Source organism: Phocoena sinus, chromosome 3 (assembly GCF_008692025.1).
Source record: "Phocoena sinus isolate mPhoSin1 chromosome 3, mPhoSin1.pri, whole genome shotgun sequence".
NCBI lineage: Eukaryota > Metazoa > Chordata > Mammalia > Artiodactyla > Phocoenidae > Phocoena > Phocoena sinus.
The window spans coordinates 15,942,580-15,998,224 of record NC_045765.1 but is presented as its reverse complement, the minus strand read 5'-3'; the positions used below and the strand labels follow the sequence as shown (position 1 = coordinate 15,998,224).

Below are 55,645 nucleotides of genomic sequence, written 5' to 3'. Positions count from 1 at the left end.
GCTTCCTCCAGACACGGGGCTTTGGGAGCGATGAGTGAAGGAAGCAGGGTGAGGGAGTGTCTTTCAGTATCAGCACGGACTGCCTCCAGTCCTTCCCCTAGTCCTGCTGAGGGCTGCAGGACAGGGGGCACCTGGGAAGGAACTGGTCTGACCCCAAGACCCAGAACCACTTCAAGGTGTGGCGGTCACAGCAGAGGACACATGCCCAGTGGGGGACACATACCCAGCTGGGCAGGCTAGGTGGCCACTTGCTAGAAGTCGGCCACCCTCAGGCTGATGTGTGCAGATACCACCCAGACAGGCAGGTGAAAGGAAAGAGGGGTGTCTAAGGGGCCCCCACCCTTTCAGCCCCAGGAACCAGCCCACATGAGGCCCTGGGGAGGCCATGACAAACTTCCACAAATGTGGTGGCTAAAAACAGACATTTATTCTCTCCAAGGTTTGGAGGCCAGAGCTCTGAGATCAATGTGTAGGTAGAGTGTGCACCCTCTAGAGACTCTAGGGGCAGATCTTTCCTGCTTCTTCCAGCTCCTGATGCCCCAGGCGTCTCTTGGCTTATGGCTGCATCACCCTCTGCCTCTGTTGTCACGTGGCCATCTCCCCTTGTCTGTGTCTCAAATCTCCTTATAAAGACACTTGTCATTGGATTCAGGGCCCGCCCTAATCCAGGGTCATCTCATCTCAAGATTCTCAACTAATTACAACTGCAAAGATACCATTTCCAGACAAGATCCCGTTTGGAGATTCTGGATGGGTGTGATTTTGGGGGTCGCAATTCTAACCCCCTGCAAAGCCTGTGGTGTAAACCCAGGCACTGCCGCTGTCTGGCTGCACCTCACGCAAGACTTCATGCCAGTACATGTCACCAAGATGCCGCTAGGTCCTAACCCCCAAGAAGGTGGCATATATAAGGACTGTCATTTTAAGCCACTAAGGTTTGTGGAATTTGTGGAACTAGTCACCAGACCGCAGAATGGGCGGGGTCCAACTTTTCCCTTTCCTAGGGTTTTTGGAACCCTGAATTCATTAGATGCCTCCCAGGCCAGGTGGAGTCCCTCCCTCCTGCTGTCCTCTGTCCGGGGATTGAAAGGGGAGAAGGGCCCCCAGAGAGAGGCACAGACATCAGCCCCCTCAAACCTAGGGGTGAGTCCCAAGAGAACAGCTTGGTCCAGGTGGAGACTAGTGTTGCATGCCCCCTCACAATCTGTGTCTCCCCACCCCTAGACCCATGAGGGCCCCACTCTTCCTCCCTCCCCTACCTACCACCTTGCTGGGTGCTATGGCTCCACACCCTGGTCAGCCTGGTCCTGGTGGCCTCCTCCTGCTGGATCCCTGGCCTCCAGCCCCTCCCTGGCCACACTGCAGGAACCACCAGGGAAAGCCCCTGAGTCACTGGGGCTCTTCCTGCCCCTCAAATTCCAGCACAGACATCTCTGCTGGCCCCCTGCCCTGCAGCCTGTCTTACATATCCCCAAGTGGGGCCTCTCTCCCACCCCTACTGACCTCCTCCAGAGGTTAGAGCAGAGAGGCTATGTAGGCACCAGGGACCCCCTAGCAGGCTGGTGAAGCCCACGGGCTCCTTCTCAGAACAAGGTTTTATTACTGCCTAAATAAATGATGCACCATCACAAAAGAAACAGATCCAGTTATCAAAAGCTTTAAGACTTTTGTGGCATGTGACTTCAGGGGCAATAGGTTTCCATTACCTTCCATTACAAGGGTGATGGCTTCCAAGACGTTCTAAGTGTGGTTAGAACTTTCCAGACCACACACCACCAGTGTGTCCTTCTAACTGCGTTCACCTCCATAAAGCCAGAAGATATGGAAGTGAAGCGTTGTGCAGAAGGGGGCACGGCATGAGGCATTGTCACCAGCACCAGAGATGAAAAGGCTGGCTGCAGGCTGACAACCTCTGTAATTTCAGTTGAGCAGGGAACAGAAACAAGATTTCATGGTTCCTGCAACAGCTATGACACGACATGAAAATGTCTTGAGGTTTCTGTTGCTGATGTCATAGGTCCAGCACATACTGCTGTTTGGGAATGTCACCTATATTCAAAATGGGAGGAAAAGCTAAATGTTAGTCAGAGGGTCCTAAAAACAAAGATGTGCTTTTTGGCACCCCTGTGCGAGGCTCACTGAGCGGGGCTCCCTGTACGCGCCTTACCTGTTGTCTGCCCAGGCATGGAGTGAGGCCGAGAACCAGGTGAGAAACATCCTTGCCCAGTGGAGCTGGCCTTCCAGGGAGGACCATGGTGCCCAGGAGAGCTGAGGTGAGCGTGCAGGAACCGCCCATTCCCAGACAGTGCCCCAGGCAAAGGGAGAAAGGCCCTGGGTGAGGCAAAGGGAGAAAGGCCCTGGGTGGGGAATGGTCCCGGCCTGTCCCTGTGAGCTGGGCCAGAGTGAGGGGGCCAGAGTGAGGATGCAGGGAGGGAGGGGCCTGCATGAGATGGGGAAACTGAGGCAGGAGCAGGTATGCTCAAAGGGTCCGAAGGTGAGAGAGACCCCAGAGCCAGCCCTCTCACATGTGTGGAACTGGGCTATGGGGGTCCTCACACTGTCCCTTGACCGCTGTGTGGCTCTGGGTGAGCCCACTCCTGTGCCAACCACAGGCTTCCCACATGACCTGGCAACCCCCAGACTCCAGCCCAGGCCCAGGACAAGGGGCAGAGCTGCCCAGGGGTGGGGCAGGAAAATGGACATGGAGGGTGTGTAAGTCCCCTCCTGGGACCCACACCATCAGAATAGCTGTAATAATCCCTGCACCTGCACCAGGAGGGACATGTAGGAGGGTGGGCTTGGAGAGTGTGCCTAGAGAAGAAGGGATCTGAGCTGAGCAGAGGGAAGGGTGCGGCCCTCTCCACACCCCACCTCTATCTGGACAGAAGCCTATCTCAGGGTCTCCTCTGGGCTCAGGAAATCTATAGAGGCCAGCCCAACAGAGCCAGGAGCAGGTAGGGGAGTGCAAGTAGGCAGAGGGCCCCCATCCCCACCCCACCCCCATCCAGGGAACTCTTTAAGAGGATAAAGTTCTGCAGTTACGTCCTGGACGTTGAGTGCCTTCACAAGTAGTGAGCTCCCCATCACTGGAGGAGTCCAAGATAATGTTGCAGCCTGCAGATGTACTGAAGCTCCAATGTCTCCAGAGGCAGGGTAGGGCCAGAGGAATAGTGAAGGTGCTGGCAACAGGCTTTCTGGAGTCCAAGTTCCAGGGGCTCAATCCTAGCTGTGTGACCTTGGGTGGGCTTGCAACCTCTCTGACTGCCAATAACCTGGCACAAATGCTGTCCACCTCACAGGTGCCACACACAGAAGCTGCATGAGGTACCTGCCAGGCCTGGGGTCTTGGCATTTCCTATTCCCTCTCTCTCCTGCCTCTGCCCCTTTGCTCTTGCTGGTACTTCTGTCCCTCTAGCCACCTTCCCCAGGGGGCCTTCTTATTCAGCATCCTCGTGTCTGACCTTGTATTTGGACTCAGGGACCCCCAGAGGGGAGGAACTTGACGCCAGACCCCAGCCAGGCCCCTGGCGTGGGTCAAGCTGAAGGTGAGGATCTGGGCTGGGGACTCTGAGCCTGACAATGGAGGTGGCCATGGATGTTGGCAAGCCCTCTAGCCAGCTCACCTCGCCCCCTCCTGGCCAAAGCTGGGTAGGCACCCTGTTCTGTCCATCCCGTGTTCGTGTTTCCATCGCTTGGACTCCAGGGAAGGGGGCAGGGAGGTCCTGGTGGGCACTGGGGCCTCACTCTCCCTAGGCAACTGCCTGACACCTCCTGGCTCTCTAACAGGTCTCCTGACAAGGGCAGGGATCCTTCCCCTGAGGTGCCCACCATGGGCCTCCCATACCTGTCTGGCCTGAAGATGCCTCCTTTTCCCAAGGGAGGGGGGCACCAAACCAGGAGAACAGAATCAGGAGGAAGGTAAATTCAGTAACCTGGGGATTACACAGGAATCCATCTTATTTTTTAAACTGTGCGTGTATCTTTCACATGCTCCTTCCTGTATATATATATATATATATAAAAGGAAGCTCTGAGGACACAATAATCATTTGCAGACAGTTAGCTGTGGGTCAGTTCTCTGGGGCTAGAGAGCCAGCACCACCAGAAGGTTCTGTGCCCCTCTCTGGAGATATAAACCCCTGAAGGCACTTTGAGTGAGCATTGTGATGTGTTTACAGCATTGGGGGGGGGCAGCAGCTGAGGTGCAGAGCACAGGCTGGTTCTTCCATAGATAGTGAGGTCTGGGGGAGGCTGGGTCTCGAGACAGGGGACTGGTAGGGTCTGGCTAACAGGGCCTAGGGCCCTCAGCCTCTCAGGAGAAGAGGTCATCAGTGTTTGGGGCAGGAGGGCTGCCCTGGGTGTGTGTGTGTGTGGCTGGGCAGCCCTGGGGAGGGCTGGTGAGGTCCTAGCCACCCCAGCCCAGTAAGGAGACCCTGCCCAAGAGGAGTGGGTGGGTGAGAGGGGGCAGAGAAATGACAGGAGCCTGCCGGCATACTGCACAACACCTCAAGGCTTTTCTCTGCCGGGCAGGCTCCTGGGCCAAGACCCAGGTGATGGCCTGCTTTGCGCCCTCCACAACATGCAGGGCACTTGGGGAAGAGGCCCCCAGCAATCTCACCAATGACTCTTGATTTGGGGACCCTTCACAGCAGCAGGAGGGTAGTGGGGGAGACAGTTCAAGTAGCACAGGGCTGGAGGGATGGTGCGGGACTGGGGGTTGGCGGGAGGCCACAGTCAGACCCCCAGCCGGGAGAACGTGGAGAGGGACCACGACAGGCCCCCTCTCCCTTCTGATCAGCTCAGGGAGGCTTCCCAGAGGAGAGGGCTCCCCCGTCTGTCACCTGGAACCCGCCTCGGTGGCTACCTCGGGGGAGCGCTGTTCCCTGCCCAGCTTGGCTCCCGGCTCCGCCCGTGCTACTAGACGCCAGCTTTATTTGATCTTGGGTCTTGCTTCTTCAGGCCGGCTCCTCGGGCGCGCACGGGGCTGCATGGGTCACTGCAGTCACCCGAGCTGAGGCTGGGGAGGGGAGCTGGCACCTGGGCACCGCCCTCCCGGGACCGCAGGGCCCACCCGGGACTCAACCACTGCATCTGCGAAACGGACGCGAGAGCTCCCCTCAGGGCCGACCACTGAGAGGCGCGCGCAGGCGCAGCCGTACTCTGCCGGGGCTGAGGGAGAGGGGGGCTGGGGGCGGGGGGGAAGGAGGGGTGCGCGCAAGCGCTTTGGTGAGAGAGGAGTCGTCCCTGCGCCCCGCGCCTGTCCGCGGTCCCGTCCCCACCGCCCGCCCAGAGTCTGCGTGTGCACGCCGCAGCGGGGAGTGGGCGGGACTGCGGGCGGGACCGCCCCGTTCCCCAGCGTCCCCCGCGGCAGCAGGCACTGACGTGGCTGCCGTCAGAGCCGCCATCTTGTGGGAGCGAAACCAACGCCTGCCTCCGAGCAGCATCTGCGCCGCGGCCGCCGAGGGTGAGGCTGGGCCCGGGCCGAGGGGGGGGCGGGGGCTGAGTTGAGGCCCGGCGTGAGGCTGGGCCGGGGCGGTAAGAGCCAAGACGGGTCCGAGGTGAAGCCGGGCCGGGCAAGGGGCGAGTTGAGGCCGGGCCGTGGGTCGAGGCGGGGAGCCGAAGTGAGGTAGGTAGAGGCGGGGAGCCGAGGCCCGGCAGGGTCCAGGGTCGAATAGAGGCCGGGGGCTGAGGAGAGGCTGGGCCGGTCTGGGGGTTGAAGCCGGGCCTGGGACCGAGGCGGGGCGGGGCAGATTGGGTGCTGTGTGCTGGGCAAGGGGTCTAGGCTGGGATGGGGGTCGAGTAGGGGCTGAGCTGGGTCGGGAGCCGAGTCGAGGCCGGGGAGGGGGTTGGTCGCGCAACGCTCTCCTCAAGCCCCCAGAGCCGCCGGGGCGGGCGCCCGGAAGTCCGGCCCGCAACGCGGGCTCTCCAGGAAGCCTCGCTTCCTGCTCCGCCTGCGAGGCCTCCTGCCTCGGGGTCGCGAGGACCAGGAAACTGAGGCCCGCAGCCCGGGACGCGGCCAAGGTCACACGATGGCCAGGGTTTGAGCCCAGTTTCTGTCTGTTCCGAGCACGGAGCCGGCGAGGCGGGGCGGGGTTCGGGGTCCGGGTTCCAGGGCGGGTGCTGTGGAGCTGGGGTCTGAGTGGGAGTGCCTGCGGCCCAAGGAAGCCCCCGATGGACGCGCTGCAACCCCGGGATTGCTTCCTGGGTGCCTTTGGCATGGATTAGAACACACTTCCGAGCTAGTGAATCTTTAACCTACGTTTGGAACGACCTGTCCAGGGTTGAGGCGGCCTCCCTAGCAGAGCGTCGTAAAGCTTTCTTGTCGCCCAGTCCAGGTGGTTACGGGAGGTAAAACGGTAGCTTTGTTAATAAGGCTTGGCAATTATAAAGTCCTTAAAATATTAGCTAATCAACTGAGCACTTTTGAGCTCCTCAAAACACCAAGTTGCTGTTTTAAATGAATCGAGCAAAAATTGCACAAGAAATCATTGGCAGGAGACAGAGGCAATTCGGACGATTTGGGGAGGCCCCGGAAGTCACTGTTGAGAGCTGTGTAGTTGATGTAGTTGTAGCTGATGTAGTTGGTGTTAGAGTAGTCAGCTCTAGTTCTTGTTTCAGAACTGGTGGTCAGCGTTTTTTTCTGCTGGCTGTTTGCGTGGTTGCTCCTGCATTTCTGGCAGTGTGTGTGTGTGTGTGTGTGTGTGTGTGTGTCTGTGTGTCTGTGTGTCTGTGTCTGAAGGAGTGTGAGATGCCATGGCGCATGCTGTGTGGTGTTCTTGGAGTTTTCAGAAACTCAAGAGTAGCCAAAACTGGAAGAACTTTGAATGCATGGTGTTGTTAGCTGGGTCCAAAATTATGAAGAATTGAGTGTGTATGTGTTATCACAAATCTGGCCACTTCGTTAGAGTGTGCCATAAAGGTTTCCTCTAGTTAACGGGTAGAATGTAGTGTGCCTGTTCACTGGGCATGTCCTGTTGAAAACAGATCCTTGTCACTTGGGCATTAGAAACCTGCTGTTTCCCGTGAGGGCTAACTTCAGATACAGGTATTCAAAATTGCTACTTCAGAAAGATTTAACATAGTTGGTTTGGATAATAGCTGACTCACATGCTGTCTGCTCATCATTGTAAGAAAGTTAGTAGAAAGGAAAAACTGGTTCTGTGCTTCTCACAGTTCTGGTTTTTAAATCATGTGGTTTAGCTATTTGCTTTGCCTCTTGCACAATGTGAAGAGGGCGTTCAGACCTGCTAAGCCACCTCTACCAAAGATCAGGCAGGGTTTGAAACTACAGGAAGGTACACCTGGACTTTTCTGTTTACTTTAGTAGAATTCAGTATGGACCATCAGCCACTGAGGTGATCTCCAGGGTCGAATGGCTGTAGGAATAAATCTAACATAGGGGCAAAACCCTTGTGCAAGTTCATAAATAGTATATTAACTTGGTTTGAGAGAGTTAAATCAGTTTCCTTCAAATTCAATGTTGCCTTGAGATATATGAATTTAAATCTGCTCTTGATCACAGTTCAGGCTCACCAAGCATTTCTGCAGCCTTCCTGAGGGTTGTGATCACTTACTGAGCTGGTGTTCAGACCCAGCTAGCCTGTGCTTGCCATAGCATTTATGACTGGTCTCTGTACACGTTGTCCCATAGATATTCTCCCCTTTGACCTTCCAGCCTTTGTAGGATTAGGAGAAAGAAGGAAATAAAATGCACGTCTGTCAGAGGTGGTTGGGAAAGAAACATGAAAAATTCCTTTCAGTTGGGATCTTAACATTAAATAAGAACTTACCTCTTTTGTGGTCTGTCTGCTCGTCATTGGTGTGGATGGTGTTAGAAATGTCCTCCCAGCACCATCTGAAGTGGTCTTTTGGAAATGTTTTTGACCTAATAGTGGGTTGGGTGTAACACTTCCTACTGGCAGGTAAAGGAGGGCTTGGGAATGTGTGAGTGTGAAAGAATAGGGGGTGATGTTAATTTCAGAGTGTGAGCCAGGGAGAGGGGAATACTTCATCCTTAGGTTCTTATCCTCTCGTGATTGTTATAAAATCTTTAAAATATAGTATCTGTTAAAGCTATACAGCTCTATCACTATTCTGGAAGGTAGTTCAACATTCTGAGATGGTTCAGATGGCCTGATTAGCTAGAAAAAATGTGGCAGAATTTAACACGAAAACATCAAAGCTCCTTATTCCTAGGAGAATCTGTTAGGCCCTCACCCAGTTCTTTCAGCCAAGCTTCCTTATATGAGTGGGAAGAAATGGTGAAGCTATCTGTTGCAGGGACTAACCTCCATATTCCTAACAAACCCATGTTTCCTGGGTTTTGCATACATTGGAGACAAGAGCTTGGCAGCCTGTCATCACATAGAAAGGGAAGAGTGGGACTTATCACTCACTGAAAAAGAAGAGACAGAAAAAAAGCATACAAGACAGGCAGATTTTACACACGTAGCATTCGGGAGTGATTCTCTTTAGGAGGCAAACATTTTTACACACCTGAGGCTACAGGGGTAACTGTTAGTATACAGCATAAATTAACAGAAGCCCCAGTTATGATCCATGTACATTTTCAGAAGTTAGAGATGTACAGTATATTTTAGAAACATTAATTAATGAAAATCAGAATTTAGTAAGTTTTGCTCCTCAGAGGGATGCTAGCAAGCTAGAAGAGTTTGTCTCCAAAGAGCAAGTCATATGTAAAATAGCCAACATCTTTCAGTTTGTATTGTACATCAAATTATTTTTGCAGTGATGTATGTGGGAGCTAAACAGAAAGCTTAATAGTACTAGGTCTCTGAGGTCCTGGAAATTTTTAACATGAAGTTTTTAAGTGTCCTATCAGTTTGACTTAGGGACAAATGGCCAAGAAAGTAGTTTCAAGATTCTGTCTAGACTTATATGTGAAGAGTAGGAACGAAGGCAAAGTTAGATGTGCCTGTGTTTTGATCACAGGTTTCAGAATAAAGGATGTCTTTAAAAATTGCTGTTAAGAGGGTGTTTTCCTGTCAAGTATTCTATCATCTGTAGATGAGCATGCAGTTCCTAACTGATTGAATCTATTAATTTATATTTAAAATAATGTATCTTTTGTCAATTTTGGTGATGTAACTTTGCTTAAAATAATTATAGCTTTTAGCATTTCTCTTTTGTCAAAGTGATATGAGATCTTGCAGATTCCTGGGGAGATCACTGAAAATATATTTTTAGTCACTGGTTGCATGTACCTGAGGGCAGGTTTAGGAAGCAGATTGTGTACACACTTCTCCTGTGGTATTGAACTTTGCTGAGATGGACGTGTTTGCCCTGAGTAGTTATCTGTGTCTCTACAGCCCAGATTTCCTCCTCACTGGAATGTCAAAGGAATGTTCAGATTCCATCACACTCATGTATACTTTTAAACCAGTATGAAATTCATCATTGAATTGATAGGGTTTTTTTTCTGACAAACTAATTTTTCAGAAAAGCATATGTATATGATTAATCTTTCTACTTTTTCATACTTAAGGCCCTGATAAGTGTTCTTTTATGATTCTTTTCTCCTCTTCTTGACAGTGAATCTCTTGGGTGCCCAGGGAGGTGGCCAGTAGAGAAAAAGACAGGTGGAGATAGAGAGATGGGTGGAGGAAGGTGTGTGAGTTCTGGGCAGAGGAGTACTCACTGGCAAAGTATAAGGCTGGGTGGAGACGCAGGGCCATGGCAGTGAATGGAATGGAAAAGCAGGCCAACGGGACACAGTAAAAGGAGTGGGCACTGAGTCAGACCTATCAGGAGGATAGGGGAGGAGGTGCCATTTGAGTAGAGGTATAAGGGAGTGGGGGTCCTGTGTGTCTTTGGGAGAAACAAGAAGCTTCTCCCAGGCAGGGAAACAGTAAGTGCAAAGGCCCTTAGGTGGGAGTGCACTTAGTTGATTTGGAGACCTGCCAGGAGCACAGGAGGGGAGAGAAGCCTGCTGGTGTGTACCAGTGGTCCTTTGAGGGATAGCCCCACAGAAAGGGTATTTTGGGAACTTGTGGGAGGATTTTGGGCTCTGCCAATGGTGAGAGGCAATACTGATATTTAGTACGTTTAGCAGCAAGAATTCATTCAGCATGACTTTCATATAGGTGAAAAATCTGTTTATATCTTAAACCTAATTCTGTTTATGTATGGAGTCAACGTGTGTGTGTGTGTGTGTGTGTGTGTGTGTTTGGTTTTAGTAGATGTTCTGCATTTTCTAGGAAATAAACTACCTTGTAAATTAAGGGTGATTGTATTTTGTTTTTGCAGAACTTTACCAAGAGTTGTTCTCTGTTTCCGGTGGTGGGACATTTCATGGACACAGCAGGTTCTGAGTATCTGAGATGCTGGTGTATTTGTGGCAGTCTTCATTAGGTGGTTCTCTGACTACCTCCCTTGAACTTGTAGTGTGGTCATGACCAATACTGAAGGTCATGTGTTATATGACACCATCTTTCATTTCCATGTTACATTTTAGTTGGGGCAACATGGGTTTTTTGCAGTCTGGTGTGTATGTTGGTTGTATTGTCTGCTGGTTTCCTTTCTGGATGGCAGGGGTGGTGCTGTGAAATGCCATGGGGGTGTTGGCTCTGATCTTCTTAAAGAACCTGACTTAGTCTGACCTTTCCTAACAGGACCCTCTTGCTGGCATTGAGAACACCTTGCAGAGTGGAAGCTACAGGCTTTGGGAGTGCCAGAGGAGAGATGAGGTGGCCGGGACCAGGTGGATAGTGATGGGGAAGCACCTTTTCAAAGGGAGAGGTGATGGGACTTGCCAGTAAAGTAAACAGATTTGAGGATGAGAGGGACAGAGAGAGGAATTGTGAGTGTCTCTGGGGTTTGGGTCTGAAGAACTGGGAGGAAGTTGCAGAGGGTTAAAGTGGGAAAGAGTGGGTCCTTTATATTTGAGGATTAGATTTTGATGGGAAACCCATGTGTTAAGGGGGTAGTAGAAGAGAAGTCTGGAGGTGAGAGGAAGCCTCAACTGGGGTCCCACGTAGGGGACTGCGTTCCTCTGGGAGTGAATAGCTGGATAGGGGCAGTACTAGGGAGTGAAAGTGCAAGACACTGAGTGTGATGGGACTGCTGGTCACCTGAGGCGGGTGATGGGGACTGCTGGGAGGTTTTAAGCAGAGGATGGCAGGAGCAGGTATATGAATGAAATTTCCCTGAGTCCAGGGCTGTCCAGGGTTTGAAATGTGAGCAGAGGTAGGAAGAGCCCTATTGAGAGGTAGCTGTGGCTGTTCAGGCCAAACAATGAGAAGTTCCCCACAAGGACATTGTCCTCCCAGCCAAGACCAGCTGCTTGGAGAGTGAGGCAGAGGTTTCCCCGAGTGCTCTGAGCTGGTGCACCTCTGGGTGCTCCTAACAAGGGTCTCAGGAGGGCAGATCTGGCAGGGGGCTTGCTTCAGAGGTAGGAGGATCTAACAGAGGCTCTCAGCCACTGCTGCACTTTGCTATTCTGTGTCTTCTGGGAAGCCCATCACTCAGAAAAAGAGGTGGGGCTGTAATTTTTTTTACATTTTGTTTTCAAAATGAAAGTTCTCTGCAGGCAAAAATCAAGTTTTAGAGATTGGTTTAATCATTTTAATCACTCACAAAATCCCCTTGTGCTGAAAAAGCCTCAGGGGGCTGCCTGCCACTCTGAGAAGTTTGAGGAGGAAGAACTGGGCACTCTGACAGCTCATGGTTGGTTGCAGTTCCCTTTTTCTTCAAGGGTGTGGAAAGGGGTCCGAGCAACGCTGGCTTCTCCAGAGCCCCACCTTTGTGCCTGGAGAGGGTCCTATGTCTGCACCATGGGTGCAGGTGGCCTCCTTGAGAAGACACCAGAACAGAAACCATAGGGGCTTTAGCATGTTTGTGGTGATCATATAATTAAAGAGGTAGAGTGACAAAAACAAACTAATGTGATATACTTCACAACAGAAATCAGAATCCTGAATTGCCTTCTCTTCCTTGTTCTCACTACTGGAACTGAAACATAGGACTGTGTTATTTGACAGGTGTGCCTGTCCTTTCTGTCAGGATCATGGGGACTGAGACTTCAGCAGCTGGAGCTGTGTGTGTGTGTGTGTGTGTGTGTGTGTGTGTGTGTGTGTGTGTGTGAGAGAGAGAGAGAGAGAGAGAGAGAGAGAGAGTCCCTGCGCTCATGTTGAAGCTTTTAGCTGCATTGAAAGGACTATAGTGTAACTGTGGATCAGTCTTTGACATTGCTTGGCCCAGAGCCTTGTTTGCCATTGAGGTGAGGTTGGAAGGATGAGCACTCTGTTCCACTTGTGTTTCACCATCTGTCAGTTGGATTCATTGAGTACTCTTGAACTTTTGTGTGCCCAGGGCTGTGCTCATCACACAGCTACTCCTTACATGAGTGTGCTGTTAGCTCCACAGTGTGTCGAGGGTATGCTGAGAACAACAAAAAGGAAAGGACTCTTCCCTGTGGAAGGTGGCATCTGAACTTGGCTTCAGAGGTTGAGTGAAAGGCTCTGTGGGCATGGCATAGAAAATCAGTATGGAGAGGGGACTGGGAGCCAAGGTCAGAATATGGGCCTGAGTGACTTGCTGAGGAGTTCCAAACCAATGGTGCTCTGTTTGCAGGATGGGTTGAAATACAATTCTAATTGATTTCCATAGAACCACTGATGTGCAGAATTAGTAAGGAGTTGGTAGTCAACACTTTTCAGGGTATCTGGGTGGTTTACAGTTGCCTGTAGTTTCTGTAATCCCGCTTTGCATTTTAGTCATAAATTGCTTTGTTTCCTCCATTTTCAGTTTAATTTGTTATACATTTTAATGTTCTGAGGTTGTTGCAAATTTGTTTTTGGTTTTGTTTTTTCGGTCTTTTGATCTCTTTTTCCAGTAACAATTTCTTTAGACTTAAGTGTGTTTGGAGTCAGATGGAGGGTATATATGCCCTGACTTCTGGAGTAGAAGTGCTCGTTAGGGTCCATGGCACTGGCCCCACCACAGTGAGGGGTCCAGGCGCCCACCACCAGGTCTGCAGGACCTGGAAACCATTCCATCACTGTTGCCCCATCCCACGGGCTAGCATACTCAGATGGTCCTGCATAGCTACAGGGGGCCAGGAATGTAGGTTTACTCTGGAAGGCCTCTCGAGCCCAGGGACAGATCTGGGAGAAGAAAATACCAAGGAGCAGCCAGCGTCTGCCACCAGGACGAATGCACAGAACTGTCAGAGATGCTCCTGATGTAGCATCCGAATGAGGCCTCAACTTGTGGGTATCATCCACTCTTTGTTTTACTCCAGTTGGAGGCCGCATGACATTTGTGTTCAGAGGTCCTACATGGACATTGTTTTCATTTGGGGTAGACCATCTGGTTATTTGCTCCCATCTGTAGATTTCACATCAGTGTAAGTATCTTTGGTAATGGGCTTTGAGAACAGTTATGTTAAAAAACAGTAAAACTTTAAGACTGTGAATAAGGGAGAATTGCAAAAGATAACTAAATATATTCATCAGTTAAATGCTTTGGATTTTGTAGTTATTGGTAAGTAGGATTAATTGCAGTTTCACTGTTTCCACGCTCGCCTTGTGGTTCATATGCTTGTTCCGTTAGACAATGGACAGTGACTCTTGGATGTTCATGTTAGTATAGACCAAGAGCTACATTCATGAATGAAACTCATTTCTTGTTGTCATTTTAAAGATTTCACCTTGAATCTTAAGCTGGCCAAGAGGGACCTAAATTGAATTTCACTGGTTGCTCCTCCTAAGGATCAGACCTGACCGGAAACCCCTTCCTTCAGCTTTGGGAGGCAACTTGCAGGGCATCTGGAGACCAGGGTTAGTGTACTAGTCTATGGATTTCTGGTACTCATCGTCCTCTGGGGGCGGCGGTGGGGGGGTTGTTGGGAACGGGACTGCTGCATAGAGGCCAGGTCTAGTGCCTAATTGATTCCTGCAAAACATCCTAAAAGTTTTGTTGTGAAAAACAAAAAACAGTCTCTCATTGGAATTCACCTTTAGGAGCAGACCAGAACTGTACAGTTCTAGAATGTTTTTGCATGTTCTTTCATTTATTCTTTTTCTTTGTATTGAAAGTTCAGAGTCAGTGTAGATGAAATGGGTGGAGGTGGTCAAAAGGTACAAACTTCCGGTCATAATATAAATAAATCCTGTAATATGAGGTACAGTATGGTGACTGTAGTTTACCGTACTGTATTTATATTTGAAAGTTGCTAAGAGAGGAAATCTTAAAAGTTCTCATCACAAGGAAAAAAAGGGTGACTGTGTGAGGTGATGGGAGTTAACTAGACTTTTTGTGGTGATCATTTCACAATATATACACATATCAAGTCATTATTTTGTACAACTGAAAATAATACAGTATGTCAGTTATATCTGAATAAAACTGAAAGGAAAAAAAAAGTTCAGTCAACTTAATTACATCCTTTGAGTGTCTCAGGCTGAATATTCTTCCTTCTGAGCGTGTTGTTGATTCTTATCTTCATCACAATTGTGTTAGGCCTGTGAGGTGTATCTGCCTGTCACTAGTATTGGCACGTTCAGTATTCTTATGCTAATTTTTATGAAAAAGTTACAACATGTAACGCTCTACCCAATAGCAGAAAAATGTTAGAGCTACAGAAATGGAATGTTGGACTAATAGAGTAATGACTGAAGGCTTTATTTAGCTGATGGGGTGGAGCTACAAGTTGATGTACAAAAAGCAGTTTGTAGCAGATTATATTATGTGATAATATTGCCTATGAAAGTAGAGGACCCCCACCCCTTAAAATTAAATCCTACATGTCAGGGATGAATTAGGCTTTTGAGTGGTTGATAATCTAAGCACATATTTGACTGCTTGAAGAATGAATGAAACCCTTGTTTTATAATATATATCAATTCCTCAGGAAGATCTTCACTTTGTTAATTTTTCTCAAATTAGATATTAAAATTGACATTATGAACTATTGAGCTGTACATTTTACTATATGTAATTTACACCTAATAAACTTGACTTTTTTTAAAAACAAAACGAAAAAAATTCTGATGTCACCTAGCTGTTCATTTGAATAGGGGATTCATCCATATGATCTCATTTACAGAGGGACCAGAACAGCCCATCACATCTGAGGCACAGAATAGAATCCAAACCCTTGTTTTTTTTGCCTCCTTGGGTCACATTTTCGTTTCTCAAGACATGCTCTAGGTTAGTGGTTTATTCTTCCTACTGATTCCCAGCAGTTTGGGTCATCTTGATATGGATACAGAGATTTTAAGTAAACCAGCTCTAACAGTTTCAGAAAATGTGACAAACTTTCCTTCTGCAGAAGTAAGCTGCACGGCTCTGTAGGGGAGGGCTGTCCCGTGCTTATCTTGAATCCTCTGAGGCTTGTTAGGAGATGCAGCAGGCACAGGTAGAGCTCGTGGGTACATATATTTCTCTTCAGCAGGTAAACCAGTCACTCTGGATTCATTTACTGGAGTGGAACAGGTGTAAACTCACGCTACATTTTTTCCTCCCTGCACTGGCTTTCCCAGGGAGGCCTGTTGTTGGCCTTGGCCTGTAGCCTAATAGGTCTTTGCATGCAGGAGTGTAGGCAGCCAGTTGTGTCCTGTTCTTTGCTATAGTGTTGAACTGCCACCCTATCATTGTTTCTGGTCCTAACCAGAAAAAGGAAAAAACCATTCTTAAGGGGCTGTGTCCGCTCAGAGCTTTCTGTCTCAGGAAAGAGACGTGCTGTTGTTACTCTTGCATCTTATGAGCCAGCTGGAAGGTGCAAACTCAGGCAGGTGCGGGGAAGTGCTCTTTTGAGAAAATCAGCGTCTTCACTGCTTACAAATACAGCCATTACCATGAACCTGAAAAACAGGTTTTGACCTTAGTGCTGGGGATCCTGGTAGAGGAAAGGGTGAAATAGACCTAGGCTGGGCATCCTACAAGTTAGAACCTGTGTGGAGAGGCCACGGAACAACTCTCATGGTAACTGTTGAACCTTTCCACTGTGATACTGTGTTAGGTCAGGAGCTGCCAGGGCCCCTGGACCAGGTGCAGGGTGGTTATAGATAGATGCTTGTATAGTGGGAGAGACCAAGTGCTGTGTGTAGCGTCTTAAACCCTAGAGTTTGTGCTCATCCCCATCCAGGTTCAGCCACCAAATATATGGCCCATTTCCCCTTTGGGGCTTCAGGACTTGAGTAAGTTAAAAAACTGTGTGTGGAAGGCAAGGACCACACTGATAATCAGGGCTCAGCAGACTGCACGGCCAAGGCAGGCCAGGGGTGAGTGGGCAGACATGCTTGGGTGGGGAGGGGAGGAGGCTCTTGGACTGCCATGGCTGTGACTGACTGCATTTTGAGGCTGACATGCGGGTGTGGGCCTGCTGCTGGGCCCAGTTTACCTGGAATGTTCCATCAGTCCCGTGTGGGAGTTGGGAGAGTACACTTAACCTTTTCACCCCTTAGTGCCCAGGTTTTTGTGTCAATTTGTAGGAACGTAACACTAAAACAGGTATAAAGCAAGTATAAACAGCAGTCTTCCATCCTGCCTCCCAGGGATAGCCCCTTGCATGCCTCACTGTACTAAATAGTGTGCTAATACTGTTTCTCAGTGTGTCAGCTTTGGACAGTGAGGGTTGGCCCTTGAGACCACAAGTTCTGGCCTCAGCTTTCCAATACCCAGCAATGACAGTCAAAGTATCATGACTGAGTAAATATTGTTCACTGCTGAGTCAAGTGGTGACTGGCTTATGGTTTCCCTCAGGAAATCTTAAAATGACTTCTTTGCATTTTCATCCTTGGGTTTTTTTTTTGTGTACCTGTCATTAGTTTTTCCCAATTCCCCTAGAATTGCCAAACCCCACGTTTAAACCACATAGGTAACTGTTCCTCTTTTCCTGGAACTCTCCTCCTTCCTGCTGCAGCCTGCGCTGGCTGCTGTTCAGGCCTGCCTCTGTGTCTCCCTCCATCACCTTGGGGGCTCCCTCTGCCTGTGGCAACCTGGAGAAGAAGGCATGTGTGAAGCCTTGCATTTCTGACCTCTGTTCTGCCCTTTGGCTGATACAGTTACAGATTGAAAGTGCTGCTTATGTCTCTCTTTTGGGGGAACAGTTTGAGGTTCACCACATAATTGAGGGAAAGGCATGGAGATTTCCAATACCCACATAACCTTCCTCACTATATCCCCCACTAGAGTGGTGCATTTGTTACAGTTGATGAACCTACATTGATACATCATCATCCAGAGCTCATAGTTTACCTTAGGGTTCACTCTTGGTGTTGTGTGTTCTGTAGGTTTGGAGAAATGCATATTGACACGTATCTACCATTGCAGTTTCACACAGAATAGTTTCACTGTCCTAAAAATCCTTTGTGTTCCACCTATTCATCCCTCCCTTCCTCCTAACCCCTCACAACCACTGAAAGGATCTTCTTACTGTCTCCACTGTTTTGCCTTTTCCAGAATGTCATATAGTTGGAATCATAGGTGTGTAGTATTCTTAGATTGGCTTCTTTCACTTAGTAATGCACATGTATGCTCCTCCACATCTTTTCATGTCTTGATAGCGCCTTTCTTTTTAGTGTTGAATAATATTGTTTGGATGTACCACAGCTTATCCATTTACCTACTGGAAGACATCATGGTTGCTTCCAAATTGTGGCAAAATTTTGAATGAATAAAACTTTTTGGAATGAATAAAACTTCTGTAAACATCAGTGTGCAGGTGTCTGTGTGGATGTTAGTTTTCAGTTCCTTTGGGAGCATGATTGCTGAATTATATGTTCAGAGTATGTTTTGTAAGAAACCTCCAAACTGTTTGCGGACAGCTGTACCATTTTGCATTCCCTCGGGTAATGGAGGAGAGTTCCTGTTGCTCCACATTCTTGCCATTGCCAGCGTGTGTTCTGGATTTTGGCTTTTGGTCATTCTAATAGGTGTGCAGTAATAGCTCATTGTTTTAATTTGCATTTCTCTGAGGACATATGATGAGCATCTTTTCATTGCTTACTTGCCTTCTGTAAACCTTTAATGAGGTTTTCATTAAGATCTTTGGCCCATTTTTTTAATTTTAAAATTAAATTTGTTATTGTTGAGTTATAAGTGGTCTTTGTATATTTTGGATGACAGTCCTTTATCAGATGTATCTCTTGCAGATATATTCTTCCAGTCTGGTTTTGTCTTTCACAGAGCAGAAGTTTGTCATTTTAATGAAGTTCAGTTTATCAGTTATTTCTTTCATGGGATCATGTCTTTGGTGTTGTGTCTAAAAAGTCATCACCATACGCAACGTAGATGTTGGTCTTTTAAATTGCTCCTAGTTTCCTCCCTTTTTTTAAAAAATATTTATTTATTTGGCTGCATTGGGTCTTAGTTGCAGCATGCAGGACCCAGTTCCCTGATCAGGGATTGAACCTGGGGCCCCTGCATTGGAAGCTCGGGGCCCTAGCCACTGGACCACCAGGGAAGTCCCAGTTTCCTCTTTTTTAAATCTTGTGTGTGTGTGTGTGGATTTTTTTCACTTTGGTAGTGAGGTCTGCTGTTCTCTGTGTCCTAATGCCCTGTTCTTGTTTTGTGGGCACCAGGTCCCCACCATGTCGATGCCAAGGCTGTGTGTGGGTTGGGGATTTTGTTTATTTTTTATTGTTTTTTCTTTTTAAATGTCTTCTCTCCAAATTCTTTGTTTCAGTCACTTGCATTGGGGGCTTCTTAAAGGGAGATAGGGGCATGGCTGTTTGAGGGCCTCCAGGTGCAAGAATCCATAGGTCCTTGCTTTGAGGCCTCTGGGTTACATGTGAGGGTCTGCAGGGAAGTGTGCCTCCCTGTTGATTTTGCCCATATCCATCTGTTTCCAGTACAGTGCACCCCATGCCCTCCTCTGCCTGGATGGTGGAGTCAGGGCCCCTGGTTCAGCCGCTCCAAAAAGGTCCCTTGGCTCTCCTGCAGGGCTGAGGATGAGTACTTGGTCAGGGTCAGACCTCACCAAAATTTGCTGATGTCTGTCGCCTCTTTCCACCTCCCCCCACTTTTCTCTTTTGAGTCAGTCATCACTTATTTCTTTATTGGTAACGATTTCAGGAGTAAGCTGAGATAAATGTGTGTGTTCAGTTTATTCTGTCTTCCATAATTTATCATCGTCTATAGGAAAAATGGCTGTCTGCAGAAAAGGAAATATAGTAAAGATATTTTTAAATTTTAATTTTATAACTAGGTAATATTATTCAAAACCAAAAAGAATTAAAGTGTTGAAAGTGCACTGAAGCCTGCTGGAAGCGCCTCCACGGGACATCTCTAGGACCATTGGAGCATCTAAGTCACAGTGGGGTAGTGATTCTGACCTACTGAGTAAACTAGGAATGCACAAGTTCACACTATATCAAAGTGGTTCCTTGCAGTAGAATGCTAACTAATAGCTGGAAGGAATGACTCAATAGAAAATCACCATTTGACAGTCCTCATGGTAATAATTCAGCCAGGAAATGTCAGAGTGCTAAAACTAGAAGGTGGAAGTTGGATGAGGAGCAGGACGTGGACTTAGTCACCAAATACTCACTGATGACTAAGGCAGAAAGTAACTTGCAGTGGAGGCCTGGCGACTCCACCTGAGCCTGTCATCAGAGGTGATAAGGAATGGTGATAAGGAATGGTGGGGATCTGGGGCACGCCCCCCAGGTGGAGTGCAGTGGGACGTGCCTGTGGCAGGCCCATAACTGTGTCCTTCATGGGTCTGGCCTCTGACCCCAGCAGTGTCCATCCAAAGTCCAAAGACTGGGGAGCTCATTGTTACTTCTAGGGGGGTCAGGTATGCAGGGCAAGGCTCCTTCCAAGCCTTGACGGTGGCTTCCACCAACACCCTCTCAGAGGTCAGATGCAAGCAGCTCCTGCCTGCTTGGAACAATCTGTGGTTCATTAGGTTTTCTGTCAACACTCACACAGAGTTCTTCCCAGTTGAAGGCTGCCCAGCTCTCCACAGCTTGACTTCACCATAGGTGCCAAAAGTCCAGATTCCTGGCTTCCCTGGTGGCGCAGTGGTTAAGAATCCGCCTGCCAATGCAGGGGACACAGGTTCGAGCCCTGGTCCAGGAAGAGCCCACATGCTGCGGAGCAGCTAAGCCTGTGCGCCACAACTACTGAGCCTGTGCTCTAGAGCCTGTGAGCCACAGCTACTGAAGCCCACATGCCTAGAGCCAGTGCTCTGCAACAAGAGAAGCCACTGCAGTGAGAAGCCTGCGCACAGCAACAAAGACCCACCTCAGCCATTAATTAATTAATTTTTTTTTAAAGTCCAGATTCCTAAGCATTTGAGAAAGTGACCGTTTTTTCCTAAGGCCTTGTTTGCAAATAAAACAGTTGAAGAAGGAGAGTACTGAGCATGGAGAGGCCAGTCCTGGGCAGCTCTGGTGCCTTGGGCGCCTTTTGGGACAGGAGATCCTCTCCTCCGTGAGCCTCACTCTCCCACAGCTGTGGTCACTTGTCCCTTCCTATAGGTCTGGGTGTCTGGGCCTGGTCTCTGACCTTGGGTCCAGCCAGCTCAGTGGTATCCTAGTGTTTCTGCCCTGCTGAGTGAGGAGAGCCTGGTGGGAGCCCAAACACAGCACACGTGTTCTCGTACAAGCATGTTGCTGCACCACACAGGCCTTCTCCTCTCTGGGACAGCACTGACCACAGCTCTTGGGAAAGTGTCCCCTGGCAGGCTCCCCAGGGTCATTGTTGTGGGCTCACCCTTAGACTGAATGCCCTGGTGTGCTGCCCTAGAGCCCAGGTGTTCTCACTCCACCGGTCCCGCCTGCAGGGTGTGCTAAGCTCTCAGCGTGCTGGGAAAGGTCGGCTTTTGGTCTCTGCCATGGGCCCTCCTAGCTTCTTGTGTGTTAGTTGCCTTAACATTGGACGGTTTTTCACTGAGACTTGGAGCAGTTGGGAGACATGGTAGGGCCTTGGAGTGGTTGTTTCTGGCCCCTTGAAAAGCTCTGTATTAGATTATGGAGAATCTAGCATTCATTTGAAAGCCACACCTCTCCACGCATGTTGGACATTGCACCCCACAGTGGCAGGTTGTAGGACTTAGAGGTAAGTTACCCTGAGGCCTTGGGCGTCACTTCCTGATATAATGGCAGTTGCTGCTTCAAAATCCGGTCAGCCCTGTTCTAAGATTCCCATTCTCTCCCTTTTAAGGGTGATTTTAGGGCTCAAGAGGCAGGCAGGCAGGACTCTTTTTCTTTTGGATAGGAACCAGAATTACATCAGCTTATGCCTTGTGAGTTTTCAGGAGAGATAACAGGATGTCCATCTGTCTGTCTGTGGGTGAGTCTGTCTCTGAGCTGCTGCTGCTTTGCTGGCCCTGGGCAGCACAGAAAGAGACACAAGGACTCCTTGTATCTGCAGGTTTCTCTGGCCAGTGTTGCTCCCACCAGTCTACAGCATGGGGAATATCTTTGCAAACCTCTTCAAGGGCCTTTTTGGCAAAAAAGAAATGCGCATTCTCATGGTGGGCCTAGATGCTGCGGGAAAGACCACCATCCTGTACAAACTGAAGCTGGGTGAAATCGTGACCACCATTCCCACTATAGGTGAGGAGGCTGGGCCTCGGGAGGCTAGGGGGTAGTGGTAGTCCTAGGGAGCGCCTCACACTGGGTTTCCTCCAGGCTTCAACGTGGAAACCGTGGAATACAAGAACATCAGCTTCACTGTGTGGGACGTGGGTGGCCAGGACAAGATCCGGCCTCTGTGGCGCCACTACTTCCAGAACACACAAGGTGAGGGTGGGCCACCCCATTACAACCCTCAGGAGGGGGGCTGTGGCCTTTGGGAGAGGTTGGGAGTGTCCCGGGTGCCTGCACTAATGCTTACTGTTCCCTATGCAGGTCTCATCTTCGTGGTTGACAGCAATGACAGAGAGCGTGTGAATGAGGCCCGAGAGGAGCTTATGAGGATGCTGGCAGAAGACGAGCTCAGGGACGCTGTTCTGCTCGTGTTTGCTAACAAACAGGTACGCATGACTGAGCCACCCTGTGTGCTGGTGGTGGGTGCACGTTAGGCAGCCAGCCTCTCAGCGATGGAGGTCTGACGAGGGGGGGTCACAGGTCAGGTGGAGAGGGTTCCATGCAGTCCCCTTGACCCACGCCTGCTTTGCTACCCTCCCCCCTAGGACCTCCCCAATGCCATGAATGCAGCTGAGATCACGGACAAGCTGGGTCTGCACTCTCTGCGCCACAGGAACTGGTACATTCAGGCCACCTGTGCCACCAGCGGGGACGGGCTCTATGAGGGACTGGACTGGCTGTCCAATCAGCTCCGGAACCAGAAGTGAGCTGTACTCCTCTCTCCTCCCTTCACACTCCCTCCTTCTGCCCTCGCTTTACTCTCATGTGGCAAACGTGCCCCTGTGGTGTGAGTGCCAGAAGCTGTCTCCATGGTCGGTCACAGTGTGCTTCACCATGCTGTAAATGTGCAGACGCAGCCTGCAACTGGGTTTTTATTTAATGTAAATAGTTTTTGTTTCCAATGAGGCAGTTTCTGGTACTCCTATGCAATATTACTCAGCTTTTTTTATTGTAAAAAGAAAATCAACCCACTGTTTAGTACTGAGAAGGGATTTTAGGCACACGGGTCATTCAGGAGTCGCTGTGTCAGAAAAGCCCGATGTTCCTCTTCTGGGCTTTACATCTGTGTTGAGATCCATTTTGGTGGTTGGTTTTTAACCCAAACTCAGTGCATTTTTTAAAATAGTTACAAATACAAGATAAGGAGAACACTTGAACACACAGAAGGGAGAAATGTGCCTAGTGTAGGTTCTGCAGTAATGGCCTGAGTCCAGTCCACCAGTGGTCTGTTTCCCGTTGGGAACGTGAAACGGGGCAGAACCAGCTATGATCCATTCTGCATGGTCACAATAGGGTCCCTGTGATTTGCTCTGTCTTGGGTCATCCCACACCCCATAGCGTTTGTGCTTGTATCTGTGCTTACATGGCTGCCCAGGAGATGGGCTGGAGGCTGCAGCCACCACTCTCAGACCCCTTGGAGGAACCCCAGCCTTTTCTTGGGTCAGCATGGGCACTTTGGTTGGAACGCTCTGGTTTGAGTGGGAGCCCTGCAGTCCCCTTGCTTGCCTGCTCCGGGCTCTCTGGGGTCTCACCAGCAGGAGCGGGGGTGGTCATCCTTGAGCCCCAGCCCCTCGGAGCCCCTGTCTATGTGTGCTTTCACTCCCTCAGCCTGCAAGGGTCAGATTTGCCATCGAAAAATGATAACCTCTACTTTTTTCTTTTGTATTTTGATAAACACTGAAGAAGCTGGAGCTGTTAAACTTTATCTTGGGGAAAACCTCAGAACTGGTTTATTTGGTGTCGTGGAACCTCTTAATGCTTTCAATACACAATTAGTAATCAACTGTTTTGTATACTTGTTTTCAGTTTTCATTTCGACAAACAGGCACTGTAATTACAGCTATTAGAATAAAATCTCTTAACTATTTCATGGCTCTCCCATTTTTGGGTGCCCCTGACTGAGTCTGCTTCTTGGAAGCTGGGCAGGGACAGCTGCTTCCTCCCCACTTAGGGAGGGCAGCATTGCTCTGACTTGCCCTGTTCCCTCTCTCTGCCCATCCCTTCCCTGCCACCCCACCCTTGTCTCCCTACCCCCCTCCCCCACCGCTTCACTTTCCCATGGGTGGGTGTGGGTATGTCCCAGTGCCCTTGTGGTGACCACCTCATTGGTCTCATGCTGGCAGTCCAGCCCCCTGGTCCCAGTCTTGGCAATGCCTGGTTGTGAAAGGAACGGCAGGGTCACCATATGGAGTATGCCCAAAAGGCTTAGGGCCAGGTGGTATGTGGAGGAAACCCCCCACCCTTCCTAACATCCACCCTCTGTGGTAACCCCCAAGCCAGCCAGCTGTCCTCTGGAGGGGCGGGAACCCCTGGCCAAGCTCCACGTCACTGCCACAGCGATTGACCCATGCCTGGCTGGGTGCTTTGTGCACCTGTGCCATAGACCCCGTCCCACTTTTGCAAGGGTTGTCCCTCTGACCTGGAGCCCTTCTTGGCACCCTTGCTGCCCCCACTGGGTGCAGGCATTGGCAGGCGAAGTTCCAGGTGTCCTTTCCCCCAGAAGGCAGGCTGCCCCACCATAAATAATGATCTACTCTAACAGGTTGAAAACCAGTGCTGAGTGCTCTGAAGACAGAATTGCCTTCAGCTCTCATTTCTTTGAAAATCAGAAGCAAAACAAGAACCTCAATAATGAATCCAGGCTGGGTTTTGTCTTTATTCCAATGTGGTTGTAAGATGTTTTCACTTTTTCTGTGGAGGACCAGGTTGTATGTATGCCTCCCAGCCTTGGAGATGGGGGGCCGGGTGGAGGGAGCCAGTGCCATAGCACGCAAAGGGGATGGGGGTGAGACAGTGGTTAAGAGGTCCCTTGGTGGCCTGGAGAGACAAGGGTGGCTCCAGGTACAAGTCCTGCTCCCCATGATCTAAATGCCCAGGCTGCCCCTTCTAGCATGCTCACCTACCTGCAGCTGAGCACTCTTTGGCCCCTCTGCCTTCCCTGCTGGCCAGTCATGGCCCAGGGCCCTTGGTACACCTGAAGTTGATGCAGGGGACCAGGCCAACATGGGACCCCAGGATGCTGACCACCAAAAGGACAGTGCCCCTCCCAGTGGGCTTGCAGGTAGTCTTGCTGGAACTCAAGAGATTTACCACATTTTCACACATCACGTTCTATTGTGACACATGACAACAACCTTCCCTTTAGTATGAGACACTTTCCACTTAAAATAAGTTTATTTAAGTACAAAGAATGAGTCAACACAAAGAAGAATAGAAGTAGCCATACTTGGCCACAACTAAGCCTCTTTGGGGACCTGGGGTGACCCCCACAGGCCAACCCTCCAGATCCCTGGGCCTCAGTCGCTGTCATGCCTGCGCTTCCTCTTGCAGCAAGTCGAGGAGTCTGAGTCATGCCTAAGGGAGACCAAGGGACACCTGGTGTGAGGGGCCCTGCCTGCCCAGCACTGTGTCTCCATCCCCAGGCAGCTGCACCTACTGGATGGGAGCAGGGGGCTGTGAGGAATCCGGCCCCTTCCCGTGCTCCTTTTCTTTCCTCCTCTTCTCTTTCTTGTGTCTCTTCTTCTTTTTCTTCTCTTTCCTGCTCTTCCTGTGGCTTTCAGGGCTGCAAAGGATGATACGGAGTGCCAGGAGCCTCTGGGGTTTTGGGGGTCTAGCCGGGGGTGGGGCCACCACAGTAGCCACTGACCATGTGTAGCCATTTCAATCTCAAATCACTAAAGGAAAGTCCTCAGTACCATGTGTGGCCAGTGGCTACCATGGTGGGCATCACAGACACATTCCAACCACGGCAGAAAGGTCTGCAGGGCAGCACCTGACAATCTCATGGCTCCTACCAGCCCTCCCATTGGGATGCCCCTGCACTCTTGGGGCCGGGTGGTGACCCCCTCCTGTGCTCCCCAGGTCCTCGCACAAGTGGCCCATGTCTGAGCATCCTCCTCCAGGGCCCCTGACCCTGCAGGGGGTTGGTAGGCAGTCGTGAGACCGCCCCAGGGCTCAGGATCTCCAGAGGCTCCTCAAAAGAAAAAAGGGGCTGGAGCTGGGGAGTTCACTGACTGGAGAAGCAGCCAACATGCTGAGAAAACAGTGAGTTCTGTGCCCTGGGAGGCCTTACCCCGGCTCCACCTTCTCCTCTGACCGAGGCTTCTTTTTGGCCGAGGCCGGGGAGGTCCCTGTCCGACTGCTCTCCACGCGGTGGTGCTGCCGAGAAAAGCCACAAGCCACTCGGGATGTGCGGGGCGCCCTGGCATGCCGACCGGCGAGAACCAGCCAGAAGCTGGGAGGGTATCCCTAAGGAGAGACGGCCTGCCCTCAACAGGAAGAGGCACTCAGACCGCCCCCCACCCCACCATGGGATCCCAGGATGTTTGGGGGTAGTTACCGTGAACACTGAAAGCCCCAGCTTAGCAGCCTCTTTGTCTTCCCGGGACAGCGCCACTCGCCCTGCAGAGCCACTGCGGGGACGTGGGTGAGATCCCCCCATGGTGAGACACAGCCCCATAGACACACCCACGGCGAGGGCCGCCCATCCCCAGGCCTCCCTAGAGAAGTGGTGCGCCCAGACGACCCGTGCTAGCGTCCACCTGGGCGGCTGACAGTGCGGAGCCCCGAGGAGCCACGCCCTCGCGATTTCTGGGGCCCCCAAGGACCCTCTGGCCCCGTACCTGGAGCTCCCCAGGCCCAGGAGCCGGTCCACTCCCTTCTCAGGGTCACCTCCTTCCCGCTTACAGACTTCGACAAAGTCCTGTTGGGGAGGGGAGTGCAAGTGCTCACCGCAGCGCAGGGTCAGACCCCTCCCAATCCCGCCCCCGCACTCCAGGAGGGCCCACCTCTCACCTCCTTGCTCAGGCCGGTGGGCTGCTTCCTTACGTTCTTGTAGCCTCTGCGGGGGCCGCGCGTGAGCTTCAGGGAGCTGCGGGCCTCGCCTCGGCCCCAGCCCCTGCCGCGCCCCCACCCGGAGGTAAACCAACACCCTCCCCGTCCCCCGCCCCCCCACCCCCACCCCGGCCCAAGCTCTCAAGCCGCACTCACAGCGCTGCCATGAGCGCCTCCTGCTCCGCCTGCCTCACAGCCGCCAGCTCCTGCTCCCGGCTCAGACCCGCGCTGTGCTCCCGGCCCTTGGCGTACCAGGTGAGGTCACGGCCCTTCTGCCAGCGGCCCACTGGGGCCATGAGCGAGTTGCCTGCGGGGAACGGAGCGCCGAGTGCTCGGCACGGCCCGCGGGTCGGCGCACCCCCAGCCCGCGAGCCCCCGGTCCCTGCGCCCCACTCACCCAGGTAGTTCTCCCTCTGCTTATCAGTCTTCACATCCTCCCAGCTGAACTGGTCCTGCCCGCCGCGCACGCCGCCGCGGCTGGAGCCGAACATGGTAACAGGCAGCCTTCTACCTCCGGACTTCCCGGTACCCAGGCCCCACAGGTCCCCGCTCCTACTCACGCGTCGCACGCGGTGACGTCACGCCTGCGCCAAACCCGTGCGCTTGCGCTCTGTTTCCCCCCTCACCTCCCGAAGGTGTCCCGCCCTGGCGCGCCTGTGCCTCAGTGCCGGCCCCCGAGCGCTTGCGCACTGCCGCGGGCCCAGCGGTGGCACTGGCAAAGGTGCGGAGGCTGGACCCGGGCACCCCAATGACAGGACAGCCGTTATAAGTCACATTATGTGGGTCACGCCCCAGAGTCACTGTTCCCATTGTGTGCCGTGTTCCCTTGGCTGTGCCGGCAGAGGGGCAGGCACTGGAGAGACGTCTGCAAACCCGCACTGAGCTTCCCGGCTATAGCTGCTTGAGGTTTCGATCAGGTAGCAGGCTGCCCCAGAGACAGGGAGCGCCAAGGTCAGGTCGCGCCTGCACCGCTTGTCCTCCGCCCTCGGGGGTACCGGCTGTGTCCAGTTCCCAAGGAAACACACCTCATCGCGTTCGTTCCCCAGACAGCACAGAGAACGCCTCAGTCACCCACAAAGTGTTGGCAGATGCTTCTCATTCGGCACCGTTTCGGTCATTGCTGCTGTCAGGTGATGGCTCAGTATCCGAAGTAAATTGAGCTAATTGTAGGGCAAGCGCGTTCCGTTTATCACCAGGGCGAACCAGACTAGATTCAGTGATAACAGTGCTAGTGAGTGGAGGGGTGCCACTCTATTAGCCAACCCCTGCTGAATTGAAACCATAGGGTGAACAAATGTTCTCTGAGGAATTTACAGCAAGGTGTCAAGACTGTTATTCTGTATGCCCTTTGTATTAGTCCTTTCACAAGACACTGCCCTCCTGCAGGTTACTCAGTGAATTCACCTGATGGGCTGGCAGGACATTAAATGAGAAGAGGCCTTTCACCTGGCCTTCCTCTGAACCTGCTTTCTCGGGGAATCCCGCACTTGCCTGACGGCTGCCGGGGGCATCCTTGAGCAAGCCAGGTTGGCTGGGCCTGGAGTGGACAGCTGCTGTGGGGGCCGGGGGGTGGTGCAGTACAGTAGATGTCCCCGTGCAGCTGTACAGTGCTGGTGTGGTGAGTGGACCAGAAGGGGTTGGCCTACTGATCTAGAGATAAGGTACAGGGTTCATCTCCCACAGGCTGCTGGCTCCTGCCTCCCAGGTCATGAACAGAATGCCGTCCCCACCGTCTACTATATGACAGTGCTCTACAACTGGCCCTCAGATTTATGAAAAGGAGCCTGACAACCAAGGACCTAACAAGAAGCAGCCCCAGGCCTGGGCCGGCTCAGCTGCCTTAAAAAGGCTGGGAATTGCTCCCTTGGGTCTTGCAGGAAGGCTGCCAGGGTAAAATCAACCCCTGGAGCAGAAAGGCAGCAGTCAACTGGAAGGCCTAGCAGATTGTAGCTACAATGCACTGCAGACCTCAGTGGCGTTAACAAAGAGGAGCGGCCAGTCCCTTTGGCCCCTTTGATGGGGAGCACCTTCCCACTGCGTGCTGGGTAGGGCTGAGGGAGCCCTGGTGAGGGGTAGGGCAGGCCAGCTGTAGGCTAGGTGCAGATGTCCTTGGATCCCAGACACCCTGCTCCTCCCACCTACTCTTGGTGGCCACTGTGCTCCCCCAGGAGAGTCCCTGGTGCCCTGAGGCTGAAGGCAGCGCTAGAACCAAGGGGGCTCCAGGACCCAGAGGGGCAGGTACAGCAGTGGCCAGGCTTCCCTGCAGTAGGAAGAGCACCCATGACCTCGGTACTGTTGAAGGATCACATGCCCTTTGGACCTCATCCTAAAACCACAACTGACCTGATTCTAAGCCCTCCATTCAGCTCAGTTGTAGAGACCCTCAGGCTAGGGCACATGAAAAGGAAAGACAAGATGGACACAGCTTCGTGAACACATGATTTAAAGACACATGCCCCTCCCTGCTCCATAGCATCCCCCTCGGTCAGAGCAGCTTCCAGGCACCATCACTTTTTGGTCCAAAACTGCTTGTACTGCTCCACATCGAAGTCGTCACCGAGCTCTGGCTCCTCCTCCTTCTCTTTGACCTGGGCCTCTCGTTTCCGGAACCGTGCACGCCTCTCCTCTGGGGACAGAGAGTCCAGGTCCACGGGCATCTGCGGGGAGGAAGGGATGTGTTGTACATGGCTCAGGTGGAGGGTACCAGGATGTTCTCCAGGGTCTCCACTTCACCTTGTTATCATCTACCACACAGTTTAGGTCTTATGTGTTCTGTTGGGTTTTCTCTCCCTTTGAAGCTTTTATTTTTTAAAAAACTTTTTCTGCTTGTTTTCCCAAGACGTGATAAGTTTTTTGAATACACACCTCACTATTGCTTTCTCATCTTGATGTGTGGAGTGAGCTCCAGGTCACCCTCCTCCCTCTCCTCAAACAATTCTGACCCATGACTCGCCTTCCCTCCCCAGTCCAGTGATGGTGGATTCTGAGCCCATGAACCCCTAGAGGAGCAGTTTCTACAGGCTAAGACCTGCACCCCAGGGGAGTGTTAGGGAAGGAAGCTTACTGTGAGTATCCGTCGAGGCTCCCGGTAGCGGATGTGGATGGTGGAACCATCCTGCTTGACCAGGAGCACAGGGTAGAGGCGTGCGTAGGTCTGCCGGTGCACTCGAGTGAGTGAGGCTCTGTTGCAATCAGCCCGCTGGGAGGACACATACAGTTGGCGGTGGCTCTCAAGGGCAGCCCCTGTCACCACACGCTGCCAGAGCAGGCTGCAGACACACATGTGCTGGTCAGCGGTTGGTGCCAGGACCAGAGTGGCCACGCAGCCCAGCTCCTATGGGGGCACACAGCAACCCGCACCGGGGCAGCATGTGGTCAGAGTAGCTCCACCCCACATCCAGAAAGAGGCTGCAGGGGTGAGCCCACAAGGCTCTCAGATGGGTGAGGACAGAGTTCACAGCCAGGACCCTGGTGGGTGTCTCTGGTGAGGCCTGGCCCCATAGCTAAGGTGCTGGACTACAACATTGAGTGGGAAGCTGACTTCCAGGGGACTGCAAACCTGGTGCTTGGACTGACCATTTGAGTCCATCCCATGCCCCCTTCCCCATTCACACATTGAAGCCCTAACCCCCCGTGAGATGGTGTCAGGAGGTGGGACCTTTGGGTGGTGATTTGGATTAGATGAGGTCGTGAGGGTAGGGTCCCCCCAGTAGGATTGGTGCCCTTATAAGAGGAAGAGACCAGAGAGCTAACTCTCTCCTCCATATGAGGACACTGCAAGAAGGCAGCCATCTCTGAACCAGGAAGAGAGACTTCACCAGAACCCTGCTGGCACCCTAATCTCAGACTTCCATCTTTCTTAAGCTGCCTGGTCTGTGGTGCTCTGCTAGGTCAGCCCAAGCAGACCGAGACACCTGGCCCACTTAGCTTCTGAGTGTGGTGGGCGCTCAGCCCTCCCGCACACAGCAGAGCACATGCTCCAAGGTGACAGGAAAGGGCTAGGTACTCTTCATGCCCCACTCTACCCAGCCACGTGACCCCACATTTGTCTCACCCACTCGGGACCTCGATTTCCCTGTCCCAGCCTTTCCCTGTGACCCCCCGCCCCAAAGTCCCTTCCAGGCTGGCTTTCATGCAAACTTGCATTCAGAGCCCCAGGCTGTGCCTCAGGTCATCCGTTTCCTCCCTCACAGGTTTGAGGAAGAATGCATTCAAACAAGTACCAGAATTTCCTGGAATTGTCGGGTACTCTGGAAGTGACCTTCTTCTCCTGGCATTCTTTTGAACACTCACGGTGGACAGGCATCCTGCACACTCACCATGTGCCTTTTCCCAACCCCCTCACTGCATGGGCAGTCACATCAATGCAGACCTTCCCAACAGCCTCCCACCTGGTCCCCATTTCAATTCCAGTTAAGTTCCCCTGCTTTGTGGGTAGTGATTCTAAAAACCTGATATTCACATCACTTCAGTAGCTCCCACCAGAGTTTCAGGACTTCTCTCTCCACAAAGCAGCCAGCATGAGCACATGGGCCACGCACAGCCACAGTATGGCAGCCTCTGCTTTGGTTGTGGTTCCCACCACCCCCTGCACTCCCCAGCTGACACCTCAGGCTAAGGGCCCATCTCCTCCACTAGCCTGATGGCCTGGGGCAAGAATTGCATCTTATTTGCTATCAAGTCCCAGACCCTCCCTAGCTAAGTGCTCGTAAATTTTGGCAAAATGAATCCAGTCCCTGCCTCCAGAAGTGCAAGATTGGAGAAAGGAGGTGGTGGGTAAACTCCAGCACCAGAGGAACCTGCAGTCAGTTGGGCAGGGCCTGTACCTAAGCAGCACCAGGGAGCCCAGGACACAGCCGCTCCGGAGAACCTGGGGTTGGTGACTCAGGAGGCTTCTGGAAGGGGCTGGAGTCAACCCTTGAGGGGAAAGAGTGGATGTTTTCCCACCAAACAGCAGTTGCAGCTCCAACATGAACCTTCTCCAGCAATGAGGGCCCTCCTGGGAACGCTGCAGCCCGAGTCCCTTCTCCATCTTCATACTAACCCACAGCTTCAGGTGCCACATCCCTCTCCCTAGATTCCACAGAAACAATTCAAAACCTGCATTCATTTTCTCCTCCATCAATACTTCTCACCTGGGGGAGACCAGGGAGTGAGAGGAACACGCAGATGGGGAGGCAGTTCTGGTGGTAAGAGAAGGAAGGCCATGATCTTCTCCATGGCTGGCCCGCAGGCTCTGAATAGGACAGTGACCACCATCACATCTGTTTGGTGCCAGGTACTCACAAGTCACTTCCATTCCTCCTTCAACACTTAAGGTGTCCACACATATGTACTTGTATGTATTCTCCAGATAAACACACTGGCTCTGGAGGTTTTCCTGAGGCAGCAGACCCTAAGGCTCTTGAGTTGGCATTCTTTGGGTGGCCCCATTACAGCAGTCCCGAGAGGCCTGGAAATCCATGCTTACCCAAGCAGTCTGCCCTTGGCCACCATTCCTCCTGCAGCACGTGAAAGCCCAGGGTCAGTCACTGGCCCAGTGTGTGACCTGCTAGGCAAAGAAATGAGAGATCTTTTTAAAAGGCAGGCTTTTCCACCTAACTGATTCTCACCAAATCCCAGCCAGGAACAAAGCGGTCTCCGAGACATTACCAGGTCAGTGCCAGTCTTGCCCGGTAACCTACCAGGCTTCCAGCCCTGACCTGGCATTAGAATCACCTGTGGAACGTTTTTGACCCGGAGATGCCCCAGTCCTACTCCCCAAAACTCTGACTTAGTACGTCTGCAGCAGGGCCCGGGACCTTTCTGGTGGGTTGCTGAGTCAGGGGAGCCACTCTGAGGATGGAATGCAACGTAAACGGAGAAGACTAGCTCATACCTTGTTTTCCAAGGTCATTGCATTCTCACAAAATCCAGCGAGGTAAAGATTACAAAAGGGCAGCCGCGGCTTACTAAACCTTGAGTCCCAGGGAAACTGAGGTTTCCGCGGTGACAAACCAGTTGTTTCAAATGTCGAAGACCTGATGTATCAGACATTCAGACCCCAGGAAAAGAGCCCTCCCGACCGAGATGAGGTTTGCCTCGCTATCCCCAGTCAGGGCAGGGCATCTGCAGGCTTCCTTCCGCCTTAGGACGTGACTCAGCAGGACAACGAAATGCTATAAACCTCCCAATCGATACCCACTCATTCTCTCGCCCTCGAGGGCGGCTTGCGGCGGGGCCCGGACCCTCCCTTGGGGGACACCCTCCAAAACCCTCGCGACGCGGCGCCTTTCCGGCACCAACTTGCCACCCTCACCGCCTCCGGAGCGGCCTCGAGGACCAGCGGCCAGGCCGCCACCGGCCAATCGGGCGCCGGACTGGCCACAGCCCAATCCACAATCACTGTAAACGCAGCTTTCAGTTCTCCTGCGGCACCGCCACAACGTCATCCGGCGGGCGCAGCGTCGTGCGGCGCTGACGTACAGCCTTGAAAGGCGGGGCGAGGCCGGCGCAGCTATGACCAGCTTGCCCGCTGGCTGAGGCGGGTCCGGCGCCGCGCTGAAGTGCTTCTCTGAGGGGCGGAGAGAGGCCGGGACGGCGCGGCGCTGCTCTGTGACGTACGTCCCCGCGGGCGGTGGCGGCGGCCCTTCATGCTGCGGCGCCCGCTGGCCGGGCTGGCGGCGGCCGCCCTGAGCCGGGCCCCCTCGGACGGTGAGTGGCGGCCCCTCGCGTGGGGGCGGAGGTCCGGGCGCGCGCAGGCCCACGGGAGGGCCTTCCTGGGGAGTCCGGTCCCGGGCTCGCGTGTCGCTGTCTGAATCCGCGGAGGAGAGACGGGGACCGCCGCTGCTTGCGTGCGAGGGGCCGCCAGAGCCCGCGCTGAGCTCCGGTGTCGTGGACCTGCCTGAGGGACTCGTGGGGCTGTGCTCGTGAATTCTGTCATCCCGCCAGGCACCGAAATTGCCCTCGGCGGTCCTCAGTGGTTTCCAGAGTTCCGTCTCGGGGCGAGCAAAGCAGGGTAGACAAGGAGAGGGTAGTGTGTCTTCTCATGGAGTTTGCAAATACAGGGAGGCTTTCCTTCGCTTTGAAGTTGTATCCCGTCTGTCTGTGTTTTAGAATTGCTTTTGGTAGTTACTATTTTACTTAGACAAATTAAAAGCTGGTTCCCCTGTGTCAGTCCTCAAAATGCAGGAGGAAATTCTCCTGGCACGGGAAGTTCCAAACAGCTTGTAAAACCCCTGCAGCTTGAGGACTTCATGCTGGATGCCATTGTGGACCCTGCAGGATGCGTGGGGGCAGAGAGGGGAGCAGCCTGACACCCCTCTCCAAGGTGGGCCACACAGCAGAGCCGAAAACCCTGAGAGATCAGGGTTTTGAAAGACCTTAGGTTGCCCCTGGTATGGCAGAGTCGCAGAAGTCCCGATTAGCTCACCCGGCCTGTAGAAATATGTAGTCTACCCCGAGCTCAAGACGAGCAGCACAGATAACAGTTGGGAAACCCTCCCGGTGGTCCAGCTTTGGTGCTATGTTTGGTTCCCAAATATTGCAAACGCAGGGGCGTCCTAGGTGGGCAGAGCTGACTGCTCCAAGGACTCCCAGCCAAGAGGGCCCTGGGACTGCTACAGGTTCCTGGCCAGCCCCACAGCCCAGCGCTACTGGACATTGCAGATATGGGTACTCCATGCAGGAGCAGGTTGTTGGTGGCAGGCCTTCCTGACTTGTGGGCATGGTAGCTGGGGTTCAGCTTCCCTCAGGACAAGACACCTCTAGTCTAGGTTGCTGGAGCTGCCCATCTGCTGATTTTAGACATTCTTTTGGGAGCAGTGAGAGGGAGTGAGTCTCCACCCAGATGTTGGTTTGAGGAGGAGCAGTGAGGGGTGCCACCTCACATGTTATCAATGTCTTTTGATAGGGGTGGAGGAGGTGGAAGCTCAGGTGATGATTGGCCAGTGTGGGATGAGGCCCATGGGGACAGGAGGAGGGAGGCCAAGATGTGCTTCTCATGGTCAGCCTTGCACGAGTCCCCTGTGAGTGCCCCTTGGCAGCATGCCTGGCCAAATGTGGACTTTTCTGGACTTTTCTGTCACTCTTTCACTTCCCAGACCATGACTTGTGAGGGACCCAGGAAAACCTTCACCTTCGCCACCAGGACGGATGTGGGGTGGGTGTGGCTTCCTGTCTTATCATTGACAAGCTGAATTTCCCGCCATGTGAGCCCCCACTCTGCCCTTTTCTTGTAAGAATTCCACACACTTGCCTGCACACACCAGGCCAGCTTGTGATTTGGGTTGGTGCCACACCAGTGATAGGTGTAGTTTGCTTGGGCTTTCCTTTAGATTCTGAGAACACGTTGATCCAGCCCTTGACCTTTGTCTGGAACTGGTAAGATCAGCAGTTTATTTGAGTAGCAGATTCTGCAAGTTCTGAAGTTGTACATTTTTCTTCAGCCACACCCAAACTTTTTTTTTTTAAACACTTGAACTGTTGATCTCCATCGTTTGCGTCACATTTAGCATAGCCCAAGAAACACGTTCAGAGGATTTGAGGAAGAGCGAGAAGGAAGGTATTATGATGTGGTTGGGGGTGGAAGGAACTGACTCCAGTCCTCAAGGAGAAAAGGGGAAGCACAGAGGGTGAGCTGTTGGGGCACTGGTATGGAGGCAGGTGCTCTTCAGTCGGGCTCTGACCCCTGGCTGAACCTGTGTACCAGGCCTCTGTTCCCCCTGGGTCCGTCTCTGATCCTGTGCGTGCTGGGCCTTGATTTCCCCTGGTCCCTGGCTGAGCCTGCATGTTCCAGGCCTTGGTTTTCCCTGGTCCCTGGCTGACTGACCCTGGTTGTGCTTGACCTTTGTTCCCCTCTCTGTGAGAGTGAATGCTGCCCCAACCAGAAGGGCTTGGGCTTTTTCTTGCTCCATGATTTGTATGTCCTGGACCCCTTTCCCTTTTATGCTCCCTCTGCCTTCCCTTAGGGCTAGAACTGAGGATCTCATGTGGGACTGAATCCCGGTTCTTCTCCTTGATGGAAAGAGATCCAGATGCAGCTGTGTAGTGCCATGACAGGCCTGAGTCCTTCGTAGTGTGGCTTCTTGCCAACACTTTTGAAGGACAGGCTTCCTCTCAGGGAAGGCATGGTCTCACCCCACTGCCGGGAGAGGAGGTGAGAAGAAAATCACTGGCTGCGTTGTGGCTCTCCCACTTCAAGTCAGGTTCTTGAAGGTTAAGTGGTTTCTTAAGGTCATTGGGCCAGGACATGTCCCACACACGGAGCACCTGAGGCCAAGGCCAGCATAGTCCTCCTGTCCCACACAGCCTTTTTGGGGGATAGAGCATGACCAGCTATCCTAACCCAGATCAACTCATGTCTTGTGGCTTGTGTTTCGCAAGAGGGCTGATGGGGTTTGACTTTCTCTTCTGTGTATCCTCAGAGGGTTGCACCTTGTTTTAGTGTCTCATGGAGGAGTGGGGAGGGAAGTGGGGTAGTGGCCATGCCCAGCCCTTGGGACAGGGCGGGAAGGCAGGTGGAAGCAAGAAGGAGAGCAGGAACTGCTTCTCGAGGCAAGCCTTCCAGGGCTGCCTGAGGAGCTCCTCGTGAGGGGTTCCAGCAGAGAGCATTCCAGAAGGCACGGACTTGCACCAGCGACTCCTACAGAAATTGCATCCCTGATCCTTATTGCTGTCCTTGTGAAATCTCCAGTTTCTTGCCAGGAAGCTGGGGTTCAGAATTGTGGAATAGTCAAGGAGTAGAGGATACAGAGCATTCCTAACTGCCAATCAGTTCTACCAGCTGCTGGGGCCAAAATCAGGCTCAGGGGTATCTGGCATATTTGATCACTGGGACTGAGAGGCCCTGAGGTCTGTCCCACACTGAGTGTGCTCCTGTCAAATGCGGCTTTAGTGAGCACTCTATCACCACGATCACTGGGTGGAGCCCAGTACCCAGCGACTCCCCCAGTGCCTTCTGCAGGGCCAGTCCACTCCGATATGGTCACTGTGGCTCGGACCCTTGTGCTAAGAGGAGGTGACCTCAGGGAGGAGCCCCACAAGAGGAAGGACTCTGGATCCCACCCACCTCAAGGCAGTGGTGCTAGGTGGGTGCCCCCTCCCCTTGTCATCAGTAGTGTAACCTCTGAAGGAGGGCACGATGGATGGCCAGCACTGGGAAGGCCTGGGGCCTGGACTTGAGGGGCAGGTTGGGGCTCAGGAGGATACCCTGTGAGGAGTGGGCTGGCAGGGTAGGGTGATGATTTGGACCCAGGCAGGGAGTGAACTTTGCAGCCATCAGCCAGTCCCCATGCGTGCATACATACCTGCTGCTTACTGCCAGTGGTTGTTGGGCTGGGGATGGGAGGTCTCAGTGGGATGCAGGTGCCGTGCCCATGCCCCCAGCGTTCACAACGTGGGGTAGAAAGCCAGATAGAGACCAGGTAAGATGATGAGTAAGACTCGTGCACAGCATGCTCCTTGAGGGTTTTGGGCGCTGGGACTTCCATGTGTAGTGTTTGGTCCTGATTGAAGACATGTCTTCCCTATGTAGGTTTGCAGTGTCCAGATGTTAGAGCTTATGACCACAACATCTGGCCATGATTGCAGGCATGGGGAACAGGGCAGGAACTGCCAGGGAAGCATGTTAGGGGTCTGTGTGCTGGCCTGGAGGCACAGGGCAAGTCAAGACCATGTAGCCTCTGGGTGTTGCTGGCAGGTTTACAGCTGGGGGCTGTGGGATGTGAGAGTGGGGCACCTGTTCAAGTTGGCAAAGGAGCATAGTGTTCCTGAGGGGCTTCTTCATAGATAAGCAGGATGGGTCCTCCCCTTCCTGGAGGTGGATACCCCAAGTTGGGTCCAGAAGGCACCAGCTGCATTCACTGAGTTGAGGGTTTGTTGCTGTGAGCAAGGCCCAGGTAGGCTTTCTGGTCCATCTCTTGTGAGCATTGCCATGTGTCCACTTGATGTTGCCCCCGCCCTGAAGAAACTCACATTCCTGTGGCGCCTACATGCTGCCGGGTCCTGGGAAGACCTACACTGCTGAACAACCACAGCCCTCCTGCTTGCAAGGTGGGGAGGCAGTGTGTGTGCGGCGGTGACTCGGCACAGTCCAGAGGCCAGGCAGCGTGGTGGCAGACCCCAGCCTCCATTGCCTTTCTCTTGCCAGGGCTCCTCTAGGAGCAGCAACCTTACTCAGGGACTGACTGGCCCCCAATATCTCCTCTGTCCCCCTATGCCCCTCCACCCCGACGTAGCTCTCTCCACAACCGTGGTCACTCACTGTCAAGTCAGGACAGACCCAGGGGGGTGGGCTGGGTTGCCCACAGGACATTCATTCTGCAAAGGAAGGACCTTTGTGAAGGCCAACAGTGAGCCAGAGATGAGACCTTCCCATGCACCAGTCCTTAGGGTAGGGAGGGGGCTGTGGTCTATTGGGCAGCAACAGCCGTGGGCTTAGAGTCGGACACACACACATGTGGGCATTTGTATGGTGGCACTGTGTCTGGGTGGGAAAGTCAAGACACCAGAAAGGAGTTGGGAGTCCAGTGGGACCGTTGCTAGATAAAAATGGTGTACTGTTGTAATAGGAAACTTGGAAGAGACAAGGGAACTAAGAACAGGTCACTTAGAAGTGACAGGTAATTGATGAGCTCCTCTGGGTCCATTTCTTCTATCTCTCTTCAGCAGGGGAACGTATCTGTTTCCCGACTCCTTCTCCGGGGTGTTTGCATATGGCATGATGGTCCCAGAATAGCTAGCTATGCTTTAGCCAGATTACCCAGGTTGGCCTCATTGCGGATTAGGGAAGCAGTGACCACCTGGGGCCCTGCTGGAGCGCTGCCCTGGGCTAGATGACTGGGTGTCCCCAAGCAGAGTGGCCTGTCCCTCCTGGGCCTCATTGCTGGTCTGCTGGCCACTGACTGCTCCTCCACACCTTACCAGGCACCCCACAGACAGAGCCCTGCTGGTGTAGGCCAGCTCACCACACGCCCTCCCAGGGTCTCCCTCCGGGGCAACACATAGCCTCCCAGCCCCCTAGCTCAGTGCCTGCCTCGATTCCTGTCTTCTGAGGCTCCAGATGCATCTGACCTTCCTCAGCCCATCTTGTTCATGTGGCTGGGTGGGCAAGTGCGCATCTCTAGGGTGAGGAGCAGCCTTTGCCCTCTGCTGAGCAGGTGGTGCTGGCTGCCCTGGGAGGGATTTAGTGCTTAGAGGGTGGAGAGCAGGCAAGGATTACCACTGTCCTCTCAGCTCATCCCGAGCAGCCCCAAGGTGAGCACGGAGGCTGCACCCCACGCAGGAGGTAGGTCCTGTATGAGGGGTGCTGGGGTGATCCGATGGGCACAGAGCAGGCTAAGCTGATGCTTCCAGAGCTCCCCCGCTATTCCTGCCCTCGGCGTTTTCACCTGTGGCAGGTGTCTGAGCCCTGTGCTATGAGCTGGGAGGGTGGCACCCATTGCTCTCCTGCTGGCTTCATGAGACCCAAGTATCAGAGAAGGGGAGTCAGGAAGCTGTGGTCGTTTGTGGTCAGCCCCTTGCTTTTCAGTGGAAGTTCCCAGAACAGAGCTTGGGTTCCGCTGACCTTGACCAAGGGCACCTCTGGGGTGTGGTGCCAGGAGACACAGGAATTGGGACCCGGACATGCCCCTCCCAGGAGCTCCTTGACGGTGGGATAGGAGTGGACAGCTGGGGAGGCCACACATTTGTGGTCAGTGCATGTATTACCAGGTAGCACGCCCAAAGGGAGGCATAGCCAGGGTTTGAGCATGGCTCTGAGTGACTGCCCACAGCTCTGCCCAATTTCTGGGGTGAATTCACTTGGGGCAGAGGTGGGGGCACTGCAGCCACCTCGCCCACTTCCATAGGGAGCAAGGCCCTGCTGATATTTGTCTCCCCCGTCCCCCGCTACAGGGATGTCAGGACCAAGGCCCGTTGTCCTGAGCGGACCCTCAGGGGCTGGGAAGAGCACCCTACTGAAGAGACTCCTGCAGGAACACAGCAGCATCTTCGGCTTCAGCGTGTCCCGTGAGGCCCCAGGGGAGGTGGGGGAGGGTCTCAAGGAAGCTGGGGCCGGGGACCCCTGCTGACATGCTCTGAAGCCCCCCACACTCCCACACGGTGGGGCGGAAGCCCCCACACTGCTGACCCTAACCTGGAGCCTCCTCTCCCACACCCCCAGATGGGCTGAGCCAGGCCCTGTGGGCAAGGCCCTGGGGATGGGATGCCTGGGGCTCCAGGTGTTGTCCCAAGTCAGTCACTGGTACTTGTTCCTAGACACCACAAGGGACCCGAGGCCAGGAGAGGAGAACGGCAAAGGTGAGCTTGGCCAGCCTCAGTGCTCCAGCACAGGAATGGAGCAGCCCTCCATTTGTCAGAGTGATGCATGAGGCCTCAGTCTCCCCATCAGCTCCTCCTCCTTTGCAGATTACTACTTTGTGACCAGGGAGGTGATGCAGCGGGACATTGCCGCCGGAGACTTCATCGAGCATGCCGAGTTCTCAGGGAACTTGTATGGGACCAGGTGGGCCATGCTTGGGGCCCTCCCTTCCTCCAGTTCTCTCAGGGACCTAGAGTGGGCAGCCCAGGCAGGGGTATCTGTGGGCATTGAGCAGCGGGTCTCCCCTTGGCTGGGCCCCAGGTTGGGGGTTTCTTTCTATGGGCTGTCTGGGCAGGTGGGGCAAGGGACCCAGCCCCCCAGGGGGTCAGGATGCAGCCACAGTCAGGGCTCTCTGGGCCACTCCCTCCTGGCCCAGCCCCACTTGTGTCTACCTGGCCAGGCTGCTGTGAGAACAGTGGGCCACACAAGGGCCTGGTATGCAATGAGGACTTGGAGGACCTGGGTCTCATAGGTCGGCAGGTTGCACTTTCCCCCCCGACCACCTCCAACCCCTGGGGTAGCCTGAGAGGGTCCCTGGCACAACAGCAGCTGCCCCTCCCAACAACCCACCGGAGCGGGGTCTTTGCTGGCTCCTCGCACCTGGCTTGCAAGGCCTGGAAGCAGTGCCTTGACACAGGCAGGCATGCCTCTGTGCATAGCCTGTCCCTGAGCCACCTAGCTGGGTGAGGCAGGGACCCCACAGGACCCAGCGTACTCTGCCCCAGGTGCAGATGGGAAGAGTGGTGGGCTGCCAAGTGGGGTCATTTGGCCACTGTTGGGACACTCAATGCCTGCTGAGGGGCAGTGCCCCCAGTGGATGAGGAGCACATGGTACGTGGTGACCCTAGGGTGAGGGGCCAAGGCCTACAAAGAGTGGCCAGGGGATGAGGAAGCCCAAGGGCGTGCCGTGTAGTTCTGTGGGGGCCATAGCCAGGGCATCCCTCTCCAAGCAGGGCCCCAGCATGCAGGATATGGGAGGGTGGTCGCCATTGCTAGCCTGAGGGCACGATCCAGGGGGTGATGCCAGAAACTTCTGGAGGCATGATTGGCGGGTGGGACTGATTGGGGTGATGGAGTGGTGTGGGGCCTGGGAGCAGGTGCCAGGAGAAGGAGAGGCCCTGGGCCAGGGTCTGAAGGTGCCCCTCCCTACTGCCACACCAGACCAGCAGAGGGCCCCCTTGTGCAAGGGTTGCTCAGGGAGTACTTCCAGAAAGAGGGAACAGATGCCACAGTTAGGGTGGGCCCCTGTGGGCATCCCCAGAGAGGCCCAGAGCAAGGGATGGGCAGTAGATGGTCCCACTGAGGCTCTTCGAGGCCGTGGGGTCTGCTTGCTAGGGCCTCAGGAGCCCACAGCTGAGCAGCCCCTCTCCTGTCATCCCCCAGCAAAGCAGCTGTGCGGGCCGTGCAGGCCATGAACCGCATCTGCGTGCTGGATGTGGACCTGCAGGGCGTGCGCAACATCAAGAAGACCGACCTGCGGCCCGTCTACATCTTTGTGCAGCCACCCTCACTGGATGTCCTGGTGGGGGCTGAGGGAGGAGGGCGGGGGGGCAACCCTGGAGGCTCTGACCTTCTGACTTTCATACTTCGTCTCAGGAGCAGCGGCTGCGGCAGCGGAACACAGAGACGGAGGAGAGCCTGGCTAAGCGTCTGGCTGCTGCCCGGGCTGACATGGAGAGCAGTGAGTGTGGGCACCTATCCCTCCGTGTCCCTGGACCCTCTCCAACCCCCACAGTAGAACAGTCCCACCCAGCAAGGGGCAGAGGAGGGCTGGAGCCATCACCCAGCACTGTGGTCCACGTGAAGGGTCCCCGGACCCCCCCCTCTGTCATCAGAGCCTCCACTGACCCTGCCCCCACCCTCAGGCGAGGAGCCCGGCCTGTTTGACCTGATCATCGTCAACGACTGTCTGGACAAGGCCTACTGGGCCCTGAAGGAGGCGCTCTCCGAGGTGGGCTGGGGGTGGAGGTGGGGCCTCAGACCTCTGTCTGGCAAACGGGGAAAATAGGCTGGGACAGGTGATATGGCGGCCCCAGGCCCTGGGCGAGACCCTCTTCCTTTTCCCAGCCTCTCTTCCTTTCTCCCTGGCAGGAAATAAAGAAGGCTCAAGCAACTGGTCACTCCTGAGCAGGTCCACCGGCTATAACTCCTCAGGTGGGGCCTAGGGCCTGGCACCCACCCGCAGCGGGCTAGGGTCTCCGGCGGTGGCTCTGCTCACCTCAGCTAGCACCCAGGGTTTGGGGTGCTGCCTATCTTCCCTCACTCCCCCACCGTGACTGGAGGACTTTTCTCTCACCCCCTCTCCCCATGTCCATTTCTAGGCTTCCTCCCCACCCTGCCCTATCAACCCCCCTCCCATGGAAGCTGGGCTGACATCCAAATAAAAAACTGCTGGGTTAGAGTGTCCTTGAGCCCTTGGATCATGGCCCTGGGTGGGTGGGGCCACGGTAGACCACTCCAGACCCACCCCCCACCCCACCCTGCTCTTGGCAACCACACCCTGACTGGCCAGCCCCTGGAGGTCCTTGGGCAGCAGCATCCATCTGACATCTGCTGCTCTGGGCTGCCGGGCCCCCAGAGAGGGCTGCCCCTGAGCTGCTGCACGCTACTTGCCCAGGGCTCCCACCAGGTGGGTGCAGGGCCTCATCCCCCACTGTCTCTTTGAGTTGCCGTTGAGGCCGGGGTCAGAAGGTCCTGGGGGCTCATCCTGCATGAACCACTCCTCCTGGTCCCTGAGCTGGGCTGATGGTGGCAGAGGGACAGACACTGCATACCTGAGGAGGGACTGAGACTACAGAGGATGGACCTCTGCATCTGGAGGCCTTGTGCATGGCCCACTGGTGGTCTGGCCGGCCATAATGTTCCTGGAGAGGCCAGCCCAGGGAAGACACCTGGGGGCCTCTGTTAGGGTTCCAGGCTCTGTGGAGTCTCAGAAGATACCTCCAAAAGCTGCCCATCTCAAGTTGGGGCAGCTGAGTTGTACTAGGCACAGGAGGCACTCGCCTGAGCCCTGGTCCACGCCCAGGTCATGCTCCTATGGTGGAACCCAGACAGATGGTGGATGCAGTCCTGGAGGAGGCAGGGAACCCAGACAAATAGAAAGGCTGGGCTCCATCCAAAAGTCCAGATGCACAGCAGAGGGCAGGCGAGAGCTGGGCCTGGACACTGGACGGTGGGCAGAGGGGCGCTGGGCAGCCCCTAGGCCTGGGGGCAAGTGAAATGGGGCTGGGCTGCCTCCTGACCTACTGTACAGCCTGGGAGAGACTGGTTCCCTCTCTGGGACCCATCCAGCCCCAGGGACAATCAGGGATTCAGGCCCCGAGCCTCAGGGGGAACAATGGAGCCCTTGAAGGCCCTCCCCCCACATTGTGCTTGGTGGTGAGAGGTGGCCCTGGGTCGGGTCGGGCCCTGGACTTAGCCGGGTGCACACCCTCAGGAGGGCTGGTGTCCAGCCGGCCAGCAGGTGGAAGGGCTCAGAAGGACTTGTTTCCTGGCCTGGAAAAGGTAGGGTACCACCAGGGGACCAGGTTTGGGGTGCCCTTTGGGGCTGACAGCACCCTGTTTACTCTGGGCCCAGGGTCTCAGGGGCCTGGACTCAACTCTCTTGGAACAGCCAACCCCAGGAGATAACGGGTGCTGAGCCTGGTTGGGTGGCCCTCCATTCTGGGGGTCTGTCCATCTCAGGCCCACTGCCCTCACAGGGCCATCAGTTTGGGTGGTGATTCAGCTGCAGTAAGACTCAAGGGTAGGAGGAGGTAGAGGCAGAAGTCTGCCCCTCCCCCTCCCCCAGAAGCTGCTCAGGCCAGCTGATGAGCAAGGGGGGAAGGTGGTGGGCCTCCGAGCAGCTGGGACCCCTCAGGCCATGTGGGACTGGCCAGCCCCTGCCAGCTAGGCAGCTGCAGTGTATCCAGAGGCTGATGCCTTGGGCTCTTCAGCCCTGGGGGGAGGTTGGGGAGCCCCAACTCTTCCACATGGGCAGGCAAGCTGTAGTTGGTACACCTGCCTGCTGTCCACACTGCTCTTGGTTTAGCCTTTATGTGGCCACGGGCACCTCCTAAACCCTTGTGGCCACCTGCTAGGTCTTGCGTCCTCAGATCTGGGTCCTGGAGGTTAGCAGAGCAGAACAGACTCCTGTTCTCCAGGAGCAGCACCCATTGTGCCACAGATGTGAGTTGTCTGGATGCGGATTGCGTGCAGGGTGGCTGGACATGAATGGGGAGCGGGACTGGGCTGGGGTCCCGACAAGGGGCAGCAGCTGGTCCTGTGGTATGCTCGGCTGTTGGAGGAGCAGGTGGACACAACAGGTGTTCAGGGCAGGAAGGGGGTATGCAGGGCAGAGAGAGTGGCACTGCCACACACCGAGGGGGCAGAGCCTGCAGTGGCTTTAACGCGGCGTTTTGGGCCGCATCAGGGTGGAGGGTTGAAGGAGGGGTTGAAAATGTGGGCACCCCATGGAGTCCGAGGGGCACAGTGTCCTGCCCTTGGCCAGCAATGCCTGGGGAGGTCCTTGAGGGGGCACCGAGCTTGGGCAGGGGTCCTGGTTCAGCCTCACACCCTTGCTCCTCCTGACACCTCCCCCTGCCAAAGCCCAGGGTTCTACGGCCCAGGCCACCCTGTAGCAGCAGTTCCCGGCCTGGCTGCAGGAGCGGTACGGGCTGCGCCACCATGACTCACTCCCTAGGCCTGTCCCCACCACACCCTCCACTCCTGCAGGAGGCCCCTCACTTCCCAGGTTCCAGGCTGGAGCAGAGCAGAGAGGGGGCCCCCTCGTTCCTCCACAGACCCAGAGTGCCATGTCCTAAGGTCACCATGGGACGTGGTTACCAGCCCAGCCACCTGCACCTCCAGAGGCCCTGGGAGGGAGGAGGGCCCTCCCACCTCAGGTTTACACCAACCCTCCCCAGAGCTTCCAGGCAGGGCTCCATTGCCTCAGACATTGAATCATCCCACTGGCATTTGCTGAGCGTTGGTGTGATTGGGGGCACTGAGCATGCAGTAGGGACACCTCACTCTTCTGGCTGTGGAGGGAGCTTCCCAGAGGAAGGCCATTGGAGCGGTAGAAGGCAGAAAGCAGTGCGTGTGTGTGCTTGAGCGTGAGGATGAAGTGTGTGGGCGTGCAAGTGCGTGTATAAGTGTGTGGGTATGCAGTTGTTAGAGGGAGTCCAGACATGGTCAGCTCTGAGGTGGACAGGAGCAGGTCAGGAAGTTCCTGAGGACCTCTGAGGATATGGGTTTTGTGCTGAGAGCCCTAGGCTCCCTGGGACCCAACCCAGTGGGGCCTGTGTCCCCACCTTGGGGTGCCTGCAGGAGGGGAGATGGGGGTAGGGGACTGGGAAGGGAACTTCGCCACTAGCTGGTGTCTACACTGTGGGAGGCTGTGGTGTGCACTGGAGTTGCTGGGGGCGGATGGATGTGGCAGAGGGTCCCCAGGCCTGGGGTCTGGGTTTTGGGCACCTGGGTTGGGGGCGGGTGCACACCTCTCAGTGGCCAGGGGGTTCAGGCAGGACACAACTGGGGCATCCGGGACAGGGGCACAGGGAGGGAGGGACATGGAAGACAACCCACAGAACCACTAGCAAATTGACAAGGGAGAGACCTCGTGGGCATCCTAAGGCCAGGCTGTGAGGGAGGCCTGGGGGCTAGTGGAGGTGGAGAGAAATCAGATTTCTTCAGGCATACGGCACTGGGGACTGAGCAAGGCAAGTGCTGCAGCCCCGCTCTCTGAGTAAGAACTCTCCCCCACAGGGCACTTCAGTGGGTGGGTGGGCAAGCAGCAGGAGGGAGACCTTAGCCTGGGAGGTGGGTGGATTTCAGGAGCAGCCCCTGGTCCCTGATCTAAGGCCTCAAGTCTCCCAGGGCTGAGTCCACCTTGGGCTACTTGTAGGTACTCATATGTAGAGGAGGGACCACCCAGTGCCAGGTGCGTACAGGAATCTTGAGTCCTCAGGAAGGGAAAGAGGTTATCTGAGATGCCCAGGTTCCCAGGGAAGGGTTCCACCAGTCCTCTTGGTGAGCTGAGCACTCCACTCTGGGGGGGTGGGGGTGGGGCAGCCAGGCAGCCCCACCTCAGCCAAAGGAAGTCCACCCACCATGAGAGGGGGCACATGGGAGGAAGCTGGGCCAGGGATGGGAAGGAAATGGCTGGGCAGGCCCTGACCTCACTACTACAGGAGGAGGCACTGGGCATCTCTGGTTCTCAGCCTCTGACCACCCGCCCCCCACCAGCCCAGGACCTTTGTTCAGACCCAGGGGTGAAAGGGGCTTGAAGCGGGGAGAGCCCAGCTGCCCACCCCTGCAGGAGCCACTCCATTGGTGCCAGAACCAGGTGTGCAGGGCCCAGCTCACCCCAGCACAAGTCATCCTGATGCCCACTGGAGCCCATGGTGCCTGCCTATCACCCTCCTCCCAATAGGGTGCCTCCTTGGGCAACTCTTGGTGAAGATGACCCCAGCCCCCTTCATGGGGACCCCCCATGTGTGCCTTGCACCCTGCCCAGTCACCCCTCCCTCCCCCGACCCCACACCCTTTAGTGAACACTCCCAGGCCTGCCCCCTCCCAGACCTTGACACCCAGGGGCACCTGGGCCCCTTCTCCCCAAACCTCGTCCTGGATCCCACTTGAGTGGCCCCCATCTGCACTTGCTCTAACATGTAGCTTTGGGTGAGATTCCCTCTGGGACAAAGGTCCCAGCAAGATTCCCTCTGGGACAAAGGTCCCAGCAAATGCCAGGGCCTTGTTCCCTGAGGGGCCAGCACCCCCTCACACACCCTCCTCTCCTGCTGGCCCAGCCCAGAGCCAAGCTCCCACTGGCTGCCTCCCATCAGCACTGGACAGCCATGGGCCTGGCCTTTGCCTCCCACTGCCCCATCTCTGTGTTGGGGTCCTTCTTGCACCCCACAGCCCCAGGACAGGTCACAAGCAAAACTCGCAGCTCTGTGCTTGAAGCCTGCAGACATAGAGAAATACGTTCCAGATGGGACAAGACAGGGAGAGGGAACTTGAAGTGATGGAGTAGGAAACCATTTAAAATAAGGTTTTTAATTTTACAACACGTGTGATTTACAGAGAAGCTATAAAGATACCAGGGAGAGTTCTCATTTGCCCCCAAACCCAGTTCGCAGTGATGTACTTGTCACAACTGGTGCACCAATATTGATACATTGCCATTAGCCAAAGATTCCTCACTTTTCCATGTGTCCTTTTGCTGTCCCAAGGTCCCCAGGGGGAGGGGTGACTGGCCTCGTGTCTCCTTGGTCCCTCTTGGGGGTGACTCCCTCAGACTTCACTAGTTACTGATGCCCTTGGCATTTTGAAGGTCAGGTAGTTTGTAAAAGCCCCTGCTGGAACTTGTGTCAATGTATCTCATGATCGCCTGGGGTGAGGGTTTGGGAAGAAGCCTCCGGGGCAGCAAGGTCTGTGCTCTCACCTTGGCTCCTCCCTGCAGGTGGGGACCTCGGCCACCTGCCTGAGGTGATGTCTGTCAGGTTGTACTCCTCCCTCCCTCCTTGCTGTGCTCTCTGGAAGAGCACCCTCCTTGAGGTCACAGTGACTACATGAATTATTCAGAATTCCCTTCTCCCCCATTTAGTTAGTTATTGTATCATTTGTATCAGTGGGGTCTCATACATTTTCTACCTTGGGCAACAATCTATAAACCAATCTATAATAGCAGGGTGGTGGGCTGGCCTCAGAGGCAATCGGGTGGAGAGACAGGACCAGGGGGCAGGGCTCAGCGTGGGGTGGGGTGGAGCGGGAGTGTGGGCAGGGAGTGGACGCTCGTGGGACTGCGGCGTAGCAGAAGCCCCAGCAGGGGTGGTTTCCGCCTGTGTGGGAGCAGAATGCGGGTGCTGGTGCGTTGGGACCAGGTGCGCTTGGCATTTTACTGCAACGTCGGGGGGAGTCTCAGGAGCACAGGTCGATGGGTTTCTTAAGGTGCTTGGCAGAAGCGAGGCAGGCCCAGGGAGCGGCAGGACCCGGCAGAGTCCGGTTCAGGGTTTTTGCTGATGGAGCGGAAGGGGGTGCTGAGCGGAGAGCCGTCCAGGATAAGCCCATCTGAGAGGAAGACGCTTTGGAGGGAAATTTTTGGGTCTGGTCTTCTGGGGTTTGCTGTGCCTGCTGGCATCCATGTGCCGATCCAGCAGCTGGCACCAGAAGTCTGGATTTGGGGGACCCCTGCGCATGGCACTGAGGGCCTGGGCTCCTCCAGGCCATAGCTGGTCAACGTCAGCCCCCTGACCATGGAATGACCGCGCCGTGACTGCGTGTGTGACACAGGCCCTGCACACACATGTACACAGCACGCAGCCATGGGCCCTTGGGTCTGAAGAGCCAGAGCCTCTGCTCCACACCCAGAGGGTGCCTGAGCTCCCCCACTGGCACAGGGGGAAGGAAGAGAGGAGGTTTGCTCACCCTTCCTGCTGCCCAGGCTGTCCCCTTCTGCTGACAGCCTGCAGGGCCTGCACCCTCTTTCCTCCACACGACTTATCTCTGGGGGGGCTCTGACTGCACCCAGGTCAGCCCCCCAGGGCAAAGTGCCATCCTTCACACCCCAGGGCAGGGTCCACCCAGTGCCATGCTTGAGCTGGTCTCAAGAACCCTGCCCTCACCCCCCGCTCCCCGCCCCTGTGAGTGTCTCCTCGAGCTGGTCATGGGCCTGGTGGGCGCATTTATACCACGGGAGTCAGCAAACACTACACCAAGGCTTTTCCACCGAGGGCCAGTTGTTAAATACCACACAGAAGGGGTCAGGACTGCCCTGGCACCCCCACCCTCCCTCCCATTTCTCCACTGGGCTCCATCTTGGAGGGGAGAAAAGTGGGGGATGCTCTGCCATCCCTTTTCTGGGTTCCTGCATGGTGGGACTATAGGCCTCAGCCTCCTGGGATGTGGGACTGTCGAGGTCAGGGTTGGGGACGGGTCCTGAAGGAGAGCTGAAGTTAGAGCTGAGGAAACACAGCCAGCTGAGGACATCAAGACCCTCGTGCTCATTCGTCCTTGAGGCAGAGGTATATCAAAGATGGCCCTGAAGGGCTGGGCCTGTGCCAGTTTGTGTACCTGTAAATGTGCGTGCCTGTGCATGAGTGCATTGCACATGTGAGTGTGTGTATATATATGTATGCACATGTGTGTCTGAGTGAACGTATTTGCATGTGCACTTGTGAGTGTTTGCATGTGTGAGGCTATGAGGGGGCGCTGCACACAGATGTGAGGAAATAGGGTCACTTCCCCAGGAACCCCGGCTGCCCCCTCTTCCTGCCCCCACCCCTGCCCCGGGAGAGGCCCCAGCTCCATAAAGAGGGCCCGGAGCTCTGAATGCCCCTGTTGTTCCATTCCACACCTGCCCACGCTGCCTCCCGGGCCTGTTCCAGAAGGAGGGGGCCAAAAGCATCAGGTACTCAAGGGTCTTCTGCCTCCAAACTACCCAGGAGCAGGTACTGGTGTGGAGGAGGGAGGGTGGGCATTAGGAGGCTGTAGCCCCCTCCCTAGAGGTGCAGGGGTACAGGGGTGTCTGGTCCTGCCCACTGAGCCCCTTCTAGGTACAGGCTTACTCAGGGGTAGCTGATCTAGAAGGAGCACTGGTTTGGGACGTGGTAAGTGGCCACATGGCTGTCTCCGAGTGTCACAGGTGCCCAAGTGTGGTTGTGTGTGTGCCTTACGGTGTCTGTGGGCCTCGCTGCACATGGTGCCACCCTGAACAGACACCTGGGCTCACCCCCTCACCCCCCCAGCCAGGATGTGCAGAGGACATGGGAGTGCTGGAACAAGAGGGAGGAGCAGCCTGGAGGGTAGGCCTCAGCCCCTGGTACAGCTGGACCAGTGGCGGGGTTGGGGGGGTACAAACAGCACGGCAGTGGTCCTTTGTGGAGACAGGGGGACCAGAGCCCCTGTCCAGGATATGGAGGAAGGGGGGCCCACTGTTGGGGCATCTGGAACTGATGGGGCTGGGGGCTACAGGGGCTGGAGGCTGACAGAGCCGTTGGGTCTGGGGATGGATGGGATTAGGGGGTGATGAGAAGGCTAGACTAGGAGGCTGGGGGCTAAGGGCCACTGGGTCTAGGGGCCTGGAGAACTGTGGGCTGATGGGGGACTGGCGTGGCTGAGGAGCTGGGGGGGCCAGGCAGGCTGCAGGCACAGCCCTTGGTGGGCCCCTGGCATGCTGGAAATAGGAATCCAGCAACCTGGGTGCTGCAAGGTGGGAGCAGGCATCTGAGGTGAGGCCCAGACTCTGAGCGAGGCTGGTCCATTTTCTGGTTGGCCTTAGGAAGGCAGCTCACCCAGTGGACTCCCTGTGGCTCTCAGGGCCTGGGGTGAGGTCCCCAGAGGCTGGGTAAGGGACACAGCTTGCACGGCACTGGGCTTTCATAGAGAGCTGGGGGAGGGCAGGAGGGCTGGCCCTGCTCCAGGCCACAGGGACCTAGAGTCGGGTTTTGAGGGGAGCAAGACTATGTGCTCAGCCAGAGGAGGAGACCCCTTGTCTGTCCTTGTAGGATCTGTCCTCTGGATGCAGAGGCCCCGGCCCCTTGCTGATCCCTCCTACGGCAGGGTCAGGACCCTAGGTGAGGGCGGCGCTCCTGGAGGGGCTCCAGGTGCCACTGTACACCCTTCCAACCCACCAGCCCTTGCCCCCATTACCCTCGCCCCAGGTTGAGCTCCTGCTCATGGCCTGCAGGTCCCATCCCCCGCCCCTATGACCAACATGAGCTGGAGCTTCCTGACGCGGCTGCTGGAAGAGATCCACAACCACTCCACGTTCGTGGGCAAGGTATGGCTCACGGTGCTGGTGGTCTTCCGCATCGTGCTCACGGCGGTGGGCGGTGAGTCCATCTACTCCGATGAGCAGACCAAGTTCACGTGCAACACGCGGCAGCCGGGCTGCGACAACGTCTGCTACGACGCCTTTGCACCCCTGTCCCACGTGCGCTTCTGGGTTTTCCAGATTGTGGTCATCTCCACGCCCTCCGTAATGTACCTGGGCTATGCTGTGCACCGCCTGGCCCGCGCCTCACAGGACGAGCGCCGCCGCGCCTCTCGCCGCCGACAAGGCCACCTCGCGCCCCGTGCACCCCTGCCGTTGCCCCCACCGCCCCACCCGGGCTGGCCCGAGCCCGCAGACCTAGGCGAAGAGGAGCCCATGCTGGGCCTGGGTGAAGAGGACGAGGATCCGGGGGCGGCTGAGGGCCTGGGCGAAGATGATGAGGCTGAGGACGCGGGTGCAGCCAAGGGCGCAGGAGGGGACCCAAAGGCGACTGGGGTCCCAGGCCCGAAAGGTCAGCATGACGGGCGGCGGCGCATCCAGCGCGAGGGGCTAATGCGTGTGTACGTTGCCCAGTTGGTGGCGCGGGCCGCCTTCGAGGTGGCCTTCCTAGTGGGCCAGTACCTGCTGTATGGTTTCGAGGTGCGGCCCTTCTTCGCGTGCAGCCGCCAGCCCTGCCCGCACGTGGTCGACTGCTTCGTGTCGAGACCCACCGAGAAGACGGTCTTCCTGCTGGTCATGTACGTGGTCAGCTGCCTCTGCCTGGTGCTCAACCTCTGTGAGATGGCGCACCTGGGCCTGGGCAGCGCGCAAGACGCTGTGCGCAGCCGCTGCCCCCTGCCCACCACCCCTGGCCCCATGCCTCGCCAGCAGCCCTGTGGTCTCCCCGCCGCGCCTTCGGGCCTGGCCTGCCCGCCAGACTACAGCCTGGTGGTGCGCGCGGCTGAGCGTGCACGCACCCACGATCAGGACCTGGCCAACCTGGCGCTGCAGGCACTGCAGGACCGGCGGTCACTTGGGGACCTCGACAGCCCACCAGGCCCTGGCCTTCCAGCAACCGCCCGGGGGCCCCCGAGGGCCGGCGCCCCTGCCTCCGGGTCGGGCAGTGCCACGTCGGGGGGCACTGCCGGGGGCCAGGGCCGGCCAGGGGCCAAACCCAGGATGGGCTCTGAGAAGGGCAGTGCGAGCAGCAGCAGGGAGGGTAAGACCACCGTGTGGATCTGAGGCCCGCATTGGCTGCTGTTCCTCCTCCCTCCTCACCAGGGCCGAGGTGGAGGGCTCTGGAGGAAGTCTAGGGTCTGGACACCGCCTAAGGGGCAGAGCACAACCTACTCTCCTCCTCCCCCTCAGGTGGCTGCTCTCCCCCTTGGGAGGGGGCAGAGGGCACCAGCCTGCTCTGCACCACTGCCCCTCCCTGCCTGAGCCCCATCTTCATCCAGGATAGGGTGGGGAAGGTAGGCCTGGGAATCACGAATGGTCCCCAGCTCTGGTCCATAAGCCCTGATGGGTAGGTGGGACTGTGGCTGGGGCATTTCCACCCTCCCAGAGCCACCCAGCTGGCCACCTCAGGACAAGGCTGCCCTCCAGGAGAGAGCTCCACCCCCTCCTGCCCCGCTTTCCCACCAGTAGCCCATGTGTGACTGCCCAGCAGTGCTTGGCCTGGGTCTTGGGGAGTACTGTGCTTGTCCTCACTCCCTGCCCAGCAAATGGGGCTCTTTTCCTAGCACCCACACTCTTCTAGCCCAGGTTCTGGTTCTTGCAGAGATGGAAGCAATGCCAGGTCTTCCTTGTACAGAAGGGAAAACAGAGACCACAGTGGGCAGAGGCCCCTGCGCCCAGCCCTGGTCTGTACCACCTCCTGCCTCACCCCCACTAGGCCCCAAGCATGAGCTGCCTCGAGTGCCAGGTGGACCTGCACCCTGCTTCCTGTTCCCTGCCCAGGCAGATCTGGGGCTCAGGCCCCACATGGGCCCCAGGGTGGATGGGACCATGCCCTCTCCAGCTCCTGTGCTGGCCTGGCGTGGCCCCTTCCTCTGGGATATACTTCAAGTTCTGAAAAGACATCGGTCCCCCTTACCACTCAGACCAACAGGATGGTGGTGAGGGGCTATAGCTTTGCCCATGTTAGGGGAAGGCGCTCTGAGGCTCCCACCACAGCCTCTTCCCTCCAGCCCCCTGTCCAATTCAGAAACAGCCTCCAAAGGGAGTGAAATAAAACTAACTTTTGTTTACAACCACATGTGTATGTGTATGAATGTCCGCATAAATGTGTGTGCGCTTGTGTATGTATGTGGGAGTGTGGTGTGTGCACATATGTGTGAGTACACATATACGCGTGTGTATACGTGTCCACCGTTGGCCTCTGGGGACACATGGCTCAGCTCTAGGATGGCTGGGAGAGGAAACCACTTTGCAGGGACCATCTGGGGAGCAAGGCCCAGGATGAGCCCCTGCAGCTCCTTGGAGACACTCTGGTGCCTCTCTGTGCCAGGCAACAGGCTCTGCCCAGAGGAGAGGGATATGGCTGAATGAGAACAAAGAACAGCCGGGCCTGCATGTTTAGAGCCCAAGGTGGTAGCTCAAAGGACAGAGAGGCAGTCCTGTCTCAGGCCCCGGCATTATCCAGATGCTGGCCAAAGCCCGCAGTGGTAGCTTTTGGTGGGGAGCAAAGGTGAGCACAGTTGGGGAAACAGCTGCTGCCGTCAAGGAGCCACCTTGGTCTAGACTTCAGTGATCCTGCTGTCTACCAGCCTCCCTCAGGCCCAAGGCAGGCCCTGAGAGCTACTCCCAGATTGCAAATCCTCTCTGGGGTCCCAGGGCCAAGCCCCAAGCTGGTGAACCCCAACCCAGCCTGCCTCTCTGGTCAGATGCCAAATGCAGGCTGAGTCCCTTTCCTTTGTGGGGTCTGACTGGCTGACCCCTGGTTCCAGGTGACCCCACCCCAAGGTGAGCCTTGCCCCCAGGTAAGCCCCACCCCCATGAAGTCCCAGATGTCAATGCTGGAAGCAGAGCCTCAGAAGGAAAGCCAATCCAGATCCAGAGCAGGGACTCACCACTCGCCTCTCCAAGAGAGGAAAGCCCATGGAACTGGCATCCCTGCATTTAGGGCTGTGCTGCTGGCAGTGTCGTCATGAGGAATACTGGGTTTCTGTGGTGGGGAACATGCTGTCCAGCCATGCCTGGCTCCCATCAGTGTGACTAGGTGCAGTGAGCGGCAGAGCTGGTGAAGGATATCTGCAAGGCACTATTGTTGGCTGACACCCTTGCCGTGGCCCCTCCATAGCCTCCCTGCCCACTGTGTCCCTGAGAGCAGCCTCCTGCAGCCAGTGGAGGGCCTGGAGGACATCAGGACCTCAGGGAGTTAAGTGGGCATTCCAGGTGGGGAATAGTGGGAGACTTTAGGGTTCAGAACCACCCTAGTGGCTGGAGAGGGCTGGTGAGGAAGGCAGGTGTCCACTCCGAGCAGGGCCCAGAGGTTGGCCTCGATCCTGATGGTCAGTGCTCCCACATCTCAAGGCCATGAGGCACACTTGATGGTGACAGGGTCCCACAAGGGGTGGAAGGTGGGGCATGGGCCCTCAACATCTGCCTGAAAAGAAGCCTTAAGCCAGCAGACAGGGAGACCCTGGGTGGTTTTGTGTTTGGGGAAGAACATTCTGGATTTCACTGTGACAGTGTCCAGGGAAGCCTTTCCCCATCCTCTCTGTGGAGTAACATCAGGATCTCACCCTCTATAACTCGGGTTGGGCTCCTGGTGTAGTTTCAGCCTGGGAGTGTCTGGTGGGGCCAGGGCTGGCTCAACGATTTCCTCACTCACCGAGCTGGGGGTCCATGCTGGGGTCCCTCGATGTGGTTTGGACCTCCTTGCATTGCAGCATGGCGGCCCAAGAGGACCCAGCAAAGGCCAACTGACTCTTATCACCAGCCCTAAAGTCATATCACTTCACATCATAGCAGTCACAGGCCTGCAGGATCCCTCTCAATGGGCCAGTGTCACATTTTAAGGACATGTGGACTAGTCTCTGTTGGCCTTGGTCCGCTGGCCCCCCAGCCACGTGTGAAGCCCTTCAGCACCCCTCCCACCCGCACACACAGGGGCACGTGATCTTGGGGCCTCTGCAGCCACTTCTCCCTTCTTTTACCACAGTTCTGATATCGGTCCATAATTCACCCCATACTGTTTAGCCTGTCCAGTTTCTATCATCTCAGTCCCCCCACTCCTAATTGGTTTAGATACAATTTGAGGCAGCTGGGTCAATGGGAACGGGACACTGCCCAGGGGCTCCTGGAGAAATCTATTTGCTGCGTGTCTGTGACATGGAAGTCAGATGTGGGTCAAGCTGTGAGTCTCTGTGCTCAGTGGGTTGGTCCAACACCAATCTAGATGTTGCAGTGAAGGTGTTCTTTTAGATGAGATTAGCATTGACAATCTGTGGACTTTGATAAAGCAGACCATCCTCCCTAATGTGGGTTGCCCTCATCCAATCAGGTGATGGCCTTAAGAACAAAGACTGAGGTTCCCAAAGAAGTGATTCTCCCTCCAGACTGCCAGTGATGATTACATTTATGGGTCAGCTTAACTGGGCCCTGGGATGCCCAGAACAAGCGTGATTCTAAGTGTGTCAATGAGGGTGATTCTGGATGAGATTCACACTGAATCTGCACACTGAGTAAAACAGATGGCCCTCCCCAGTGCGGGTGGGCCTTGGCCAATCAGGTGAAGGCTTGAGTAGAACAAAAAGGTGGAGTAAGAGAGAACTCCTGCCTGACAGTTTGAGCAAGCACACTGGTCTCCTGTCTTCAGATTCAGACTCAGGCTAGAACTCTCCTGAGTCTCTAGCTTGTAGATGGCAGACCTTGGGACTCCTCAGCCCGCATAGTTGAGTGAGCCAATTCCTTATAATAAATCTCTATCGAGTTGGTTCTCTTTCTCTGGAGAACCCCAACTAATCAACATCCCATCAGCCAGAGGTTGTTAAAAGGGCTTCCCAGCTGTGAGGAAAACTGCAAATGGAGGCTCTATTCTGGGAGGTATCTCAGTCAGCTCAGCCTGTGTAACAAACACCATAGACTGGGGGCTCAAACAACAGACATCTATTTCTCATAGTACTGGAAACTGGAAGTCCGAGACCAAGCTGTCAGCACCTGACGCCACCCTCC

General features: G+C 55.0%; 4 protein-coding genes across 25 annotated transcripts; 2 read left to right on the top strand and 2 right to left on the bottom strand.

Moving 5' to 3' along the window:
- Positions 1-5,226: 5,226 nt before the first annotated feature.
- Positions 5,227-23,428, top strand: ARF1 (ADP ribosylation factor 1). 5 transcript variants are annotated; one of them, XM_032626805.1, is made up of 6 exons: positions 5,390-5,464; positions 13,663-13,799; positions 21,343-21,527; positions 21,603-21,713; positions 21,822-21,946; positions 22,106-23,428. In XM_032626805.1, the coding sequence occupies exons 3-6, from the start codon at positions 21,380-21,382 to the stop codon at positions 22,265-22,267; spliced, it is 546 nt and encodes a 181-aa protein (XP_032482696.1). In that variant the 5' UTR covers positions 5,390-5,464; positions 13,663-13,799; positions 21,343-21,379; the 3' UTR covers positions 22,268-23,428. The 5 variants fall into 5 exon arrangements, with proteins under 5 accessions (XP_032482695.1, XP_032482698.1, XP_032482699.1 ...); XM_032626804.1 differs by lacking the exon at positions 13,663-13,799 and having other exon boundaries at positions 5,227-5,464; XM_032626807.1 differs by lacking the exon at positions 13,663-13,799 and having other exon boundaries at positions 5,328-5,464; positions 21,822-21,970; positions 22,412-23,428.
- Positions 23,429-24,715: 1,287 nt separating this feature from the next.
- On the bottom strand, positions 24,716-26,967 carry C3H1orf35 (chromosome 3 C1orf35 homolog). Its single transcript, XM_032626847.1, has 8 exons — positions 26,791-26,967; positions 26,550-26,700; positions 26,355-26,400; positions 26,183-26,262; positions 25,900-25,972; positions 25,633-25,718; positions 24,997-25,122; positions 24,716-24,914 (listed from the first exon to the last, which is right to left on the bottom strand). Exons 1-8 carry the CDS (start codon positions 26,882-26,884, stop codon positions 24,857-24,859), a joined length of 714 nt encoding a protein of 237 aa, XP_032482738.1. The 5' UTR covers positions 26,885-26,967; the 3' UTR covers positions 24,716-24,856.
- LOC116751237 (guanylate kinase) lies at positions 26,535-52,684 on the top strand. 14 transcript variants are annotated; one of them, XM_032626842.1, is made up of 10 exons: positions 32,972-33,086; positions 33,550-33,702; positions 39,267-39,380; positions 39,630-39,671; positions 39,780-39,876; positions 41,116-41,254; positions 41,329-41,413; positions 41,598-41,683; positions 41,824-41,886; positions 50,402-50,420. In XM_032626842.1, the coding sequence occupies exons 2-9, from the start codon at positions 33,636-33,638 to the stop codon at positions 41,857-41,859; spliced, it is 666 nt and encodes a 221-aa protein (XP_032482733.1). In that variant the 5' UTR covers positions 32,972-33,086; positions 33,550-33,635; the 3' UTR covers positions 41,860-41,886; positions 50,402-50,420. The 14 variants fall into 14 exon arrangements, 12 of the variants coding, with proteins under 12 accessions (XP_032482734.1, XP_032482736.1, XP_032482735.1 ...); XM_032626841.1 differs by lacking the exon at positions 50,402-50,420 and adding an exon at positions 42,054-42,143; XM_032626843.1 differs by lacking the exons at positions 33,550-33,702; positions 50,402-50,420 and having other exon boundaries at positions 32,870-33,086; positions 41,824-42,138.
- On the bottom strand, positions 28,820-32,832 carry MRPL55 (mitochondrial ribosomal protein L55). 5 transcript variants are annotated; one of them, XM_032626848.1, is made up of 4 exons: positions 32,692-32,832; positions 31,864-31,941; positions 29,458-29,662; positions 28,820-29,050 (listed from the first exon to the last, which is right to left on the bottom strand). In XM_032626848.1, exons 2-4 carry the CDS (start codon positions 31,887-31,889, stop codon positions 28,901-28,903), a joined length of 381 nt encoding a protein of 126 aa, XP_032482739.1. In that variant the 5' UTR covers positions 31,890-31,941; positions 32,692-32,832; the 3' UTR covers positions 28,820-28,900. The 5 variants fall into 5 exon arrangements, with proteins under 5 accessions (XP_032482739.1, XP_032482740.1, XP_032482743.1 ...); XM_032626849.1 differs by having other exon boundaries at positions 31,864-31,944; positions 32,692-32,826; XM_032626852.1 differs by lacking the exon at positions 32,692-32,832 and adding an exon at positions 32,578-32,679.
- Positions 52,685-55,645: the final 2,961 nt, after the last annotated feature.

Excerpts from the sequence above, each read along its gene's own strand:
- LOC116751237 (XM_032626834.1), top strand. The coding sequence starts at position 50,420 with ATGACCAACATGAGCTGGAGCTTCCTGACGCGGCTGCTGGAAGAGATC.
- ARF1 (XM_032626804.1), top strand. The coding sequence starts at position 21,380 with ATGGGGAATATCTTTGCAAACCTCTTCAAGGGCCTTTTTGGCAAAAAA. Across the intron at positions 21,528-21,602 it reads GACCACCATTCCCACTATAG|GCTTCAACGTGGAAACCGTG; the intron begins GTGAGGAGGCTG and ends GGTTTCCTCCAG. Across the intron at positions 21,714-21,821 it reads CTACTTCCAGAACACACAAG|GTCTCATCTTCGTGGTTGAC; the intron begins GTGAGGGTGGGC and ends TTCCCTATGCAG.
- C3H1orf35 (XM_032626847.1), bottom strand. The coding sequence starts at position 26,884 with ATGTTCGGCTCCAGCCGCGGCGGCGTGCGCGGCGGGCAGGACCAGTTC. Across the intron at positions 25,719-25,899 it reads TGGGGCTTTCAGTGTTCACG|CACCACCGCGTGGAGAGCAG; the intron begins GTAACTACCCCC and ends TTTTCTCGGCAG. Across the intron at positions 24,915-24,996 it reads CAGCCCCCTGCTCCCATCCA|GCATGACTCAGACTCCTCGA; the intron begins GTAGGTGCAGCT and ends GGTCTCCCTTAG.
- MRPL55 (XM_032626848.1), bottom strand. The coding sequence starts at position 31,889 with ATGGTGGCCAAGGGCAGACTGCTTGG. Across the intron at positions 29,663-31,863 it reads GCCAAGGGCAGACTGCTTGG|CCTGCTCTGGCAGCGTGTGG; the intron begins GTAAGCATGGAT and ends GTGTGTCTGCAG. Across the intron at positions 29,051-29,457 it reads AGCCTCGACGGATACTCACA|ATGCCCGTGGACCTGGACTC; the intron begins GTAAGCTTCCTT and ends TCCTCCCCGCAG.